This window comes from Bufo bufo, chromosome 1 (assembly GCF_905171765.1).
Source record: "Bufo bufo chromosome 1, aBufBuf1.1, whole genome shotgun sequence".
Lineage (NCBI taxonomy): Eukaryota > Metazoa > Chordata > Amphibia > Anura > Bufonidae > Bufo > Bufo bufo.
Window position 1 is genome coordinate 19,189,277 of NC_053389.1, and position 72,089 is coordinate 19,261,365.

General features: G+C 47.0%; 2 protein-coding genes across 2 annotated transcripts; one reads left to right on the forward strand and one right to left on the reverse strand.

Annotated features, from left to right (window-relative positions):
• The first annotated feature begins 13,429 nt into the window (after positions 1-13,429).
• Positions 13,430-46,391, forward strand: LOC120993488. Its single transcript, XM_040422233.1, has 5 exons — positions 13,430-13,560; positions 34,134-34,306; positions 34,840-34,968; positions 44,217-44,339; positions 45,994-46,391. The coding sequence occupies exons 1-5, from the start codon at positions 13,490-13,492 to the stop codon at positions 46,389-46,391; spliced, it is 894 nt and encodes a 297-aa protein (XP_040278167.1). The 5' UTR covers positions 13,430-13,489.
• Positions 46,392-52,869: 6,478 nt separating this feature from the next.
• LIM2 (lens intrinsic membrane protein 2) lies at positions 52,870-65,097 on the reverse strand. The gene is made up of 4 exons (XM_040415498.1): positions 64,923-65,097; positions 64,521-64,670; positions 53,024-53,158; positions 52,870-52,931 (listed from the first exon to the last, which is right to left on the reverse strand). The coding sequence occupies exons 1-4, from the start codon at positions 65,095-65,097 to the stop codon at positions 52,870-52,872; spliced, it is 522 nt and encodes a 173-aa protein (XP_040271432.1).
• Between the last annotated feature and the right edge of the window lie 6,992 nt (positions 65,098-72,089).

Sequence of the window (72,089 nt, forward strand, 5' to 3'; positions counted from 1 at the left end):
GTATCGCCACTCTCTCCACAGACTGCCCGATCCCCTGAGGACGCCATATCCATGGCGAAACATGTCGGGGGGCAGCGTTAGGTTTTAGGTCACAGTGGACCGCAATAGATAGTGCGCGCTACTAATCACTAGTCGGCAATCCAGCAAGTCATTGCGCCGCCATCAACAGGCAGCACAGCAAAGACCGAGCTAGTATATTCAAAGAATGAATTCAAGCTTATAGCTAAATAGGTAGTGGGTAGCAAGCGCAGCAAATTAGAATACAAGTCAATGAACTCTAGTATTTATATAGATAACAGGCAGCAAGCGCAGCGAACCTATACTACCAATTGCCACTATATAGAGCCGACTCGTATTCACTACAATCAGCCAGCTGACAAAGTAGCAAGTCATCGCTACAATACAGCAGATACAAAGTATCTATATCAGCAGACAAGTAAACAGCCAGTTATATAAAGCAAAATCATCAATGCATTCAATGATTGTCAGCAGATAAATTTATATAGTACAGCACTACCTAAGCCCACTGATGAGAGTTTTAATTATTTAGGTAGGTTAGGTATAAGTTATCACTGTTTATTAAAAACAAACCTAATAAAAGTTAATTTAAAAAAAAAAAAAAATCACCAATCTAAAAAAGTGCTCGTCAAGAGTAGGTAATTAGTAGTCTCACGACTAAATGTAAAAATACATTATTGTATTTTATTCACCAGGATACCGTTGGAGTACTATTTATGCTTTATTCAATTGTATTGTGATATCTCAATTAGTGGTTCATATGGTTGACCATCATTTTATATATATCATATGGTATTAATATTTTATTGTATTGTATTTTATTACCTATTTTATTGAATTGCATTATTTGACATTTTATTAATAAATCTGAGTATTTGCCATAGAGTGAGTGCTCGCTTCCTTATTTTTATATTTACTTGTTACATTGAGGTGGGGCGTCCTCAATTTTGAGTTTGTAGCACCGTACCACCCACTATCAGCAGTGAGCCACTTCATTCAATTAACCAAAATGAGAGTGACAAGGGGGGGGGGGTAAAATGAGAGTGACAGGGGGGGTAAAATTAGAGTGACAGGGGGGGTAGAATGAGAGTGACAAGGGGAGGGGGTAGAATGAGAGTGACAAGAGGGGGGTAGAATGAGAGTGACAAGGGGGGGTAGAATGAGAGTGACAAGGGGGGTGGTAGAATGAGAGTGACAAGGGGGGGGAATAATGAGAGTGACAAGAGGGGGGGGAATATTGAGAGTGAGAAGGGAGGGAGGGGGGAGAAAAGAGTGACAAGGGAGTCCCCAGAGCCAGACCAAGAGCCAGACTGCAGCCAGAGAGCAGATCATCTTATTGTCCTCGTGGTCAGTAGACAATGCAATATGTTTATTATTTAATTGTTTAGTTATTAATGCTACATTGGAAACTAATTTACCTCACATTTATGGTCCATTCACACATCCGTGTGTGTTTTGCGGATCCACAAAACATGGACAGCGGCAATGTGCGTTCCACATTTTGCGGACCGCACATTGCCGGCACTAAGAGAATATGCCTATTCTTGTCCGCGGACAAGAATAGGACATGTTCTATTTTTTTTCAGGATCGGAATTGCGGATCCGGGTCCCAACCCTGTTCAACATCTACATCAATGAGCTGGCGGCGGCTCTGGAGTCCTCCTCAGCACCTGGTCTCACCCTCCATGACACCGAGGTGACATTTCTCCTTTATGCAGATGATCTTCTGCTACTATCGCCAACTGAGAAAGGTCTCCAAGATAACCTGAAAATCCTGGAGAAGTTCAGTAACAAGTGGGCACTGCCCATCAATCCAAAGAAAACCAGCATCATGGTGTTCCAGAAAAGAAACCGGAAAGCAGCCGGGCGTCCTCCCTTCCTGCTAAACAACTGTCCCATTTCAGAAACCGACATCTACACCGACCTGGGCCTAGAAATCAGCCAATCAGGGAGTTTTAAGAAAGCCATGGAAACACTGAAAGACAAGGCGAGCAAAACCTTCTATGCCATCAGAAGGCGTCTGTATCACCTTAAAGCACCAGTGACCGCCTGGCTTAAAATCCTTGACACCATCATCGCCCCAATCCTCCTGTATGGCAGCGAAGTCTGGGGCCCAGACATATACCCAGACCGGGCAAAGTGGGACTCTGGGCCAACAGAACTATTCCACCTAGAACTCTGCAAACACTTTCTCCAGGTCCACAGGAGCACCTCGAACAGCGCCTGTTTAGCAGAACTGGGCAGATTCCCACTCTACTTTGCTGTCCAGAAGAGGGCGCTATCATTCAGAGCCCATCTTCATAGCAGCAGTCCCAGCTCCTACCATCACAAAGCCTTGCTACACCAAGAAGCCCCAGAAAAACAAAGCACCCTGCACCCTGCATCCCAGAAGCTGACAGTATACCAGAGCCTGCAGAGGGAGTACAAACTGGCCCCATATCTGGAGAAACTCCCCAATCCAAAAGACCGACAGATCCTGAGCCGGTACAGACTGAGCGCCCACAGCCTGCTCATCGAGTCTGGGCGTCACTGACAGAGGTACGAGCCCAGGGAGAGCAGACTGTGCCGGCAGTGCGACCAGGAGGCCGGGGAGGATGAGACTCATTTCCTGCTGCGGTGCCCCAAATACTCAGCAGTGAGGGAGACTCCCTTCAGGAGACTGTCTGATCTCTGCCCAGACTTCACCTCCATGGAGGAGGAAGAGAGACTCTCCATACTGCTGGGGGAAGAGGAGAACACAGCGGCCACAGCAGCACAATATATTACTGCCTGCCATAGACTGAGAGGAGCCTGATATACCATGGACTCCTATACCCCCACCCTGTATATGTCCCCATCCCCCAACCCTACCCAATTATTTCCCACTTGCTTTGGCAATGCTAAAATGTATTTAGTCCTGCCAATAAAGCTGATTTGATAGATAGATAGATAGATAGATAGATAGATAGATAGATAGATAATAGATAGATAGATAGATATGAGATAGATAATAGATAGAGAGATAGATAATAGATAGTTACATAGATAGACAGACAGATAGATATACACTCACCTAAAGAATTATTAGGAACACCTGTTCTATTTCTCATTAATGCGATTATCTAGTCAACCAATCACATGGCAGTTGCTTCAATGCATTTAGGGGGGTGCTCCTGGTCAAGACAATCTCCTGAACTCCAAACTGAATGTCAGAATGGGAAAGAAAGGTGATTTAAGCAATTTTGAGCGTGGCATGGTTGTTGGTGCCAGACGGGCCAGTCTGAGTATTTCACAATCTGCTCAGTTACTGGGATTTTCACGCACAACCATTTCTAGGGTTTACAAAGAATGGTGTGAAAAACATCCAGTATGCGGCAGTCCTGTGGGCAAAAATGCCTTGTGGATGCTAGAGGTCAGAGGAGAATGGGCCGACTGATTCAAGCTGATAGAAGAGCAACGTTGACTGAAATAACCACTCGTTACAACCGAGGTCTGCAGCAAAGCATTTGTGAAGCCACAACACGCACAACCTTGAGGCGGATGGGCTACAACAGCAGAAGACCCCACCGGGTACCACTCATCTCCACTACAAATAGGAAAAACAGGCTACAATTTGCACGAGCTCACCAAAATTGGACTGTTGAAGACTGGAAAAATGTTGCCTGGTCTGATGAGTCTCGATTTCTGTTGAGACATTCAAATGGTAGAGTCCGAATTTGGCGTAAACAGAATGAGAACATGTACCCATCCTCTGATGGCTACTTCCAGCAGGATAATGCACCATGTCACAAAGCTCCAATCATTTCACATTGGTTTCTTGAACATGACAATGAGTTCACTGTACTAAAATGGCCCCACAGTCACCAGATCTCAACCCAATAGAGCATCTTTGGGATGTGGTGGAACGGGAGCTTCGTGCCCTGGATGTGCCTCCCTCAAATCTCCATCAACTGCAAGATGCTATCCTATCAATATGGGCCAAAATTTCTAAAGAATGCTATCAGCACCTTGTGGAATCAATGCCACGTAGAATTAAGGCAGTTCTGAAGGCAAAAGGGGGTCCAACACCGTATTAGTATGGTGTTCCTAATAATTCTTTAGGTGAGTGTACATTAGACAGATAGATAGATAATAGATAGATAATAGATAGATAGATACATAGATAGATAATAGATAGATAGATAATAGATAGATAGATAATAGATAATAGATAGATAGATAGATAATAGATAATAGATAGATAGATAGATAGATAGATAGATAGATAGATAGATAGATAATAGATAGATAGATAGATAGATAGATAGATAGATAGATAGATAGATAACTTGAAAAAATGAGGAGGCAGCACACTGCATAGACAAGGGGTGCACGTCCGGCTGATGTGGACCAGCACCTAGGTCCAATGAACTAGAAGTAGAAAATAGCCAGCAGCACTCCAGGAAATTAAAGGCAAACGGTGGTTTATTAGACCCAAAGTCAAGCGACGTTTCGACAGCTTGTTGCTGTCTTTGTCAAGCTTAGTGCACATGTGACACAGACGTGATTTAAATAGGGATGTCAATCTACAATACATTAACATCAATCAAATACATTGTAGTATAAATATACATCTTACAATCTGAGAGTGATTACAAAATATACATGTATTGAGGCGCCAATATCTGGCAAACATGGTGCATAAAAGATAATAGAGCACAAATATGATGTATCCTGTTCACTGTGAAAGAAAACATAATTGGTGCAGGTGATAGTGCTAATGAAGTGAATTAAAAAACTCACTGTCCGGTGGGGAACTGTATGCTGCATGGATCGTGTGCGGTGGCGTCCCGGTTCTCACACTGCGCATGCGCGAGAACAGTAAGTCTCGCGATAGCCGCGATGGCTAAAGATGGAAAAACAGCCTATACCAAAATGGCCATAGAGGTCTCACATGTAATGTGCGCATGTCCGGTAAATGCTCGGTGCCGCCCAGCAATCACTACATTAACGTAGTCATAGAAACAGGTAATAACAAAGTAATATAAATGAACGCTGGTAGCAGATCATACGATCAGAAAGGAGCATCGGCGATGCTGACCACCGGTCCACAGGACAGAGTCCGTAAGACCGCTGGGCACATCGCCGAGCACCACTGCGATCGCAATAAAATACAAAAATTAGCGAGATGGTGCTTCACCCAATAGTGATGGATCAAAGTAAGAGCCATCAGTGTAGGAGGGAGAGATGAACGTCACCGGGAAGTGCCCACGGACTATCATCAATCCCTCATTAGGGGGCGCCACCATCTCACACATTCACAAGAATGTCAAAAAAAGGGGGAAAATGGAATATAAATCCAAATATGTCAAAAAGATGTAGATGTATAGAGACTGGAAGGGTGGACCTCCGATGCGTAATGGACAACAGCACGCATAAACGAAATATCAAAAAACAAAATATATTATATATAACAAAAATAGGCAGAACAGGAATGACCAATTGCAATCACGATATATGACGTGCCATACAGCGCCCCAATCACGGCAGCAGAGTTGAAGGGAACCTAAAAACAAAAGAGAATATTTTAGCATGATTCTCATAAACAGATACACTTGATTAAACATACAAGTATGTATGTGTATGTACATGTGCTTTAGACCCACAGCAAGAAATCGGATTACAGCAATCACAAGAAAGAGACACTACTTGTGAACAGTAAAGAATAAACTAGTCACACCTTAAAGTCCACGTTAAGCCCATTGGGTCTCAACGTTTTCAACGTGTAGATCCAATATAATTCTCGTTTTTTGAGGAGAGCTTGTCGGTCTCCCCCCCGTCTCCCTAATTCAATTTGCTCCAAAATGCGGAATCTCAGATCGTTCTGGGTGTGTCCCGCTTCCTTAAAATGTTTAGACACGGGTAGATCTAATTTTTCTTTCCTAATAGAATAACGGTGTTGGTTCAACCGTGTTTTTACATCCCACGTGGTCTCACCAACATACCACTTCCCACATGGGCAGATAAGCTGGTAGACCACGTAGGATGAATCACAGGTCAGAAATTGTGTGATTTTCATCATCCCATTCGATGCCGGATTAAAAAATGTATCTCCTTTGATCATTAGTTTACAATTTATGCAATGGTAACAGGGGTAGCAACCAGTGCGAGTGGAGCCACACATTGTCCTCACACTCGCCCTGGTGCTGCCCACGTCTGCCCTCACCAATCTGTCACTCAAATTCCTCCCTCTCCGATAGGAGAATAAAGGGGGAGTTTGGAATTCAGCGACAAGGGGGAAACTATTCCCAATCAACTTCCAGTGTCTCCGAATGACGCCCGCTATTTGTGAGCTGTCAGTCGAAAAGCTGGAAATGAAAGGGATACGTGGAATTGAGGGATCACTCTGGGGTCTGGTGATAGTAGATTGGATTTCAACTTTCTTGATACTATCCCTAATTAATTTCTTAGGATATCCACGTGTGGCAAATTTATTGCCCATTTCCTCAAACCTAGTATGTCTCACTTGACTATCCTTAACTATCCGTTGTACCCGTAAAAGCTGGCTGAATGGTAGAGACCGGACCATGGAACGGGGATGATGGCTATCATAACGTAGCAGAGTGTTTCTGTCAGTAGGTTTCACAAACAAATCTGTACTCAAACCTCGTCCCATGATCCGGACCTCCGTGTCAAGGAACTGAAGTTTGTCATTAGACTGGACCATGGTGAATTTCACAGTGGGGTCAACCTGATTAAGGAATGAGTGGAAAGCGAGGAGGTCCAACGTGTCGCCCGTCCACACCAAGAAGATATCATCAATATAGCGCCACCACCCCAGAACATGTCTGAAGTGGTGGCTGCCATAGATGAATGACTCCTCAAGGTGGGCCATATAGATGTTTGCATAAGTGGGCGCCACGTTGGACCCCATCGCCGTTCCACGCATCTGAACAAAAAAATCATCCTGAAAAAGGAAATAGTTCTTTGTTAGAACAAATCTTAACAATGTAAGGAGGAAGATTCGACATGTCATAGAGTATTCTGAGTTGACAAGGCACTTCTCTACAGCCTGTAGGCCGCGCTCATGGTCGATCGACGTGTACAAGCTGCACACGTCGAACGAGACCAGGAACGCGCCCACAGGAATTTCAAGGTTATCTATCTTGGATAAAAAGTCACCCGTGTCCCTAATAAAAGATTTGGTAGAGGAAGCAAAATGGCCCAACATCTTATCCAAGAAAATAGCGACATTATAAAAGAGGGACTCTCTGCCGGAAACAATTGGGCGGCCCGGGGGGGGCGACACCCCCTTGTGGATTTTAGGCAGGGTGTACAACAAAGGCGTGCAAGGCTTGTCACAGTACAAATAGCAAAACAATTTATCATCAATAATATCTGCCTCACGGGCCTGATTTAAAATATCACGTAGTTCCCTTAGCAGACCAAATTTGGGATCCTGTGCTACTCGTTTATATACTTGTGAATCATCCAGCTGGCCCTGGATCTCCCGGATGTATTCGCTGGTGTCCATGACCACAACCCCACCACCCTTATCCGCAGATTTGATGGTGAGGCTGTGGTCGGAGGCCAGAGAGCGCATCGCGGTGATCTCACTGCCAGTGATATTAGCAAATCTGAGGTCATTATTTTCAGAAGCACGTTTTAATTCGTCGAGGTCCCTCCGTATGGCCAAAGAAAAAGCTTCAATAGCAGGGTGATCTATAACCAGGTTGAAGTTACTTTTGACATACAGCCCTGTATTGCTCAATGATAACTCAGTAGGCCTGTCTCCCTCACTTCTCACAACCTGGTTCTGTGTAGAGAACCAAATTTTGAGTTTAATACTCCGCAAAAATCTATGTACATCAAGTTCTATGTTAAACCAATCCGTCTTGGACACAGGACAAAAAGAGAGACCCCTGTCCAAGACGGATTGCTGTGCATCATTCAAGACCAAAGAGGAAAGGTTTACCACTATGTCCGTTTTTTGTTCACCCCCTTCTGGCGCTGGGGTCTGAGATTTTTGTTCCTGTCCTCGCCATTTTCTGGGGCGTTTCCCGCCCCTCCTGGTTCTATGGGATCCATGGCCAGTCCTAAAAAAGATTTTGGTAGTGTTGCTTGTAGATTGGATTCTCCCCGTTCGTGGCTTTTACTACGAGATTGAGGTTGAGGTCGTGTGTATCTTTTATCCGAGGAGTGGTTCTGTCCTCTATCACCTCTTCTAGAGCTCCTAGGATCACGTTGCCATACGTATACAAAACCTCATGTATAGTCCTCCATGTCGCGTGACCATTTTTGGTGTTTTTTGTCTTGCAATTCACTTCTTAATTTATCAAAGTGTGGTGAACAAGACGCAATATATAAAGCATAATCTTCAGCTGACATTAGTTCCTTCAATGCCACTGTAACTTTCTGTAGAGCATCTTGTATGGATGTAATCTCCTTCTGCAAGAACTCTATATTGAGCAATATCATGTCAAATGCAAATTTGTTGCATATATGGGAAAATCTGGTGCAGAAATCGTCATCGTTTGGAAATAAATCCGGTCGCAACTGCGACCTCATACCACGTGGGATCCTGTGGTTTTGGTGGTACTCACACAACGTGATCATATGGAGCTCCAGGTTGATGAGACGTTTGGAATCATACTCAAAGCGTTTCTTGGTGTCCAATAATGAGGGCGTGAACAAAAAGGTTGTGTCTCTTTCTGTGCGTTGCAGAATCCTCAGTTCGTCCTCTTTGCTGTAAGTGAAGACATCTGGGTCAAAGTTTTCACAAGGTGTAGCCATATTAGGTGCAAAGCGTCCTCTGGTGCGGAAATCAAACTTGAAAAAAATGAGGAGGCAGCACACTGTATAGACAAGGGGTGCACGTCCGGCTGATGTGGACCAGCACCTAGGTCCAATGAACTAGTATAAATATACATCTTACAATCTGAGAGTGATTACAAACTATACATGTATTAAAGCGCCAATATCTGGCAAACATGGTGCATAAAAGATAATAGAGCACAAATATGATGTATCCTGTTCACTGTGAAAGAAAACATAATTGGTGCAGGTGATAGTGCTAATGAAGTGAATTAAAAAACTCACTGTCTGGTGGGGAACTGTATGCTGCATGGATCGTGTGCGGTGGCGTCCCGGTTCTCACACTGCGCATGCGCGAGAACAGTAAGTCTCGCGATAGCCGAGACTTACTGTGATTGCTGTAATCCGATTTCTTGCTGTGGGTCTAAAGCACATGTACATACACATACATACTCGTATGTTTAATCAAGTGTATCTGTTTATGAGAATCATGCTAAAATATTCTCTTTTGTTTTTAGGTTCCCTTCAACTCTGCTGCCGTGATTGGGGCGCTGTATGGCACGTCATATATCGTGATTGCAATGGGTCATTCCTGTTCTGCTTATTTTTGTTATATATAATATATTTTGTTTATGCGTGTTGTTGTCCATTACGCATCGGAGGTCCACCCTTCCAGTCTCTATACATCTACATCTTTTTGACATATTTGGATTTATATTCCATTTTCCCCCTTTTTTTGACATTCTTGTGAATGTGTGAGATGGTGGCGCCCCCTGATGAGGGATTGATGATAGTCCGTGGGCACTTCCCGGTGACGTTCATCTCTCCCTCCTACACTGATGGTTCTTACTTTGATCCATCACTATTGGGTGAAGCACCATCTCGCTAATTTTTGTATTTAATTGCGATCGCAGTGACACTCGGCGCTATGCCCAGCGGTCTTACGGACTCTGTCCTGTGGACCGGTGGTCAGCATCGCCGATGCTCCTTTCTGATCGTATGATCTGCTACCAGCGTTCATTTATATTACTTTGTTATTACCTGTTTCTATGACTACGTTAATGTAGTGATTGCTGGGCGGCACCGAGCATTTACTGGACATGCGCACATTACATGTGAGACCTCTATGGCCATTTTGGTATAGGCTGTTTTTCCATCTTTAGCCATCGCGGCTATCGCGAGACTTACTGTTCTCGCGCATGCGCAGTGTGAGAACCGGGACGCCACCGCACACGATCCATGCAGCATACAGTTCCCCACCAGACAGTGAGTTTTTTAATTCACTTCATTAGCACTATCACCTGCACCAATTATGTTTTCTTTCACAGTGAACAGGATACATCATATTTGTGCTCTATTATCTTTTATGCACCATGTTTGCCAGATATTGGCGCCTCAATACATGTATATTTTGTAATCACTCTCAGATTGTAAGATGTATATTTATACTACAATGTATTTGATTGATGTTAATGTATTGTAGATTGACATCCCTATTTAAATCACGTCTGTGTCACATGTGCACTAAGCTTGACAAAGACAGCAACAAGCTGTCGAAACGTGATAGTAGATAGTAGATAGTAGATAGATAGATAATAGATAGATAATAGATAGATAGATAGATAGATAGATAATAGATAATAGATAATAGATAGATAATAGATAGATAATAGATAGATAGATAATAGATAATAGATAGATAATAGATAGATAATAGATAGATAGATAATAGATAGATAGATAGATAATAGATAGATAGATAATAGATAATAGATAGATAGATAGATGATAGATAGATAGATAATAGATAGATGATAGATAGATAATAGATAGATAATAGATAGATAATAGATAGATAATAGATAGATAGATAATAGATAATAGATAGATAATAGATAGATAATAGATAGATAGATAATAGATAGATAGATAGATAGATAGATAGATAATAGATAATAGATAGATAGATAATAGATAGATAATAGATAGATGATAGATAGATAGATAATAGATAGATAGATAATAGATAGATGATAGATAGATAATAGATAGATAATAGATAATAGATAGATAGATAGATGATAGATAGATAGATAATAGATAGATGATAGATAGATAATAGATAGATAATAGATAGATAATAGATAGATAGATAATAGATAATAGATAGATAATAGATAGATAATAGATAGATAGATAATAGATAGATAGATAGATAGATAGATAGATAATAGATAATAGATAGATAGATAATAGATAGATAATAGATAGATGATAGATAGATAGATAATAGATAATAGATAGATAGATGATAGATAGATAATAGATAGATGATAGATAGATAGATAATAGATAATAGATAGATAGATAATAGATAGATAATAGATAGATAATAGATAGATAGATAGATAGATAATAGATAGATAGATAGATAGATAGATAGATAGATAATAGATAGATAGATAATAGATAGATAATAGATAGATAATAGATAGATAATAGATAGATAGATAGATATTAGATAGATAATAGATAGATAATAGATAGATATTAGACAGATAGATATTAGATAGATAGATATTAGATAGATAGATAATAGACACATAGACAGACAGATAAACAGATAGATATGAGATAGAAATAAGATGCTTCTGATTTCCTCTTCTTATTACACAAGGTTCAGTTGGTGAAATATTTCTCGTTCTCTTGAGTAATAAAAACTGAAAAGCTGGAGGTGAGGAGGAAGTGTAACCAGAGACGTGCAACTTCCCAAACCCTAGAGATGTCACCCAGCGTGCACATGGGGAAGGTGCAGCATATAAACAGAATGCCAGAGCCAGCAGTACATACTGACACGGTCTGTAAGGCCTCATGCACACAAACGTATTTTCATTCCTTGTCCGTTCCATTTTCTTTGCGGACGGTATACGGAACCATTCATATCAATGGGTCCGCAGAAAAAACAGAAGGTACTCCGTGTGCATTTCGTTTCCGTATGTCCGTATTTCCGTTCCGCAAAAAAATAGAACATGTCCTAGTATTGTCCACATCACGGACAAGGATATTACTGTTCTATCAGGGGCCGGCTGTTCTGTTCCTCAAAATACGGAATGCACACGGACGTCATCCGTATTTTTTGCGGATCAGTTTTTTGCGGACCACAAAATACATACGGTCGTGTGCATGAGGCCTAAAGGAGAAGCCGGGTGTTGTACAGTATGTACAGGGTCTGTCCAGATAGGACGATGCATTTACCTGCACAGATACACTGTAACAAACTGTCAGGACAGGAGATATTTGTGCTGCTGATGCGTAACTCACAGAGGATTGTCTAGACTGGAAACAATTGTAGCAGAACATCAGCTGTGAGAAGGATTGGGTCTGAAGTGGTCTTGGGTATAAAAGATTAATTTTCCTATTCTCTGACAGCTACCACAGCATATCTATAACTAAAATGTTCCGCCCTGTGGGGTCCCAGCCTTCTCTGTGCTTCATACAAACTTCATATAAATCTGAATTTGTGGGGTACTATCTCTCCTTGGGGAGAGAGCGCTTTAATCGGCGTGAGGAGACGTATAGGCCATACATGCTCCTCTGGAATTCTGGGAAGAAAGGGATGCAAATGAGCTCTTAACAAGCTCCGCCTCTAATGCCACCTGATGTGAGGCAGCTATCCTAGAAGTCAATGTTCAACCTTTTAAATAGGCTTTGAGAAATGAGTTGGATATTAAGTAAGCCAGCATCTCATCTGCAGACAGCTGTTTCAGGGTGTTTGCCCCTCATCAGTACAGAGCAGAGAGTACTGGCTTAACTGGGTGAGAGGACTAAGTCAGGATATGGGGGAGTACTACCTCTCCTTGACTAAGGCGCTCTCTCCCCAAGAAGAGATAGTACCCCCCAAATCCTGACTTAGGCCTCTCACCCAATTAAGCCAGACTCTCTGCTCTGCACTGATGAGGGGCAATTACCCCGAAACAGCTGTCTGCAGATGAGATGCTGGGTTACTTAATATCCAAATCATGTCTCAAGGCCTATTTAAAGGGTTGAACATTGATTTATAGGATAGCTGCCTCACATCAGGTGGCATTAGAGGCGGAGCTTGTTACGAGCTCATTTGCATCCCTTTCTTCCCATAAATCTGAATAGAAGGATACAATGTATAAGTCTTATTCTTCTTTGTTTCTTTTTATACAACCCCACCTTCCACTAACAAAACACCAATGTCTCCCCTTCCCCTCAGGACTGGGTTAGTTTTTAGTTTTTTCCTCCCCGTCTTCCTAGGACCGCGTCTTTTTTCCTTACTTTTCTGTTCACGTGGCCGGATGACGGCTCATTGTTTGCAAGACAATTCATTTATCACGTCTTGTACTGAACACCCGACAAAAATATTCATTGTGGGGGTGAAATAAAGAAACAAAAACACAATTCCACCATGGGATTTTTTGGATTCTGTTTTTACAGCGTCCGCCGTGACCTTATCACGCACGTCAGTGCGATTCTGGTGTTCCCAATTTTATATTTCCTTCTAGCGGTGATTACTCTGACAACCAATAAGAAAAGGGGAAGCAGCTGCAGAATGTGACAACATCTAGTGTAGGAGGCCGCGCCGGGGACAGCACTTCTCCAAATTACTACATCGCCCCGTTCCTGCATGGTGCAATCATTACACAAACATCAGAAGAGGGGGGAGGAGATATAAATGTCTTCCCAGGACCATCGGCTCCTAACCTCCAAGACCTGGGCTGCAGAAGGCATCATGAGCGAACTCAGGTACCGCGTCTATGATGGGGTTCTGCATATCAACCATGGGGCCCCAAAACAAAACTTAGCATGGGACCCCATACTCAGCACTACTCCGACTTGTGAATTGTATGGCATCTCATGCGATGCAGGGCCCCCCCCTTATAATAGTCGCCCTCCTACCTCCATGATACTAGACACCTGTGATGATCTCCTCTATGGAGAACAGCAGTGGTACAGGGGGCAGGTGGAGACTGGTGGGGCTGATGGTTTATACTGGGGGCACTGTACAGGGGGCAGGAGGAGACTGGTGGGACTGATGGGTTATACTGGGGGAGGCACTGTACAGGGGGCAGGAGGAGACTGGTGGGGCTGATGGGGTATACTGGTGGCGGCACTGTACAGGGGGCAGGAGGAGACTGGTGGGGCTGATGGGTTATACTGGGGGAGGCACTGTACAGGGGGCAGGAGGAGACTGGTGGGGCTGATGGGGTATACTGGGGCGGCACTGTACAGGGGGCAGGTGGAGACTGGTGGGGCTGATGGGGTATACTGGGGCGGCACTGTACAGGGGGCAGGAGGAGACTGGTGGGGCTGATGGGGTATACTGGTGGCGGCACTGTACAGGGGGCAGGAGGAGACTGGTGGGGCTGATGGAGTATACTGGGGCGGCACTGTACAGGGGGCAGGTGGAGACTGGTGGGGCTGATGGGGTATAATGGGGGTGGCACTGTACAGGGGACAGGAGGAGACTGGTGGGGCTGGTGGTTTATACTAGGGGCATCATGTACAGGGGGCAGGTGGAGACTGGTGGGGCTGGTGGTTTATACTGGGGGCATCATGTACAGGGGGCAAGTGGAGACTGGTGGGGCTGATGGGTTATACTGGGGGCTGCACTGTACAGGGGGCAGGAGGAGACTGGGGGGGATGATGGGGTATACTGGGGGAGGCACTGTACAGGGGGCAGGTGGACACTGGTGGGGCTGATGGGTTATACTGGGGGCAGCATGTACAGGGGGCAGGAGTACAGTGTGCTGCTGAGCCATTGTATCTAAGTCATTATCACATTTCTGTAATTTCTTTCATATACTGTGAGAAGGGGGAAGACCCCCCCCCCCTCCTATAATGGGACCCCCATTATTTATCCCTTCCCCAGCCATTATTATTTTCCGCTGCTACGGAGGTTGACCTTACAAAATCTCCATATTACAGTGCTGTCCCCAGTATAAACCATCAGCCCCACCAGTCTCCTCCTGTTCCCTGTACATTATGCCCCCAGTATAAACCATCAGCCCCACCAGTCTCCTCCTGTCCCCTGTACAGTGCTGCCCCCAGTATAAACCATCAGCCCCACCAGTCTCCTCCTGTCCCCTGTACATGCTGCCCCCAGTATAACCCATCAGCCCCACCAGTCTCCTCCTGTCCCCTGTACATGCTGCCCCCAGTATAAACCATCAGCCCCACCAGTCTCCACCTGCCCCCTGTACATACTGCCCCCAGTATAAACCACCAGCCCCACCAGTCTCCTCCTGTCCCCTGTACAGTGCTGCCCCCAGTATAAACCATCAGCCCCACCAGTCTCCTCCTGTCCCCTGTACATGCTGCCCGCAGTATAAACCATCAGCCCCACCAGTCTCCACCTGCCCCCTGTACATACTGCCCCCAGTATAAACCACCAGCCCCACCAGTCTCCTCCTGTCCCCTGTACAGTGCTGCCCCCAGTATAAACCATCAGCCCCACCAGTCTCCTCCTGTCCCCTGTACATGCTGCCCCCAGTATAACCCATCAGCCCCACCAGTCTCCTCCTGTCCCCTGTACATGCTGCCCCCAGTATAAACCATCAGCCCCACCAGTCTCCACCTGCCCCCTGTACATACTGCCCCCAGTATAAACCACCAGCCCCACCAGTCTCCTCCTGTCCCCTGTACAGTGCTGCCCCCAGTATAAACCATCAGCCCCACCAGTCTCCTCCTGTCCCCTGTACATGCTGCCCGCAGTATAAACCATCAGCCCCACCAGTCTCCACCTGCCCCCTGTACATACTCCCCCCAGTATAAACCACCAGCCCCACCAGTCTCCTCCTGTCCCCTGTACAGTGCTGCCCCCAGTATAAACCATCAGCCCCACCAGTCTCCTCCTGTCCCCTGTACATGCTGCCCCCAGTATAAACCATCAGCCCCACCAGTCTCCACCTGCCCCCTGTACATACTGCCCCCAGTATAAACCACCAGCCCCACCAGTCTCCTCCTGCCCCCTGTACATGCTGCCCCCAGTATAAACCATCAGCCCCACCAGTCTCCTCCTGTCCCCTGTACAGTGCTGCCCCCAGTATAAACCATCAGCCCCACCAGTCTCCTCCTGTCCCCTGTACAGTGCTGCCCCCAGTATAAACCATCAGCCCCACCAGTCTCCTCCTGCCCCCTGTACATGCTGCCCCCAGTATAAACCATCAGCCCTACCAGTCTCCTCCTGTCCCCTGTACATGCTGCCCCCAATATAACCCACCAGTCCCACCAGTCTCCTCCTGCCCCCTGTACATGCTGCCCCCAGTATAAACCATCAGCCCACCAGTCTCCTCCTGTCCCCTGTACATGCTGCCCCCAGTATAAACCATCAGCCCCACCAGTCTCCTCCTGCCCCCGGTACATGCTGCCCCCAGTATAAACCATCAGCCCCACCAATCTCCTCCTGTCCCCTGTACATGCTGCCCCCAGTATAAACCATCAGCCCTACCAGTCTCCTCCTGTCCCCTGTACAGTGCTGCCCCCAGTATAACCCATCAGCCCCACCAGTCTCCTCCTGCCCCCTGTACATGATGCCCCCAGTATAAACCATAAGCCCCACCAGTCTTATTCTGTCCCCTGTACAGTGCTGCCCCCAGTATAAACCATCAGCCCCACCAGTCTCCTCCTGCCCCCTGTACATGCTGCCCCCAGTATAAACCATAAGCCCCACCAGTCTCCTTCTGTCCCCTGTACAGTGCTGCCCCCAGTATAAACCATCAGCCCCACCAGTCTCCTCCTGTCCCCTGTACAGTGCCCCCAGTATAAACCATCAGCCCCACCAGTCTCCTCCGGTCCCCTGTACATGCTGCCCCCAGTATAAACCATCAGCCCCACCAGTCTCCTCCTGCCCCCTGTACATGCTGCCCCCAGTATAACCCATCAGCCCCACCAGTCTCCTCCTGTCCCCTGTACATGCTGCCCCCAGTATAAACCATCAGCCCACCAGTCTCCTCCTGCCCCCTGTACATGCTGCCCCCAGTATAAACCATCAGCCCCACCAGTATCCTCCTGCCCCCTGTACATGCTGCTCCCAGTATAAACCATCAGCCCACCAGTCTCCTCCTGCCCCCTGTACATGCTGCCCCCAGTATAAACCATCAGCCCCACCAGTCTCCTCCTGTCCCCTGTACAGTGCTGCCCCCAGTATAACCCATCAGCCCCACCAGTCCCCTCCTGCCCCCTGTACAGTGCTGCCCCCAGTATAAACCATCAGCCCCACCAGTCTCCTCCTGCCCCCTGTACATGCTACCCCCAGTATACCCCATCAGCCCCACCAGTCTTCTCCTGCCCCCTGTACAGTGCTGCCCCCAGTATAAACCATCAGCCCCCCCACCAGTCTCCCCCTGCCCCCTGTACATGCTACCCCCAGTATAAACCATCAGCCCCACCAGTCTCCTCCTGCCCCCTGTACATGCTGCCCCCAGTATAAACCATCAGCCCCACCAGTCTCCCCCTGTCCCCTGTACAGTGCTGCCCCCAGTATAAACCATCAGCCCCACCAGTCTCCTCCTGTCCCCTGTACAGTGCTGCCCCCAGTATAAACCATCAGCCCCACCAGTCTCCTCCTGCCCCCTGTACATCCTGCCCCCAGTATAAACCATCAGCCCCACCAGTCTCCTCCTGTTTCCTGTACAGTGCTGCCCCCAGTATAAACCATCAGCCCCACCAGTCTCCTCCTGTCCCCTGTACATGCTGCCCCCAGTATAAACCATCAGCCCTACCAGTCTCCTCCTGCCCCCTGTACATGCTGCCCCCAGTATAACCCATCAGCCCCACCAGTCTCCTCCTGCCCCCTGTACAGTGCTGCCCCCAGTATAAACCATCAGCCCCACCAGTCTCCTCCTGTTCCCCGGGGGCAGCACTGTACAGGGGACAGGAGGAGACTGGTGGGGCTGGTGGGTTATACTGGGGGCAGCATGTACAGGGGACAGGAGGAGACTGGTGGGGCTGATGGTTTATACTGGGGGCAGCATGTACAGGGGGCAGGAGGAGACTGGTAGGGCTGATGGTTTATACTGGGGGCAGCACTGTACAGGGGACCGGTGGAGACTGGTGGGGCTGATGGTTTATACTGGGGGCAGCACTGTACAGGGGGCAGGAGGAGACTGGTGGGGCTGATGGTTTATACTGGGGGCAGCACTGTACAGGGTACAGGAGGAGACTGGTGGGGCTGATGGTTTATACTGGGGGCAGCACTGTACAGGTGGCAGGAGGAGACTGGTGGGGTTGATGGTTTATACTGGGGGCAGCATGTACAGGGGGCAGGAGGAGACTGGTGGGGCTGATGGTTTATACTGGGGGCATCATGTACAGGGGACAGGAGGAGACTGGTGGGGCTGATGGTTTATACTGGGGGCAGCATGTACAGGGGACAGGAGGAGACTGGTAGGGCTGGTGGGTTATACTGGGGGCCGCATGTACAGGGGGCAGGAGGAGACTGGTGGGGCTGATGGTTTATACTGGGGGCAGCATGTACAGAGGGCAGGAGGAGACTGGTAGGGCTGATGGTTTATACTGGGGGCAGCACTGTACAGGGGACCGGTGGAGACTGGTGGGGCTGATGGTTTATACTGGGGGCAGCACTGTACAGGGGGCAGGAGGAGACTGGTGGGGCTGATGGTTTATACTGGGGGCAGCATGTACAGGGGACAGGAGGAGACTGGTGGGGCTGATGGGTTATACTGGGGGCAGCACTGTACAGGGGACAGGAGGAGACTGGTGGGGCTGATGGGTTATACTGGGGGCAGCATGTACAGGGGACAGGAGGAGACTGGTGGGGCTGATGGTTTATACTGGGGGCAGCATGTACAGGGGACAGGAGGAGACTGGTAGGGCTGATGGTTTATACTGGGGGCATCATGTACAGGGGGCAGGAGGAGACTGGTGGGGCTGATGGGGTATACTGGGGGCAGCATGTACAGGGGGCAGGAGGAGACTGGTGGGGCTGATGGTTTATACTGGGGGCAGCATGTACAGGGGGCAGGAGAAGACTGGTAGGGCTGATGGTTTATACTGGGGGCAGCACTGTACAGGGGACCGGTGGAGACTGGTGGGCTGATGGTTTATACTGGGGGCAGCACTGTACAGGGGGCAGGAGGAGACTGGTAGGGCTGATGGTTTATACTGGGGGCAGCACTGTACAGGGGGCAGGAGGAGACTGGTGGGGCTGATGGTTTATACTGGGGGCAGCACTGTACAGGTGGCAGGAGGAGACTGGTGGGGCTGATGGTTTATACTGGGGGCAGCATGTACAGGGGACAGGAGGAGACTGGTGGGGCTGATGGGTTATACTGGGGGCAGCACTGTACAGGGGACCGGAGGAGACTGGTGGGGCTGATGGTTTATACTGGGGGCAGCACTGTACAGGGGACAGGAGGAGACTGGTGGGGCTGATGGGTTATACTGGGGGCAGCATGTACAGGGGACAGGAGGAGACTGGTGGGGCTGGTGGGTTATACTGGGGGCAGCACTGTACAGGGGACAGGGGGAGACTGGTGGGGCTGATGGTTTATACTGGGGGCAGCACTGTACAGGGGGCAGGAAAAGACTGGTGGGGCTGATGGGGTATACTGGGGGCAGCACTGTACAGGGGACAGGAGGAGACTGGTGGGGCTGGTGGGTTATACTGGGGGCAGCATGTACAGGGGACAGGAGGAGACTGGTGGGGCTGATGGTTTATACTGGGGGTCAGCATGTACAGGGGGCAGGAGGAGACTGGTGGGGCTGATGGTTTATACTGGGGGCAGCATGTACAGGGGACAGGAGGAGACCGGGGGGGCTGGTGGGTTATACTGGGGGCAGCACTGTACAGGGGACAGGGGGAGACTGGTGGGGCTGATGGTTTATACTGGGGGCAGCACTGTACAGGGGGCAGGAAAAGACTGGTGGGGCTGATGGGGTATACTGGGGGCAGCACTGTACAGGGGACAGGAGGAGACTGGTGGGGCTGATGGTTTATACTGGGGGCAGCATGTACAGGGGACAGGAGGAGACTGGTGGGGCTGATGGTTTATACTGGGGGCAGCATGTACAGGGGGCAGGAGGAGACTGGTAGGGCTGATGGTTTATACTGGGGGCAGCACTGTACAGGGGACCGGTGGAGACTGGTGGGGCTGATGGTTTATACTGGGGGCAGCACTGTACAGGGTACAGGAGGAGACTGGTGGGGCTGATGGTTTATACTGGGGGCAGCACTGTACTGGGGACAGGAGGAGACTGGTGGTCTGATGGTTTATACTGGGGGCAGCATGTACAGGGGACAGGAGGAGACTGGTAGGGCTGGTGGGTTATACTAGGGGCAGCATGTACAGGGGGCAGGAGGAGACTGGTGGGGCTGATGGTTTATACTGGGGGCAGCATGTACAGAGGGCAGGAGGAGACTGGTAGGGCTGATGGTTTATACTGGGGGCAGCACTGTACAGGGGACAGGAGGAGACTGGTGGGGCTGATGGTTTATACTGGGGGCAGCACTGTACAGGGGACCGGTGGAGACTGGTGGGGCTGATGGTTTATACTGGGGGCAGCACTGTACAGGGGGCAGGAGGAGACTGGTGGGACTGATGGTTTATACTGGGGGCAGCATGTACAGGGGACAGGAGGAGACTGGTGGGGCTGATGGGTTATACTGGGGGCAGCACTGTACAGGGGACAGGAGGAGACTGGTGGGGCTGATGGGTTATACTGGGGGCAGCATGTACAGGAGACAGGAGGAGACTGGTGGGGCTGATGGTTTATACTGGGGGCAGCATGTACAGGGGGCAGGAGGAGACTGGTGGGGCTGATGGTTTATACTGGGGGCAGCATGTACAGGGGGCAGGAGAAGACTGGTAGGGCTGATGGTTTATACTGGGGGCAGCACTGTACAGGGGACCGGTGGAGACTGGTGGGCTGATGGTTTATACTGGGGGCAGCACTGTACAGGGGGCAGGAGGAGACTGGTAGGGCTGATGGTTTATACTGGGGGCAGCACTGTACAGGGGGCAGGAGGAGACTGGTGGGGCTGATGGTTTATACTGGGGGCAGCACTGTACAGGTGGCAGGAGGAGACTGGTGGGGCTGATGGTTTATACTGGGGGCAGCATGTACAGGGGACAGGAGGAGACTGGTAGGGCTGGTGGGTTATACTGGGGGCAGCACTGTACAGGGGACCGGAGGAGACTGGTGGGGCTGATGGTTTATACTGGGGGCAGCACTGTACAGGGGACAGGGGGAGACTGGTGGGGCTGATGGTTTATACTGGGGGCAGCATGTACAGGGGACAGGAGGAGACTGGTGGGGCTGGTGGGTTATACTGGGGGCAGCACTGTACAGGGGACAGGGGGAGACTGGTGGGGCTGATGGTTTATACTGGGGGCAGCATGTACAGGGGACAGGATGAGACTGGTGGGGCTGGTGGGTTATACTGGGGGCAGCATGTACAGGGGACAGGAGGAGACTGGTGGGGCTGATGGTTTATACTGGGGGCAGCATGTACAGGGGGCAGGTGGAGACTGGTGGGGCTGATGGTTTATACTGGGGGCAGCATGTACAGGGGACAGGAGGAGACTGGTGGGGCTGATGGTTTATACTGGGGGCAGCATGTACAGGGGGCAGGTGGAGACTGGTGGGGCTGATGGTTTATACTGGGGGCAGCATGTACAGGGGACAGGAGGAGACTGGTGGGGCTGATGGTTTATACTGGGGGCAGCACTGTACTGGGGACAGGAGGAGACTGGTGGGGCTGATGGTTTATACTGGGGGCAGCATGTACAGGGGACAGGAGGAGACTGGTGGGGCTGATGGTTTATACTGGGGGCAGCACTGTACAGGGGACAGGAGGAGACTGGTGGGGCTGGTGGTTTATACTGGGGGCATCATGAACAGGGGGCAGGAGGAGACTGGTGGGGCTGATGGTTTATACTGGGGGCATCATGTACAGGGGGCAGGAGGAGACTGGTGGGGCTGATGGGTTATGCTGGGGGCAGCACTGTACAGGGGGCAGGAAAAGACTGGTGGGGCTGATGGGGTATACTGGGGGCAGCACTGTACAGGGGACAGGAGGAGACTGGTGGGGCTGGTGGGTTATACTGGGGGCAGCACTGTACAGGGGACAGGAGGAGACTGGTGGGGCTGATGGGTTATACTGGGGGCAGCATGTACAGGGGGCAGGAGGAGACTGGTGGGGCTGATGGTTTATACTGGGGGCAGCATGTACAGGAGACAGGAGGAGACTGGTGGGGCTGATGGTTTATACTGGGGGCAGCATGTACAGGGGACAGGAGGAGACTGGTGGGGCTGGTGGTTTATACTGGGGGCAGCATGTACAGGGGACAGGAGGAGACTGGTGGGGCTGGTGGGTTATACTGGGGGCAGCATGTACAGGAGACAGGAGGAGACTGGTGGGGCTGATGGTTTATACTGGGGGCAGCATGTACAGGGGACAGGAGGAGACTGGTGGGGCTGGTGGGTTATACTGGGGGCAGCATGTACAGGAGACAGGAGGAGACTGGTGGGGCTGATGGGTTATACTGGGGGCATCATGTACAGGGGGCAGGAGGAGACTGGTGGGGCTGATGGTTTATACTGGGGGCAGCACTGTACAGGGGGCAGGAGGAGACTGGTAGGGCTGATGGTTTATACTGGGGGCATCATGTACAGGGGACAGGAGGAGACTGGTAGGGCTGATGGTTTATACTGGGGGCAGCATGTACAGGGGGCAGGAGGAGACTGGTGGGGCTGATGGTTTATACTGGGGGCATCATGTACAGGGGACAGGAGGAGACTGGTGGGGCTGATGGTTTATACTGGGGGCATCATGTACAGGGGACAGGAGGAGACTGGTAGGGCTGATGGTTTATACTGGGGGCAGCAGGTACAGGGGGCAGGAGGAGACTGGTGGGGCTGATGGTTTATACTGGGGGCAGCATGTACAGGGGACAGGAGGAGACTGGTGGGGCTGATGGGTTATGCTGGGGGCAGCACTGTACAGGGGGCAGGAAAAGACTGGTGGGGCTGATGGGGTATACTGGGGGCAGCACTGTACAGGGGACAGGAGGAGACTGGTGGGGCTGGTGGGTTATACTGGGGGCAGCACTGTACAGGGGACAGGAGGAGACTGGTGGGGCTGATGGGTTATACTGGGGGCAGCATGTACAGGGGGCAGGAGGAGACTGGTGGGGCTGATGGTTTATACTGGGGGCAGCATGTACAGGAGACAGGAGGAGACTGGTGGGGCTGATGGTTTATACTGGGGGCAGCATGTACAGGGGACAGGAGGAGACTGGTGGGGCTGGTGGTTTATACTGGGGGCAGCATGTACAGGGGACAGGAGGAGACTGGTGGGGCTGGTGGGTTATACTGGGGGCAGCATGTACAGGAGACAGGAGGAGACTGGTGGGGCTGATGGTTTATACTGGGGGCAGCATGTACAGGGGACAGGAGGAGACTGGTGGGGCTGGTGGGTTATACTGGGGGCAGCATGTACAGGAGACAGGAGGAGACTGGTGGGGCTGATGGGTTATACTGGGGGCATCATGTACAGGGGGCAGGAGGAGACTGGTGGAGCTGATGGTTTATACTGGGGGCAGCACTGTACAGGGGGCAGGAGGAGACTGGTAGGGCTGATGGTTTATACTGGGGGCATCATGTACAGGGGACAGGAGGAGACTGGTAGGGCTGATGGTTTATACTGGGGGCAGCATGTACAGGGGGCAGGAGGAGACTGGTGGGGCTGATGGTTTATACTGGGGGCATCATGTACAGGGGACAGAAGGAGACTGGTGGGGCTGATGGTTTATACTGGGGGCATCATGTACAGGGGACAGGAGGAGACTGGTAGGGCTGATGGTTTATACTGGGGGCAGCAGGTACAGGGGGCAGGAGGAGACTGGTGGGGCTGATGGTTTATACTGGGGGCAGCATGTACAGGGGGCAGGAGGAGACTGGTGGGGCTGATGGTTTATACTGGGGGCATCATGTACAGGGGACAGGAGGAGACTGGTGGGGCTGGTGGTTTATACTGGGGGCAGCATGTACAGGGGACAGGAGGAGACTGGTAGGGCTGATGGGTTATACTGGGGGCTTTATGTACAGGGGGCAGGAGGAGACTGGTGGGGCTAGTGGTTTATACTGGGGGCAGCATGTACAGGGGACAGGGGGAGACTGGTGCGGCTGATGGGTTATACTGGGGGCTTTATGTACAGGGGGCAGGAGGAGACTGGTAGGGCTGATGGTTTATACTGGGGGCAGCACTGTACAGGGGGCAGGAGGAGACTGGTAGGGCTGATGGTTTATACTGGGGGCAGCACTGTACAGGGGACAGGAGGAGACTGGTGGGGCTAATGGTTTATACTGGGGGCAGCATGTACAGGGGACCGGAGGAGACTGGTGGGGCTGATGGGTTATACTGGGGGCAGCATGTACAGGGGACAGGAGGAGACTGGTGGGGCTGATGGGTTATACTGGGGGCATCATGTACAGGGGACAGGAGGAGACTGGTGGGGCTGATGGGTTATACTGGGGGCAGCATGTACAGGGGACAGGAGGAGACTTGTGGGGCTGATGGTTTATACTGGGGGCATCATGTACAGGGGACAGGGGGAGACTGGTAGGGCTGATGGTTTATACTGGGGGCAGCACTGTACAGGGGACAGGAGGAGACTGGTGGGGCTGGTGGTTTATACTGGGGGCAGCATGTACAGGGGACTGGAGGAGACTGGTGGGGCTGATGGGTTATACTGGGGGCAGCATGTACAGGGGGCAGGAGGAGACTGGTGGGGCTGATGGTTTATACTGGGGGCAGCACTGTACAGGGGACAGGAGGAGACTGGTAGGGCTGATGGTTTATACTGGGGGCAGCACTGTACAGGGGACAGGAGGAGACTGGTAGGGCTGATGGGTTATACTGGGGGCATCATGTACAGGGGGCAGGAGGAGACTGGTGGGGCTGATGGTTTATACTGGGGGCAGCACTGTACAGGGGACAGGAGGAGACTGGTAGGGCTGATGGTTTATACTGGGGGCAGCACTGTACAGGGGGCAGGAGGAGACTGTTGGGGCTGATGGTTTATACTGGGGGCATCATGTACAGGGGGCAGGAGGAGACTGGTGGGGCTGGTGGTTTATACTGGGGGCAGCACTGTACAGGGGACAGGAGGAGACTGGTAGGGCTGATGGGTTATACTGGGGGCATCATGTACAGGGGGCAGGAGGAGACTGGTGGGGCTGATGGTTTATACTGGGGGCAGCACTGTACAGGGGACAGGAGGAGACTGGTAGGGCTGATGGTTTATACTGGGGGCAGCACTGTACAGGGGGCAGGAGGAGACTGTTGGGGCTGATGGTTTATACTGGGGGCATCATGTACAGGGGGCAGGAGGAGACTGGTGGGGCTGATGGTTTATACTGGGGGCAGCACTGTACAGGGGGCAGGAAAAGACTGGTGGGGCTGATGGGTTATACTGGGGGCAGCATGTACAGGGGACCGGAGGAGACTGGTGGGGCTGATGGTTTATACTGGGGGCATCATGTACAGGGGACAGGAGGAGACTGGTAGGGCTGATGGTTTATACTGGGGGCAGCATGTACAGGGGGCAGGAGGAGACTGGTGGGGCTGATGGTTTATACTGGGGGCAGCACTGTACAGGGGACAGGAGGAGACTGGTGGGGCTGATGGTTTATACTGGGGGCAGCACTGTACAGGGGACAGGAGGAGACTGGTGGGGCTGGTGGTTTATACTGGGGGCATCATGAACAGGGGATAGGAGGAGACTGGTGGGGCTGATGGTTTATACTGGGGGCATCACTGTACAGGGGACAGGAGGAGACTGGTGGGGCTGATGGTTTATACTGGGGGCAGCATGTACAGAGGGCAGGAGGAGACTGGTAGGGCTGATGGTTTATACTGGGGGCAGCATGTACAGGGGACCGGTGGAGACTGGTGGGGCTGATGGTTTATACTGGGGGCAGCACTGTACAGGGGGCAGGAGGAGACTGGTGGGGCTGATGGTTTATACTGGGGGCAGCATGTACAGGGGACAGGAGGAGACTGGTGGGGCTGATGGGTTATACTGGGGGCAGCACTGTACAGGGGACAGGAGGAGACTGGTAGGGCTGATGGTTTATACTGGGGGCATCATGTACAGGGGGCAGGAGGAGACTGGTGGGGCTGATGGGGTATACTGGGGGCAGCATGTACAGGAGACAGGAGGAGACTGGTGGGGCTGATGGTTTATACTGGGGGCAGCATGTACTGGGGGCAGGAGGAGACTGGTGGGGCTGATGGTTTATACTGGGGGCAGCATGTACAGGGGGCAGGAGGAGACTGGTAGGGCTGATGGTTTATACTGGGGGCAGCACTGTACAGGGGACCGGTGGAGACTGGTGGGCTGATGGTTTATACTGGGGGCAGCACTGTACAGGGGGCAGGAGGAGACTGGTAGGGCTGATGGTTTATACTGGGGGCAGCACTGTACAGGGGGCAGGAGGAGACTGGTGGGGCTGATGGTTTATCCTGGGGGCAGCATGTACAGGGGACAGGAGGAGACTGGTAGGGCTGATGGGTTATACTGGGGGCAGCACTGTACAGGGGACCGGAGGAGACTGGTGGGGCTGATGGTTTATACTGGGGGCAGCACTGTACAGGGGGCAGGAGGAGACTGGTAGGGCTGGTGGGTTATACTGGGGGCAGCACTGTACAGGGGACAGGAGGAGACTGGTGGGGCTGATGGTTTATACTGGGGGCAGCACTGTACAGGGGACAGGGGGAGACTGGTGGGGCTGATGGTTTATACTGGGGGCAGCATGTACAGGGGACAGGAGGAGACTGGTAGGGCTGGTGGGTTATACTGGGGGCAGCACTGTACAGGGGACAGGGGGAGACTGGTGGGGCTGATGGTTTATACTGGGGGCAGCATGTACAGGGGACAGGAGGAGACTGGTGGGGCTGGTGGGTTATACTGGGGGCAGCACTGTACAGGGGACAGGGGGAGACTGGTGGGGCTGATGGTTTATACTGGGGGCAGCATGTACAGGGGACAGGATGAGACTGGTGGGGCTGGTGGGTTATACTGGGGGCAGCATGTACAGGGGACAGGAGGAGACTGGTGGGGCTGATGGGTTATACTGGGGGCAGCATGTACAGGGGACAGGAGGAGACTGGGGGGGCTGATGGGTTATACTGGGGGCATCATGTACAGGGGACAGGAGGAGACTGGTGGGGCTGATGGTTTATACTGGGGGCAGCACTGTACTGGGGACAGGAGGAGACTGGTGGGGCTGATGGTTTATACTGGGGGCAGCATGTACAGGGGACAGGAGGAGACTGGTGGGGCTGATGGTTTATACTGGGGGCAGCACTGTACAGGGGACAGGAGGAGACTGGTGGGGCTGGTGGTTTATACTGGGGGCATCATGAACAGGGGGCAGGAGGAGACTGGTGGGGCTGATGGTTTATACTGGGGGCATCACTGTACAGGGGACAGGAGGAGACTGGTGGGGCTGGTGGGTTATACTGGGGGCAGCATGTACAGGAGACAGGAGGAGACTGGTGGGGCTGATGGTTTATACTGGGGGCAGCATGTACAGGAGACAGGAGGAGACTGGTGGGGCTGATGGTTTATACTGGGGGCAGCATGTACAGGGGACAGGAGGAGACTGGTGGGGCTGGTGGGTTATACTGGGGGCAGCATGTACAGGAGACAGGAGGAGACTGGTGGGGCTGATGGTTTATACTGGGGGCAGCACTGTACAGGGGGCAGGAGGAGACTGGTAGGGCTGATGGTTTATACTGGGGGCATCATGTACAGGGGACAGGAGGAGACTGGTAGGGCTGATGGTTTATACTGGGGGCAGCATGTACAGGGGGCAGGAGGAGACTGGTGGGGCTGATGGTTTATACTGGGGGCAGCATGTACAGGGGGCAGGAGGAGACTGGTGGGGCTGATGGTTTATACTGGGGGCAGCATGTACAGGGGGCAGGAGGAGACTGGTGGGGCTGATGGTTTATACTGGGGGCATCATGTACAGGGGACAGGAGGAGACTGGTGGGGCTGATGGTTTATACTGGGGGCATCATGTACAGGGGACAGGAGGAGACTGGTAGGGCTGATGGTTTATACTGGGGGCAGCATGTACAGGGGGCAGGAGGAGACTGGTGGGGCTGATGGTTTATACTGGGGGCAGCATGTACAGGGGGCAGGAGGAGACTGGTGGGGCTGATGGTTTATACTGGGGGCATCATGTACAGGGGACAGGAGGAGACTGGTGGGGCTGGTGGTTTATACTGGGGGCAGCATGTACAGGGGACAGGGGGAGACTGGTGCGGCTGATGGGTTATACTGGGGGCTTTATGTACAGGGGGCAGGAGGAGACTGGTGGGGCTGATGGTTTATACTGGGGGCAGCACTGTACAGGGGGCAGGAGGAGACTGGTAGGGCTGATGGTTTATACTGGGGGCAGCACTGTACAGGGGACAGGAGGAGACTGATGGGGCTAATGGTTTATACTGGGGGCAGCATGTACAGGGGAACGGAGGAGACTGGTGGGGCTGATGGGTTATACTGGGGGTAGCACTGTACAGGGGACAGGAGGAGACTGGTGGGGCTTATGGGTTATACTGGGGGCATCATGTACAGGGGACAGGAGGAGACTGGTGGGGCTGATGGGTTATACTGGGGGCATCATGTACAGGGGACAGGAGGAGACTGGTAGGGCTGATGGTTTATACTGGGGGCAGCACTGTACAGGGGACAGGAGGAGACTGGTGGGGCTGGTGGTTTATACTGGGGGCAGCATGTACAGGGGACAGGAGGAGACTGGTGGGGCTGATGGGTTATACTGGGGGCAGCACTGTACAGGGGACAGGAGGAGACTGGTGGGGCTGGTGGTTTTTTACTGGGGGCAGCACTGTACAGGGGACAGGAGGAGACTGGTGGGGCTGATGGTTTATACTGGGGGCAGCACTGTACAGGTGACCGGAGGAGACTGGTGGGGCTGATGGGTTATACTGGGGGCATCATGTACAGGGGGCAGGAGGAGACTGGTGGGGCTGATGGTTTATACTGGGGGCAGCACTGTACAGGGGGCAGGAGGAGACTGGTGGGGCTGATGGTTTATACTGGGGGCATCATGTACAGGGGGCAGGAGGAGACTGGTGGGGCTGATGGTTTATACTGGGGGCAGCACTGTACAGGGGGCAGGAAAAGACTGGTGGGGCTGATGGGTTATACTGGGGGCAGCATGTACAGGGGGCAGGAGGAGACTGGTGGGGCTGATGGTTTATACTTCGGGCAGCATGTACAGGGGACCAGAGGAGACTGGTGGGGCTGATGGTTTATACTGGGGGCATCATGTACAGGGGGCAGGAGGAGACTGGTGGGGCTGATGGTTTATACTGGGGGCAGCATGTACAGGGGACCAGAGGAGACTGGTGGGGCTGATGGTTTATACTGGGGGCATCATGTACAGGGGACAGGAGGAGACTGGTAGGGCTGATGGTTTATACTGGGGGCAGCATGTACAGGGGGCAGGAGGAGACTGGTGGGGCTGATGGTTTATACTGGGGGCAGCACTGTACAGGGGACAGGAGGAGACTGGTGGGGCTGATGGTTTATACTGGGGGCAGCATGTACAGGGGACAGGAGGAGACTGGTGGGGCTGATGGTTTATACTGGGGGCAGCACTGTACAGGGGACAGGAGGAGACTGGTAGGGCTGGTGGGTTATACTGGGGGCAGCATGTACAGGGGGCAGAAGGAGACTGGTGGGGCTGATGGGTTATACTGGGGGCAGCATGCACAGGGGACAGGAGGAGACTGGTGGGGCTGGTGGGTTATACTGGGGGCAGCATGTACAGGGGACAGGAGGAGACTGGTGGGGCTGATGGGTTATACTGGGGGCAGCATGTACAGGGGACAGGAGGAGACTGGTGGGGCTGATGGTTTATACTGGGGGCAGCACTGTACAGGGGGCAGGAGGAGACTGGTGGGGCTGATGGGTTATACTGGGGGCAGCATGTACAGGGGACAGGAGGAGACTGGTGGGGCTGATTGTTTATACTGGGGGCATCATGTACAGGGGGCAGGAGGAGACTGGTGGGGCTGATGGTTTATACTGGGGGCAGCACTGTACTGGGGGCAGGAGGAGACTGGTGGGGCTGATGGTTTATACTGGGGGCAGCACTGTACAGGGGACAGGAGGAGACTGGTGGGGCTGGTGGTTTATACTGGGGGCATCATGTACAGGGGGCAGGAGGAGACTGGTGGGGCTGATGGGTTATACTGGGGGCAGGATGTACAGGGGGCAGGAGGAGACTGGTGGGGCTGATGGTTTATACTGGTGGCAGCATGTACAGGGTACAGGAGGAGACTGGTGGGGCTGATGGTTTATACTGGGGGCATCATGTACAGGGGACAGGAGGAGACTGGTGGGGCTGGTGGGTTATACTGGTGGCAGCACTGTACAGGGGACAGGAGGAGACTGGTGGGGCTGATGGTTTATACTGGGGGCAGCACTGTACAGGGGGCAGGAGGAGACTGGTGGGGCTGATGGTTTATACTGGGGGCAGCATGTACAGGGGACAGGAGGAGACTGGTGAGGCTGATGGGGTATACTGGGGGCAGCATGTACAGGGGACAGGAGGAGACTGGTGGGGCTGATGGGTTATACTGGGGGCAGCATGTACAGGGGACAGGAGGAGACTGGTGGGGCTGGTGGTTTATACTGGGGGCAGCATGTACAGGGGACAGGAGGAGACTGGTGGGGCTGATGGTTTATACTGGGGGCAGCATGTACAGGGGACAGGAGGAGACTGGTGGGGCTGATGGGTTATACTGGGGGCAGCATGTACAGGGGACCGGAGGAGACTGGTGGGGCTGATGGTTTATACTGCGGGCAGCATGTACAGGGGGCAGGAGGAGACTGGTGGGGCTGATGGTTTATACTGGGGGCAGCACTGTACAGGGGACAGGAGGAGACTGGTGGGGCTGGTGGTTTATACTGGGGGCAGCATGTACAGGGGACCGGAGGAGACTGGTGGGGCTGATGGGTTATACTGGGGGCAGCATGTACACGGGACAGGATGAGACTGGTGGGGCTGATGGTTTATACTGGGGCAGCATGTACAGGGGGCAGGAGGAGACTGGTGGGGCTGGTGGGTTATACTGGGGGCAGCATGTACACGGGACAGGAGGAGACTGGTGGGTCTGATGGTTTATACTGGGGGCAGCATGTACAGGGGACAGGAGGAGACTGGTGGGACTGGTGGGTTATATTGGGGGCAGCATGTACAGGGGACAGGAGGAGACTGGTGGGGCTGATGGTTTATACTGGGGGCATCATGTACAGGGGGCAGGAGGAGACTGGTGGGGCTGATGGTTTATACTGGGGGCAGCATGTACAGGGGACAGGAGGAGACTGGTGGGGCTGATGGGTTATACTGGGGGCAGCATGTACAGGGGACCGGAGGAGACTGGTGGGGCTGATGGTTTATACTGCGGGCAGCATGTACAGGGGGCAGGAGGAGACTGGTGGGGCTGATGGTTTATACTGGGGGCAGCACTGTACAGGGGACAGGAGGAGACTGGTGGGGCTGGTGGTTTATACTGGGGGCAGCATGTACAGGGGACCGGAGGAGACTGGTGGGGCTGATGGGTTATACTGGGGGCAGCATGTACACGGGACAGGATGAGACTGGTGGGGCTGATGGTTTATACTGGGGCAGCATGTACAGGGGGCAGGAGGAGACTGGTGGGGCTGGTGGGTTATACTGGGGGCAGCATGTACACGGGACAGGAGGAGACTGGTGGGTCTGATGGTTTATACTGGGGGCAGCACTGTACAGGGGACAGGAGGAGACTGGTGGGGCTGATGGGTTATACTGGGGGCAGTACTGTACAGGGGACAGGAGGAGACTGGTGGGGCTGATGGGTTATACTGGGGGCAGCATGTACAGGGGACAGGAGGAGACTGGTGGGGCTGATGGTTTATACTGGGGGAAGCATGTACAGGGGACCGGAGGAGACTGGTGGGGCTGATGGGTTATACTGGGGGCATCATGTACAGGGGGCAGGAGGAGACTGGTAGGGCTGATGGTTTATACTGGGGGCAGCACTGTACAGGGGACAGGAGGAGACTGGTGGGGCTGGTGGTTTATACTGGGGGCAGCATGTACAGGGGACAGGAGGAGACTGGTGGGGCTGATGGGTTATACTGGGGGCAGTACTGTACAGGGGACAGGAGGAGACTGGTGGGGCTGATGGGTTATACTGGGGGCAGCATGTACAGGGGACAGGAGGAGACTGGTGGAGCTGATGGTTTATACTGGGGGCAACATGTACAGGGGGCAGGAGGAGACTGGTGGGACTGGTGGGTTATATTGGGGGCAGCATGTACAGGGGACAGGAGGAGACTGGTGGGGCTGATGGGTTATACTGGGGGCATCATGTACAGGGGGCAGGAGGAGACTGGTAGGGCTGATGGTTTATACTGGGGGCAGCACTGTACAGGGGACAGGAGGAGACTGGTGGGGCTGGTGGTTTATACTGGGGGCAGCATGTACAGGGGACAGGAGGAGACTGGTGGGGCTGATGGGTTATACTGGGGGCAGTACTGTACAGGGGACAGGAGGAGACTGGTGGGGCTGATGGGTTATACTGGGGGCATCATGTACAGGGGACAGGAGGAGACTGGTGGAGCTGATGGTTTATACTGGGGGCAACATGTACAGGGGGCAGGAGGAGACTGGTGGGACTGGTGGGTTATATTGGGGGCAGCATGTACAGGGGACAGGAGGAGACTGGTGGGGCTGATGGTTTATACTGGGGGCATCATGTACAGGGGGCAGGAGGAGACTGGTGGGGCTGATGGTTTATACTGGGGGCAGCACTGTAATATGGAGATTTTGTAAGGTCAACCTCCGGAGCAGCGGAAAACAATAATGGCTGGGGAAGGGATAAATAATGGGGGTCCCATTATAGGAGGGGGGAGGGGGGGTTGTCCCCCTTCTCACAGTATGTGAAAGAAATTACAGAAATGTGATAATGACTTAGATACAGCGGCTCAGCAGCACAGTATCACACACTATGGGCTTAGATACAGTGGCTCAGCAGCACAGTATCACACACTATGGGCTTAGATACAGCGGCTCAGCAGCACAGTATCACACACTTTGGGCTTAGATACAGTGGCTCAGCAGCACAGTATCACACATCATGGGCTTAGATACAGTGGCTCAGCAGCACAGTATCACACATCATGGGCTTAGATACAGTGGCTCAGCAGCACAGTATCACACATCATGGGCTTAGATACAGTGGCTCAGCAGCACAGTATCACACATCATGGGCTTAGATACAGTGGCTCAGCAGCATAGTATCACACTTTGGGCTTAGATACAGTGGCTCAGCAGCACAGTATCACACACTATGGGCTTAGATACAGTGGCTCAGCAGCACAGTATCACACACTTTGGGCTTAGATACAGTGGCTCAGCAGCACAGTATCACACACTATGGGCTTAGATACAGTGGCTCAGCAGCACAGTATCACACACTATGGGCTTAGATACAGTGGCTCAGCAGCACAGTATCACACACTATGGGCTTAGATACAGTGGCTCAGCAGCACAGTATCACACACTATGGGCTTAGATACAGTGGCTCAGCAGCACAGTATCACACATCATGGGCTTAGATACAGTGGCTCAGCAGCACAGTATCACACATCATGGGCTTAGATACAGTGGCTCAGCAGCACAGTATCACACATCATGGGCTTAGATACAGTGGCTCAGCAGCATAGTATCACACTTTGGGCTTAGATACAGTGGCTCAGCAGCACAGTATCACACACTATGGGCTTAGATACAGTGGCTCAGCAGCACAGTATCACACACTTTGGGCTTAGATACAGTGGCTCAGCAGCACAGTATCACACACTATGGGCTTAGATACAGTGGCTCAGCAGCACAGTATCACACACTATGGGCTTAGATACAGTGGCTCAGCAGCACAGTATCACACACTATGGGCTTAGATACAGTGGCTCAGCAGCACAGTATCACACACTATGGGCTTAGATACAGTGGCTCAGCAGCACAGTATCACACACTATGGGCTTAGATACAGTGGCTCAGCAGCACAGTATCACACACTATGGGCTTAGATACAGTGGCTCAGCAGCACAGTATCACACTTTGGGCTTAGATACAGTGGCTCAGCAGCACAGTATCGCACACTTTGGGCTTAGATACAGTGGCTCAGCAGCACAGTATCACACACTTTGGGCTTAGATACGCCAGCTGTGGAGGTCTCTTTGGATGACAGTATTTTCTGTCCCTTTCAGCCGCTCCACGTCCTTCGGGCTCCGGCTGTCGGTGGCGGTCATGCTGACTTTCAGCAATCTCTTCCTCCTCATCGCCATATCCACAAATTACTGGGCCTTATCGGTGTCTGGGGTGCACATCGGAATCTGGAAGAGGTGCCTCATAAATCTCTGTGAATCCCACTCCCTCATCAGTAAGTGGCTGTACATCTGAGAAAGCTGGGTGACAACCAATATGGCTGCCATCCTGACCCTCACGGGGGTTGTCAGCCAGCTGAGTCCTGAATGGCAGATTGAGCCATGTAGATGGATCTGTTCGACAGGTTTCCCTAACTGGACTTGGTGCATCCACTGACCACCATTAGGGGGCGCCAGCAGCAATGACCATTGTTCAAAGGGGTGGGGTTTAATCAACAGCCCCGCCCCCTCCCACACACTTCTATTTCAACCCATGATCTCCTCCCCTGAATTATGGGGGATCTGCCCGACCACATCCTCAGGGGCTGGGGACCTTCCATTACACCCCCTATAACATGCAGTGATACACCCCCTGGTGATAGTCCCCTATACAGTGGGTGACAACCCGTTAAAGCTCTAATACAGTCCATATTGGTTGTCACCCACCTTTCCAAAAACCAATTCCTCCCACTGGTCTGGACGCGTCTCGCCATCTTCTGTGTTGTCCCTTCTCTTTATGTAATAATGTCTCCTTTCCTCTCTCGTTCAGTCCACGCCAAGGTCTTCCTCGTCTTCTTCCTCATATTTAACATCCTGACCAATGCCTGCGTAATTCTGAGCGTCTGGGCCGGAGAGGAGGACAGCAAGAAGCTGATAGGAAAAACCAGTATCTTCAATGGTAAGAACAAGGATCAACTAACCATCACATGAGCGCTGTATGTATATACACAGATCTATCACATGAGCGCTGTATGTATATACACAGATCTATCACATGAGCGCTGTATGTATATACACAGATCTATTACATGAGCGCTGTATGTATATACACAGATCTATCACATGAGCGCTGTATGTATATACACAGATCTATCACATGAGCGCTGTATGTATATACACAGATCTATCACATGAGCGCTGTATGTATATACACAGATCTATCACATGAGCGCTGTACGTATATACACAGATCTATCACATGAGCGCTGTATGTATATACACAGATCTATCACATGAGCGCTGTATGTATATACACAGATCTATCACATGAGCGCTGTATGTATATACACAGATCTATCACATGAGCGCTGTATATATATACACAGATCTATCACATGAGCGCTGTATGTATATACACAGATCTATCACATGAGCGCTGTATGTATATACACAGATCTATTACATGAGCGCTGTATGTATATACACAGATCTATCACATGAGCGCTGTATGTATATACACAGATCTATCACATGAGCACTGTATGTATATACACAGATCTATCACATGAGCACTGTATGTATATTCACAGATCTATCACATGAGCGCTGTATGTATATACACAGATCTATCACATGAGCGCTGTATGTATATACACAGATCTATCACATGATCGCTGTATGTATATACACAGATCTATCACATGAGCGCTGTATGTATATACCCAGATCCATCACATGAGCGCTGTATGTATATACACAGATCTATCACATGAGCGCTGTATGTATATTCACAGATCCATCACATGAGCGCTGTATGTATATACACAGATCTATCACATGAGCGCTGTATGTATATATACACAGATCTATCACATGACCGGTGTATGTATATACACAGATCTATCACATGAGCGCTGTATATATATACACAGATCTATCACATGAGCGCTGTATGTATATACACAGATCTATCACATGAGCGCTGTATGTATATACACAGATCTATCACATGAGCGCTGTATATATATACACAGATCTATCACATGAGCGCTGTATGTATATACACAGATCTATCACATGAGCGCTGTATGTATATACACAGATCTATCACATGAGTGCTGTATGTATATACACAGATCTATCACATGAGCGCTGTATGTATATACACAGATCTATCACATGAGCGCTGTATGTATATACACAGATCTATCACATGAGCACTGTATGTATATTCACAGATCTATCACATGAGCGCTGTATGTATATACACAGATCTATCACATGAGCGCTGTATGTATATACACAGATCTATCACATGAGCGCTGTATGTATATACACAGATCTATCACATGAGCGCTGTATGTATATACACAGATCTATCACATGAGCGCTGTATGTATATACACAGATCCATCACATGAGCGCTGTATGTATATACACAGATCTATCACATGAGCGCTGTATGTATATACACAGATCTATCACATGAGCGCTGTATGTATATACACAGATCTATCACATGAGCGCTGTATGTATATACACAGATCTATCACATGAGCGCTGTATGTATATACACAGATCTATCACATGAGCGCTGTATGTATATACACAGATCTATCACATGAGCACTGTATGTATATTCACAGATCTATCACATGAGCGCTGTATGTATATACACAGATCCATCACATGAGCGCTGTATGTATATACACAGATCCATCACATGAGCGCTGTATGTATATACACAGATCTATCACATGAGCGCTGTATGTATATACACAGATCTATTACATGAGCGCTGTATGTATATACACAGATCTATCACATGAGCGCTGTATGTATATACACAGATCTATCACATGAGCGCTGTATGTATATACACAGATCTATCACATGAGCGCTGTATGTATATACACAGATCTATCACATGATCGCTGTATGTATATACACAGATCTATCACATGAGCGCTGTATGTATATACACAGATCTATCACATGAGCGCTGTATGTATATACACAGATCTATCACATGAGCGCTGTATGTATATACACAGATCTATCACATGAGCGCTGTATGTATATACACAGATCTATCACATGAGCGCTGTATGTATATACACAGATCTATCACATGAGCGCTGTATGTATATATACACAGATCTATCACATGAGCGCTGTATGTATATACACAGATCCATCACATGAGCGCTGTATGTATATACACAGATCCATCACATGAGCGCTGTATGTATATACACAGATCTATCACATGAGCGCTGTATGTATATACACAGATCTATCACATGAGCGCTGTATGTATATACACAGATCTATCACATGAGCGCTGTATGTATATATACACAGATCTATCACATGAGCGCTGTATGTATATACACAGATCTATCACATGAGCGCTGTATGTATATACACAGATCTATCACATGAGCGCTGTATGTATATACACAGATCTATCACATGAGCGCTGTATGTATATACACAGATCTATCACATGAGCGCTGTATGTATATACACAGATCTATCACATGAGCGCTGTATGTATATACACAGATCTATCACATGAGCGCTGTATGTACAGTGGGGGAAATAATTATTTGACCCCTCACTGATTTTGTAAGTTTGTCCAATGACAAAGAAATGAAAAGTCTCAGAACAGTATCATTTCAATGGTAGGTTTATTGTAACAGTGGCAGATAGCACATCAAAAGGAAAATCGAAAAAATAACTTTAAATAAAAGATAGCAACTGATTTGCATTTCATTGAGTGAAATAAGTATTTGAACCCCTACCAACCATTAAGAGTTCTGGCTCCCACAGAGTGGTTAGACACTTCTACTCAATTAGTCACCCTCATTAAGGACACCTGTCTTAACTAGTCACCTGTATAAAAGACACCTGTCCACAGAATCAATCAATCAAGCAGACTCCAAACTCTCCAACATGGGAAAGACCAAAGAGCTGTCCAAGGATGTCAGAGACAAAATTGTAGACCTGCACAAGGCTGGAATGGGCTACAAAACCATTAGCAAGAAGCTGGGAGAGAAGGTGACAACTGTTGGTGCGATTGTTCGAAAATGGAAGGAGCACAAAATGACCATCAATCGACCTCGCTCTGGGGCTCCACGCAAGATCTCACCTCGTGGGGTGTCAATGGTTCTGAGAAAGGTGAAAAAGCATCCTAGAACTACACGGGAGGAGTTAGTTAATGACCTCAAATTAGCAGGGACCACAGTCACCAAGAAAACCATTGGAAACACATTACACCGCAATGGATTAAAATCCTGCAGGGCTCGCAAGGTCCCCCTGCTCAGGAAGGCACATGTGCAGGCCCGTCTGAAGTTTGCCAATGAACACCTGAATGATTCAGAGAGTGACTGGGAGAAGGTGCTGTGGTCTGATGAGACCAAAATAGAGCTCTTTGGCATTAACTCAACTCGCTGTGTTTGGAGGAAGAAAAATGCTGCCTATGACCCCCAAAACACCGTCCCCACCGTCAAGCATGGGGGTGGAAACATTTTGCTTTGGGGGTGTTTTTCTGCTAAGGGCACAGGACAACTTATTCGCATAAACGGGAAAATGGACGGAGCCATGTATCGTGAAATCCTGAGCGACAACCTCCTTCCCTCTGCCAGGAAACTGAAAATGGGTCGTGGATGGGTGTTCCAGCACGACAATGACCCAAAACATACAGCAAAGGCAACAAAGGAGTGGCTCAAGAAGAAGCACATTAAGGTCATGGAGTGGCCTAGTCAGTCTCCGGACCTTAATCCAATCGAAAACCTATGGAGGGAGCTCAAGCTCAGAGTTGCACAGAGACAGCCTCGAAACCTTAGGGATTTAGAGATGATCTGCAAAGAGGAGTGGACCAACATTCCTCCTAAAATGTGCGCAAACTTGGTCATCAATTACAAGAAACGTTTGACCTCTGTGCTTGCAAACAAGGGTTTTTCCACCAAGTATTAAGTCTTTTTTTGTTAGAGGGTTCAAATACTTATTTCACTCAATGAAATGCAAATCAGTTGCTATCTTTTATTTAAAGTTATTTTTTCGATTTTCCTTTTGATGTGCTATCTGCCACTGTTACAATAAACCTACCATTGAAATGATACTGTTCTGAGACTTTTCATTTCTTTGTCATTGGACAAACTTACAAAATCAGTGAGGGGTCAAATAATTATTTCCCCCACTGTATATACACAGATCTATCACATGAGCGCTGTATGTATATACACAGATCTTTCACATGAGCGCTGTATGTATATATACAGATCTATCACATGAGCGCTGTATGTATATACACAGATCTATCACATGAGCGCTGTATGTATATATACAGATCTATCACATGAGCGCTGTATGTATATACACAGATCTATCACATGAGCGCTGTATGTATATACACAGATCTATCACATGAGCGCTGTATGTATATACACAGATCCATCACATGAGCGCTGTATGTATATACACAGATCTATCACATGAGTGCTGTATGTATATATACAGATCCATCACATGAGCGCTGTATGTATATACACAGATCTATCACATGAGCGCTGTATATATATACACAGATCCATCACATGAGCGCTGTATGTATATACACAGATCTATCACATGAGCGCTGTATGTATATACACAGATCTATCACATGAGCGCTGTATGTATATACACAGATCTATCACATGAGCGCTGTATGTATATACACAGATCTATCACATGAGCACTGTATGTATATACACAGATCTATCACATGAGCGCTGTATGTATATACACAGATCTATCACATGAGCGCTGTATGTATATACACAGATCTATCACATGAGCGCTGTATGTATATACACAGATCCATCACATGAGCGCTGTATGTATATACACAGATCCATCACATGAGCGCTGTATGTATATATACACAGATCCATCACATGAGCGCTGTATGTATATACACAGATCTATCACATGAGCGCTGTATGTATATACACAGATCTATCACATGAGCGCTGTATGTATATACACAGATCCATCACATGAGCGCTGTATGTATATACACAGATCTATCACATGAGCGCTGTATGTATATACACAGATCTATCACATGAGCGCTGTATGTATATACACAGATCCATCACATGATCGCTGTATGTATATACACAGATCTATCACATGAGCGCTGTATGTATATACCCAGATCCATCACATGAGCGCTGTATGTATATACACAGATCTATCACATGAGCGCTGTATGTATATACACAGATCTATCACATGAGCGCTGTATGTATATACACAGATCTATCACATGAGCGCTGTATGTATATACACAGATCTATCACATGAGCGCTGTATGTATATACACAGATCTATCACATGAGCGCTGTATGTATATACACAGACCTATCACATGAGCGCTGTATGTATATACACAGATCCATCACATGAGCGCTGTATGTATATACACAGATCCATCACATGAGCGCTGTATGTATATACACAGATCTATCACATGAGCGCTGTATGTATATACACAGATCCATCACATGAGCGCTGTATGTATATACACAGATCCATCACATGAGCGCTGTATGTATATACACAGATCTATCACATGAGCGCTGTATGTATATATACAGATCTATCACATGAGCGCTGTATGTATATACACAGATCTATCACATGAGCGCTGTATGTATATACACAGATCTATCACATGAGCGCTGTATGAATATACACAGATCTATCAGATGAGAAGTGTATGTATATACACAGATCTATCACATGAGCGCTGTATGTATATACACAGATCTATCACATGAGCGCTGTATGTATATATACACAGATCTATCACATGAGCGCTGTATGTATATACACAGATCTATCACATGAGCGCTGTATGTATATACACAGATCTATCACATGAGCGCTGTATGTATATACACAGATCTATTACATGAGCGCTGTATGTATATACACAGATCTATCACATGAGCGCTGTATGTATATACACAGATCTATCACATGAGCGCTGTATGTATATACACAGATCTATCACATGAGCGCTGTATGTATATATACAGATCTATCACATGAGCGCTGTATGTATATACACAGATCTATCACATGAGCGCTGTATGTATATACACAGATCTATCACATGAGCGCTGTATGTATATACACAGATCTATCACATGAGCGCTGTATGTATATACACAGATCTATCACATGAGCACTGTATGTATATACACAGATCTATCACATGAGCGCTGTATGTATATACACAGATCTATCACATGAGCGCTGTATGTATATACACAGATCTATCACATGAGCGCTGTATGTATATACACAGATCTATCACATGAGCACTGTATGTATATACACAGATCTATCACATGAGCGCTGTATGTATATACACAGATCCATCACATGAGCGCTGTATGTATATACACAGATCTATCACATGAGCGCTGTATGTATATACACAGATCTATCACATGAGCGCTGTATGTATATACACAGATCTATCACATGAGCGCTGTATGTATATACACAGACCTATCACATGAGCGCTGTATGTATATACACAGATCTATCACATGAGCGCTGTATATATATACACAGATCTATCACATGAGCGCTGTATGTATATACACAGATCTATCACATGAGCGCTGTATGTATATACACAGATCTATCACATGAGCGCTGTATGTATATACACAGATCTATCACATGAGCACTGTATGTATATACACAGATCTATCACATGAGCGCTGTATGTATATACACAGATCCATCACATGAGCGCTGTATGTATATACACAGATCTATCACATGAGCGCTGTATGTATATACACAGATCTATCACATGAGCGCTGTATGTATATACACAGATCTATCACATGAGCGCTGTATGTATATACACAGACCTATCACATGAGCGCTGTATGTATATACACAGATCTATCACATGAGCGCTGTATATATATACACAGATCTATCACATGAGCGCTGTATGTATATACACAGATCTATCACATGAGCGCTGTATGTATATACACAGATCTATCACATGAGCGCTGTATGTATATACACAGATCTATCACATGAGCGCTGTATGTATATACACAGATCTATCACATGAGCGCTGTATGTATATACACAGATCTATCACATGAGCGCTGTATGTATATACACAGATCTATCACATGAGTGCTGTATGTATATATACAGATCCATCACATGAGCGCTGTATGTATATACACAGATCTATCACATGAGCGCTGTATGTATATACACAGATCTATCACATGAGCGCTGTATGTATATACACAGATCTATCACATGAGCGCTGTATGTATATACACAGATCTATCACATGAGCGCTGTATGTATATACACAGATCTATCACATGAGCGCTGTATGTATATACACAGATCTATCACATGAGCGCTGTATGTATATACACAGATCTATCACATGAGCGCTGTATGTATATACACAGATCTATCACATCAGCGCTGTATGTATATACACAGATCTATCACATGAGCGCTGTATGTATATACACAGATCTATCACATGAGCGCTGTATGTATATACACAGATCCATCACATGAGCGCTGTATGTATATACACAGATCTATCACATGAGCGCTGTATGTATATACACAGATCTATCACATGAGCGCTGTATGTATATACACAGATCTATCACATGAGCGCTGTATGTATATACACAGATCTATCACATGAGCGCTGTATGTATATACACAGATCTATCACATGAGCGCTGTATGTATATACACAGATCTATCACATGAGCGCTGTATGTATATACACAGATCTATCACATGAGCGCTGTATGTATATTCACAGATCTATCACATGAGCGCTGTATGTATATACACAGATCTATCACATGAGCGCTGTATGTATATACACAGATCTATCACATGAGCGCTGTATGTATATACACAGATCTATTACATGAGCGCTGTATGTATATACACAGATCTATCACATGAGCGCTGTATGTATATACACAGATCTATCACATGAGCGCTGTATGTATATACACAGATCCATCACATGAGCGCTGTATGTATATACACAGATCTATCACATGAGCGCTGTATGTATATACACAGATCTATCACATGAGCGCTGTATGTATATACACAGATCTATCACATGAGCGCTGTATGTATATACACAGATCTATCACATGAGCGCTGTATGTATATACACAGATCCATCACATGAGCGCTGTATGTATATACACAGATCTATCACATGAGCGCTGTATGTATATACACAGATCTATCACATGAGCGCTGTATGTATATATACACAGATCTATCACATGAGCGCTGTATGTATATACACAGATCTATCACATGAGCGCTGTATGTATATACACAGATCTATCACATGAGCGCTGTATGTATATACACAGATCTATCACATGAGCGCTGTATGTATATACACAGATCCATCACATGAGCGCTGTATGTATATACACAGATCTATCACATGAGCGCTGTATGTATATATACACAGATCTATCACATGAGCGCTGTATGTATATACACAGATCTATCACATGAGCGCTGTATGTATATACACAGATCTATCACATGAGCGCTGTATGTATATACACAGATCTATCACATGAGCGCTGTATGTATATACACAGATCTATCACATGAGCGCTGTATGTATATACACAGATCTATCACATGAGTGCACCCACCTTCTGACATATTACTTACCCACTGGCCCGACTCTGTAAGGATTGTTTATTTTTGAAAGTTAAGTGTTGCAGAATTTTTTTTACAGCCAAAAATAAAGAAATAAAATACAAATGGTATAAGAAATTGTTACTACAAACACTGCTTTTTTTTCATCAGCATTTTAAAGATACTCTGTTTCTGTCATTTTCCCATAGACTTCTCAATAGGAAAAAAAAGTTACAATAAAAAAATGACACTCCTAAAAAAGTTTGTAAAAAAACAAACAAACAGAATTTTATGGTGTTTTTTCACAAGCCCAGAAAAATCCATAAAGACACGAGATAGTGTGGCAGCCGCCTGTTATCCGATCTCCCACAGTTTCCTGATCCCTGGAGACCAACAGTTCTGAATGTAGCAGAGAACTTCAGATGTGTAACATTGTTGCATCTCTTTCAGCATTCCTTGGAATTGCCGGAATGGTTTCTGCAACCGTTTTCTTTGCGTTGGCTTCCGATCTGAGACAATTGCTGTATGGCTTCTCGTTAGGCTGGCTGGGCACAGTTCTAGTTGTTATATGTGGTAGGTATTATGTTTACATTTTTAAAGAGGAATTGTCTATTAACATGACCTGGGATAGGGTAGGATGATGGAAGCGGGGAAGCTATGTGGAAAACCAACCTCAAGGGGAACTTCTTTCCTGAATATGGAGTTATGAAAAGACAACTTATGTCACTTATGTTGGCATGCAGTCCTGCTGGTATTGCCCTTTGGTGCTGGGTCACTTGATGAGCAGATGGTGACCAGGACTCCCTTGGTGTTAGGGGCAAAATGTTTTCAGGGAAAAAAAAAAACTTATAATGGGTTGTGACGGATACCACCCCTCGACATTAACTACGTCGAGCTCACGAGACGCGGTATGGTCCCTGGTTACCAAGCCGTGACGTTACGCCCTCCTGGAGGAGCATGTAAGGGCAGCTTGGTACAGTTTACACAGACTCCTCCTGTCCACGCGGGCACAGAGAGGCAACAAGCTGAGAGAGCCTTTTCACTGCCGCAGGGTAAACAGCGCCGTCTCAGCTCGGGTATACTGCCACCAGCTTCTCGTTTGATATAAGCCCGGTCCGCTAACGGGATTATATAGGGTGAGAAACCAACCCGCGGTAGCTTATAACTAGGCCAAAATACAGACATGGGGATTTGTGATCGAGATACAAGACAGCACAAGATTAATATATATTTAATCGCCTTAAGGGCACACTAGATAATACAATATACACAAAGAATATATACAGTGGTCTGAGGTTACAGATACAGGTTATGTGGTACAAACAGGATTACACAGAGTACAAGTCAGTTACCGGGTAGATGAATGTTCCTTTGAGTTAGGATGGGGTAATAGTCCTTGGCTGCAGTCACGTGGGGGGCAGTGATGTCATCTGCTTCCAGGTCTCTCCAAACACATGGCATGATGTGAACCCCTTTCAGAAAAAGACACGCCCGCTTGCTGGCACAAGCCTTTTAACCTGTAGCCAGTCCCTCCCCTCCAGGCCTTTGGGAGGGGTCCACCTACCCCCTTCCCCCCTCTGCTGGGCTGTCAGCAAATGACCCACAAAACCCTTTAGGGTTTATAGCTCCAGGCCAGAAGGTCATGGGAAGATGGTTCTGGGACCAACGGATCCGCCTGGGTTCCGGTTACCAGTAGATTCCAAGCATGGTACCGTTAGTGGGTTTCTGTGGGGAGATATGTATATCTCCCCTCCCGGGCATCCTAGCATCAAGCCAGGACCATGTGGATGCTTGGCTTTGCCCCAGGATCGCAAAAAGATAACCGAATTATGCCTGGGATGGACGGACGATTCATAATTCCTTATGAAATGTTGGTGCCAACATGTCTGTGGGAAAGTGATACATCTGGTCCAGGGCTGAGACCTCCTGCCGGGACTTTTCTCGCTACATCCTCTTGGTGCCAGGTAGAAGAGGTGTGACTTTATCCACTTGGGGCCTCCTTGAAGCCTCGACCCCTGGGGGTTTTTCTCCCTTTCTATCTGACAGCAGATGGCTGGGGGGTGAGAACATATTTTGCATGTACACTGACTGTGTACATGCAAAAGGTGAATCAAATGAAAATCAGGGCTGCCAGTAAATGATAATCCATATTCCTCACAGGTGTTATTTCTCCAAGGGCCACATGCAGCAGACATCTTGTAACTGAGCTCCTTTTCCTTCTTTGCAGGTATCATGAGTTTAGTTCATGAATGTCTAGAACCTGACAAACCCTCCACCTCATTACAAAACCTCATTCAAAGAAATAATGCGCAACCTGTGCCCTATCCAGGAACTCAACCTGTGCCCTATCCAGGAACTCAACCTGTGCCCTATCCAGGAACTCAACCTGTGCCCTATCCAGGAACTCAACCTGTGCCCTATCAAGGAACTCAACCAGTGTCCTATCCAGGAACTAAACCTGTGCCCTATCCGGGAACTCAACCTGTGCCCTATCCGGGAACTCAACCTGTGCCCTATCCGGGAACTCAACCTGTGCCCTATCCAGGAACTCAACCTGTGCCCTATCCGGGAACTCAACCTGTGCCCTATCCAGAAAGTCAACCGCCACCCTATCCAGGAACTTAACCTGCGTCAACCAGCATCATAGTCTCTTAAAGGGAAATACCTGTTCTAGAGACCTCCTGGGTATTTAAAGGGGCGTTACACCAAAAAAAAATGAAAGGTAGAACACGAAGAGGAAATGATTTAAGGAGCATTCCTCAAAATAACTAAAATATTGTGAAATACAAACCCCTGTAAGAGTGGGGTCCTTTACCTTACCAACCCCCAGACACTGCTTCATTCCCAACACTGGGCTCGGCTATTTTTGTCAGTGCCATAAGCTGTCAATGAAGCGTCAGGGCACATGCTCGAATGCCGCTTTATTCAAACTCCTCCTTGAGGGACCAGGACCCCCCCCCCCCTTTCCTGCATTCAGAGTCCCAGGGGTCAGACCTCCACTTATGTAATCACCTATAAAATGGCTAGGTGAAAAATTCTCCCCCTTTAAGGAGAGTTGAAATGATAAAGCATGCTCATTAGCCCTTACTTTCAGCTTGGGGGGGCAGGGGTGCCTTTAAATTTGTAAAATAATGTATATAATAAGCCACAAAATACACATATAAACCCCCTCCTCATAAGAAGTTAAATGGAAAAAAGCTGCCACCTCACTCTTCAAGTCTTAAGAAGTAGACTCCTCCTGCAGGGCAGTTGTCACAGCCACTATCTCTGGCTGTGACCTTCCATCATTGCTTGTTCGGCGCTCCTCGCTGAAGTTCTGTTTCTGTGTCATTTGTGGTTCTTTATGGGTTAACTCCCCTGTGTGCTTATTAGGAGTTAATCCTCTGTCTGCTCCATGGGTGTGGCTTCTCTGCTGCACCCATGGAACCTGTATATAAGGCTGAGGTTTCCTCAGTTCTGGGTCAGCTCTCCTGGTGTGTGTTGTCTTGTCCTGTCCTGCTCCTGGTTTGTACTCGCTCTCCCATGCTGCTGACCCATGGGATCCGTGTCTGTCTGTCTGTGCTCTGTGGGTTTCCCTACTTGTTCATTTGCGTCCTTTTTGACGTCTTCTTTCCTGTCTTTCTGTTATCTGTTCTGCCAGTTATGTTTTAGTTACTTTGTGTTTATTCTGATGTCTGTGTTCAGCAAGCCTTTGCAGCAGAGTGGCATGACAAGGCCATGCAGTTTACAACTAGTGGAGCAAGTCCTTCTCTGCTCATTGCCACTCCTGCTCCCTTGCGTGAACTCCTGCTTGTATTATTAGTTGCCCTGTTTTGTATTTGCCTGTATGTTATGTATGCCTATGTGCCGTCTGTACCTTCTGGTACCTGTTGTCCATTTGCTCCTGCTGTCACTGTCTAGCTCACGCTCCAGAGTGGACCCTGGCAACTTCCTGTGGCAAAGCCTAACCTTACCTTCTGAGGCCCTAGTGAAAACCAGGAGTTGCTTAGTTACGCCCCTCTGGAGTATTACTAGACAGTGGCGCAGTGGGGGTTTTCTCCCACTGTGCTGACGGTACATAGAGCTCATGTTTTCTCTGTGCTGCCTTTCATGTTTTTGTTTGTGCAATAAACTCTTATGTGTCTGTACCTGATTTCCGTTTATTGCATGACGACGCGGTGGTCTCTCCTGGGACCTCCAACTCGTGACAGCAGTGTCATGTGACCACACTCACCTCATCTGATTGGGTCAAGTAGCTGTTTAGTAAAGGCAATAGCGCCCCCTAGATCAGCATTATTCTTGTATTTATAGGGGTTAACATAGCCATCCTGTACAGGTTCCTTTTAAAGCAAATCTCAACCTTTTAAAACCATTTTATATCTTTGTAGCAATCAAAGCTCTCTTCGCTGATACAGAGCTCCAAATCCCCTGCATTGACATAAAGATAAAAAGTATGATTCTTCTTACCTGCAACTAACACTAGAGGGAGCTAAGCTTATTGTATACTGCTGTATAACCAGTATGCAGTAAGCCGCTGAGCTCCCTCTAGTGGTGACAGCAGAAAGTCAAAATTTTATTATGTAATAAGCAGGGGATTTGGAGCTCTGTATCAGAAAGGCAGTCCTCTGACCCTTATGCATAAGTATATATTTAGTGTCACAGATAAATGGAGCAGTATTTAATTTATTTTCTTATTATTCCTCTTGAAACTTGAAAATGTGCAAAATGTATGTAAGTTTGTCAATCTCCATCTTGTCACTTTGTAGTTTTATGGTAATAAAGCAGTTCTTAATTAGCAGATTATTTATGTGGGGAGTCTTACATAATCTTTATAATATCCCCAGAAAAATAGACAATCTGATCATGACAAAAATAAGAGCAATTACAGGAGCACTGTCATTAAGGCTGATGCTCCTCGGGGGCAGAGCAACAGTGTTAGTGCTTAAATGCATAGAAGGTGGAGCATGACACAGGGATTCTCCAACTTTGAATTCTTGTGTTATGCTCTGCCCCCACAGGACCTGACCTAGGCATAGCACAGTCTATCGGGTGTGCTTAGTGTCCTCTTAAAGGGAATTTGTCATTTGGATGTAGCCCTAGTAACTGCAGTATTATATGAGTATTACTGCAGATAGGGAGTCTAGAGCACTATTTGTTTTATTTTCATAAGGCCCTCATGTGCCTTCAAAGCTTTGCTGCACTACATTGCCAAGACTGCTTAACTTGATCTCCATTATTTGCATGCAAGCTCAGCAATTTAGAAAAGGTAGCAGAATGCATGAGAGCAGTATGAAAATAAAAAGCAGTGCTCTAGACCTTCTATCTGCAGTGCTGCAGTTAATTGGGCTAATTCCAGGTGACAGATTCCTTTTAAAGTGCAATAAGGTCCTCAGGGGCGGGGCTATGACAAACCTCTTTTTGTATGTGAAATGGTTGTTACTGTATTTATTGGATGATCACATTTTTGCCTCTGACTGGATTCACACATAGGGGGCAGATTTATGAAACTGTCTAAAACAGAAACTGACTTTTGTGCAAACAGCGACCAATCACAGTGCAGCTTTCATTTCATATTGTGCTCTTGCACACCAAAACCCGTGCTGTGATGGGTTGCTGTGTTGCCAGCAAACAGTTTCTCTTTTAGACAGTTTTTATAAATCGGCCCATTGTCTTTTTTTCATAGCCTTTTCTTGACTTTTGCATTTTAATATTTTTACTTTTTTTTTTTTGCATGTGTAATTTTTGGTGCATTTTCTGCAGGAAAAAATCCAGCTTTCTAGATGTTAGCTGAGAGTCCACTGGAATTCTTCAGCACAGGGCACAGAAGTGTTTTCGCCTTTTCTTGACTTTTGCATTTCTACATTTTTTTTTTGCATGTGTAATTTTTGGTGCATTTTCTGCAGGAAAAATTCCAGCTTTCCAGATGTTAGCTGAGAGTCCACTGGAATTCTTCAGCACAGGGCACAGAAGTGTTTTCTTATTTTTTGCTTAAAAAAAACTGCACAGAATCAAGATAAAATAATACATTTCTAATTCCCTGCTAACTCTCCAATCAAGAGATTATATACAAGGTATCAGCTGTGGGATTCCCTCTCATTAGGGGAAACACCAAAACCCTAAACAGCCAATCGGAGCAAGAACCCGTCCAATCACAAAAGGTGGCACCTACTCCGACACATAACCTGTATGTAATCGAAAATCTAAATCCGCGTTGGTTGAATTTGATCACGTGATCGGTGTGTTTAGGAAAGCGGGGAATCTCAAATGTGTTATTGGATATTGATTGTGCACTCGTTTGTGAATGTTAGAGAATGGCGCTTTTAGGCTCTCATTGACAAAAAATACCGCACTAAGGCTACTTTCACACCTGCGTCAAAGGATTCCGGCGAGCAGTTCCGTCGTCCGGCAATCCGGACGCCAACTGATGGCATTTGTCAGGCGGATCCGTCTGACAAATGCATTGAAATAACGGATCCGTCCGTAGATTTTGTGTTGCTGATGTTTTCGGCTTACATGTTGGGAGTTGTAGTTTCAGAGATCTGTGTCAAAAAAATCAGGACTCGGTGTAATCAATCTCCAACCCTGGTTGGTTTTTATTTTCATGCCACACAGCGAAGATTCACACCAGTAAATGATCATAACCGCTCTGCCCCAGCAAAAAAGAGACTTCAAATTACCGGTATGCACAATTCTTCCTTAATGAGCATTTACCCTGAAAATAACAAAGACCCCTAAAATACTCCTGCTCGGGGCGCTCTTTTTGGAAAAGCTGGGTGAGAAGTAATATGGCTGCCTTTACAGTGATTCTGAATTATACCTATACACCCCTTGCCTATACTGCACTGCAAGAGGGCAGATGTGTTGTAGTTAAGGAGTCTGGGAAAGCTGAGGGCAACATCCTAAAGGGCATCGGATTTGTACCTATGACACTGGCTGACCTGTTACATGTGAACTTGGCATCTGTGTTGGTCCCATGTCCATATGTGCCCGCATTGCTAAGAAGTTTTAATAGATGCAAATGAGCCTCTAGGAGCAATGGGGGCGTTGCCATTACACCTTGAGGCTCAGCTCTCTCTGCAAATGCTGTGCCTTCTGCACTTTGATTGACAGGGCTAGATGTGATGATGCTTACACTGGTTCTGTCAATCAAAGTGCAGCAGTTGCACAGCCAGCAGAGCCTCTCGGTGTAATGGCAACGCCCCTGTAGCTCCTAGAGGCTCATTTGCATATATTAAAACTTCCTTTTTCTCAGCAATGCGGGCACATAGGAACATGGGACCAACACAGATGTCTTCCGCTGCCGAGCGCACATGTAACAGGTCAGCCAGTGTCATAGGTACAGAACTGCTGACAGATGCCCTTTAAAAAGTATCAATGGTCATATTGATTGTAACCCCTAAGTACAATTTGTAACAGACTGTTTCCTAAAGGATTGTCACCCTAGAGTCCCACAGACAAGGTTTACTATTTAGGAATCTAGTAAAACTGGGTGACAATCCCTGTGGAAATTGTCGCCACGCAGTTTCTCATCCAGCTTTGCCAGAGACAGAGATAGCCAAGAAAATGCTGTAGAGCACACAAAAAACATTCACTAGGAAAGACGCCCAACTTTACCAAAATCATGAACAGCAAATTGGTCTAGTAACGTAGGAACTGGTGATTTATCAGTGCCATTGCAGAAGCTAGTAAAGTTATGTGATAACCTGGGTGATAACCGCTCTGGGTGATAACCTGGGTGATAACCACTCTGGGTGATAACCATTCTGAGTGATAACCACTCTGGGTGATAACCATTCTGAGTGATAACCTGGGCGATAACCATTCTGATTGATAACCACTCTCGGTGATAACCTGGGTGATAACCGCTCTGGGTGATAACCTGGGAGATAACTGTTCTGGGTTATAACCTGGGTGATAACCACTCTGAGTGATAACCAAGGACCTAGGTGATAACCGCTCTGGGTGATAACCTGGGTGATAACCACTCTGGGTGATAACCTGGGTGATAACCACTCTGGGTGATAACCATTCTGAGTGATAACCGCTCTGGGCGATAACTGCTCTGGGTGATAACCTGGGTGATAACCATTCTGATTGATAACCACTCTCGGTGATAACCTGGGCGATAACCTCTCTGGGTGATAACCTGGGCGATAACCTCTCTGGGTGATAACCTGGGTGATAACCGCTCTGGGTGATAACCACTCTGAGTGATAACCAAGGACCTAGGTGATAACCGCTCTGGGTGATAACCTGGGCAATAACCATTCTGAGTAATAACCGCTCTGGGTGATAACCTGGGCGATAACCTCTCTGGGTGATAACCTGGGCGATAACCTCTCTGAGTGATAACCTGGGCGATAACCATTCTGGGTTATAACCTGGGAGATAACCGCTCTGCGTGATAACCTGGGTGATAACTGCTCTGGGTGATAACCACTCTGAGTGATAACCTAGGACCTAGGTTATCACTCAGAGTGGTTATCACCCAGAGCGGTTATCACCTAGGTCCTAGGTGATAACCGCTCTGGGTGATAACCTGGGCAATAACCATTCTGAGTGATAACCACTCTGGGTGATAACCTGGGAGATAACCTGGGCGATAACCGCTCTGGGTGATAACCGCTCTGGGTGATAACCGCTCTGGGTGATAACCTGGGAGATAACCTGGGAGATAACTGCTCTGGGAGGACTAAAGGCTATAATATGTGGTCATCAAGATTTCCAGAAACAGAAGAACTAATAAACAAGTGAATACACTTCTATAAGTGTCACCCAGCTTTCCTGAAAAACAATTCAGCCTAGTAATGGAGTGTATTACTATATAACTACACAGGGCTAGTAAAGCTGTGCATCAACTTCTGTAAAGCTGCCTATCACCCAGCTTTCCCCGACACTGATGGAAGAGAAGACTACAGACAGGTCATATTTGTCATGATGGGTGGAAATGCCCATTAAAGTATATGAACCCCGATGCTGCGGATCGGGTCCTGTGTATATATGTATGTGGTGTTAAGGTGTCCGGTGTGCGCGGAATCTTGTCACCACCTTGTCCTGGAAGATGCGGAGAGAACGTTACTGAACATCATGCCATAGAATTGTCTTTATTACTACTCCCGCCATTTTAGCGAGGTCCGGTGACTCTCCGACATTCATGCATTTGATAGGCGCACATGTAAAATATTCCTGAAAAAAAAAGATATGGTTCAATAAATGAGCAGTGAAAGGCAAAGGAATCTATCCGCAGATTTGTACTGCGGCCTGTTCTCGAATCTTACCTGCAAAGAAAGTCATAAGCAAAGCAACCCAGCCCAAGATGTAGGACCAGGAGAAACGCCAGTCGCCAAACCGCTTTCCCAAAAAGTTAACTGTTACTCCAGTGTAAATTGCCATGGCCAGTAATACAAAAAGAGCTGTGAACATGAAAATGGAGGCATCAGTTAAAAAACAAGAATATAATGAATTAAATACTGCTTCCTATGCACAAAAATATAACTACTATAATACTGCTCCTATGTACAAGAATATAACTACTATAATACTGCTCCTATGTACAAGAATATAACTACTATAATACTGCTCCTATGTACAAGAATATAACTACTATAATACTGTCTCCTATGTACAGGAATATAACTACTATAATACTGCTCCTATGTACAAGAATATAACTACTATAATACTGCTCCTATGTACAAGAATATAACTACTATAATACTGCTCCTATGTACAAGAATATAACTACTATAATACTGCTCCTATGTACAAGAATATAACTACTATAATACTGCTCCTATGTACAAGAATATAATTACTATAATACTGCTCCTATGTACAGTAATATAACTACTATAATACTGCTCCTATGTACAAGAATATAACTACTATAATACTGCTCCACTATGTACAAGAATATAACTACTATAATACTGCCCCTATGTACAAGAATATAACTACTATAATACTGCTCCTATGTACAAGAATATAATTACTATAATACTGCTCCTATGTACAGTAATATAACTACTATAATACTGCTCCTATGTACAAGAATATAACTACTATAATACTGCCTCCTAAGTACAAGAATATAACTACTATAATACTGCTCCTATGTACAGTAATATAACTACTATAATACTGCCTCCTATATACAAGAATATAACTACTATAATACTGCTCCTATGTACAAGTATATAACTACTATAATACTGCTCCTATGTACAAGAATATAACTATTATAATACTGCCTCCTATGTACAAGAATATAACTACTATAATACTGCTCCTATGTACAAGAATATAACTACTATAATACTGCTCCTATGTACAAGAATATAACTACTATAATACTGCTCCACTATGTACAAGAATATAACTACTATAATACTGCCCCTATGTACAAGAATATAACTACTATAATACTGCTCCTATGTACAAGAATATAACTACTATAATACTGCTCCTATGTACAGTAATATAACTACTATAATACTGCTCCTATGTACAAGAATATAACTACTATAATACTGCCTCCTATATACAAGAATATAACTACTATAATACTGCTCCTATGTACAAGAATATAACTACTATAATACTGCTCCTCTGCACAAGAATATAACTACTATAATACTGCCTCCTATGTACAAGAATATAACTACTATAATACTGCTCCTATGTACAAGAATATAACTGCTATAATACTGCACCTATGTACAAGAATATAACTACTATAATACTGCTCCTATGTACAAGAATATAACTACTATAATACTGCTCCACTATGTACAAGAATATAACTACTATAATACTGCCCCTATGTACAAGAATATAACTACTATAATACTGCTCCTATGTACAAGAATATAATTACTATAATACTGCTCCTATGTACAGTAATATAACTACTATAATACTGCTCCTATGTACAAGAATATAACTACTATAATACTGCCTCCTAAGTACAAGAATATAACTACTATAATACTGCTCCTATGTACAGTAATATAACTACTATAATACTGCCTCCTATATACAAGAATATAACTACTATAATACTGCTCCTATGTACAAGTATATAACTACTATAATACTGCTCCTATGTACAAGAATATAACTATTATAATACTGCCTCCTATGTACAAGAATATAACTACTATAATACTGCTCCTATGTACAAGAATATAACTACTATAATACTGCTCCTATGTACAAGAATATAACTACTATAATACTGCTCCACTATGTACAAGAATATAACTACTATAATACTGCCCCTATGTACAAGAATATAACTACTATAATACTGCTCCTATGTACAAGAATATAACTACTATAATACTGCTCCTATGTACAGTAATATAACTACTATAATACTGCTCCTATGTACAAGAATATAACTACTATAATACTGCCTCCTATATACAAGAATATAACTACTATAATACTGCTCCTATGTACAAGAATATAACTACTATAATACTGCTCCTCTGCACAAGAATATAACTACTATAATACTGCCTCCTATGTACAAGAATATAACTACTATAATACTGCTCCTATGTACAAGAATATAACTGCTATAATACTGCTCCTATGTACAAGAATATAACTGCTATAATACTGCTCCTCTGCACAAGAATATAACTACTATAATACTGCCTCCTATGTACAAGAATATAACTACTATAATACTGCCTCCTATGTACAAGAATATAACTGCTATAATACTGCACCTATGTACAAGAATATAACTGCTATAATACTGCTCCTATGTACAAGAATATAACTACTATAATACTGCCTCCTATATACAAGAATATAACTACTATAATACTGCCTCCTATGTACAAGAATATAACTGCTATAATACTGCTCCTATGTACAAGAATATAACTACTATAATACTGCCCCTATGTACAAGAATATAACTACTATAATACTGCTCCTATGTACAAGAATATAACTACTATAATACTGCTCCATATGTACAAGAATATAACTACTATAATACTGCTCCTATGTACAAGAATATAACTACTATAATACTGCTCCTATGTACAAGAATATAACTACTATAATACTGCTTCTATGTACAAGAATATAACTACTATAATACTGCTCCTATGTACAAGTATATAACTACTATAATACTGCCTCCTATGTACAAGAATATAACTACTATAATACTGTTCCTATGTACAAGAATATAACTACTATAATACTGCTCCAATGTACAAGAATATAACTACTATAATACTGCCTTCTATGTACAAGAATATAACTACTATAATACTGTTCCTATGTACAAGAATATAACTACTATAATACTGCCTCCTATGTACAAGAATATAACTACTATAATACTGCTCCAATGTACAAGTATATAACTACTATAATACTGCCTCCTATATACAAGAATATTACTACTATAATACTGCCTCCTAGCTGTGAGGACGTGTGGCAGTAGCTCTCCTGAGGCTTTGGATGTCTGGAGAAAGCCCAGGGCGGGGCCACTCTGGGTGGGGATGCTCCCCAAGCAAGGCCCAGGCTCCAAGGCCTATTCTGGGAAATAATTCCCAGTCTTCTCACTCCATGGATAATTATCCAGAAGTTTCTTTGGAAGGAAGGAATGTTCCGAGTGTTGCCAGTCCCAGTGCAGCAGGAAGCAAAGATGAAAAGAAAATGTTGGAAGTAAAGAAGGAGACATCACTGAGTAAGACCATGGCTGCAGGTGTGCAATCCACCCCACCCTCAGGCAGACAGAGGAGAACATCCCTGGAGAAGCAGACCATGCAGGAGAATCTGCAGCAGCCTGTCCTGATACGGTCTGACCGCACACGTTACGGGAGTGGGAACAGCGCAAAAGTCGCCAACACGACAGATGAGACCAGAGGGAATACTGAAGGAAGGCTTCATGGGGCCACAAGTGCAGTCACTGGGAAGAACCAGGGGCCCAGTCCCCAATCTGGAGATAGTGACCTCGCAGCAGTGACCACGGCTGCACCAAGTCCAGTGCAAGGACCAAGCAGAGGGACGCCTGTAAGGAGCCATTCTGTGAGTACACAACCCCCCAATACTCAGCGTGCACCAGAACTATGTCTGGCCGAGCGGATCCCAGCTCTGGTCAAGAGACTAGAGACATTAAAAAGGACAAAACTACAGCTGCAGAAACAGATAGATTGTGTCTATAAGTTAAAGGCAGCAAACCCCAACAATCCGGCCGTCCACGACAAGAAGCTGAGCTCCCTCGCTGTGCAGCTCGCTGAGACTGTGCAGGACATGGAGGCTGTACTGGAGCAGATGGGACCAGTCGCTGAAACCTTCAGGAACCAGCAAAGACTTGAGGGACATGGGGGAAGACCTGCGCCAGAACCATCTCCATCTATACCCAAGTCTCCAACCTGTCCAGATGACACCCAGCAGGCCTGTGCAAGACCAGTCCTCAGACCAGCCAGCTTCCCTTTTGAGAAAGGGAATTTGTACAAAGAAGTGGGAGAAAGTGTCCAGCAACAGCAAAGACCTGAAGAGACTCCTCAAAAGGTACCACAAGTCCCAGCGGTTTGTATTGTGAAGCAGGACTATGGACTCAAGCCAGAAGGTAACTCTGCAGTAGCAGTGCAGTCACCACAAGCCCTGGGGGGCAGTAGAGAGCAGCAGGACTGTGGACTCTCGCCTGAAGGTAACTCTGCAGTAGCAGTGCAGTCACCACAAGCCCTGGGGGGCAGTAGAGAGCAGCAGGACTGTGGACTAAAGCCAGAAGGTAACTCTGCAGTAGCAGTGCAGTTACCACAAGCCCTGGGGGGCAGTAGAGAGCAGCAGGACTGTGGGCTCTCGCCTGAAGGTAACTCTGCAGTAGCAGTGCAGTCACCACAAGCCCTCGGGGGCAGTAGAGAGCAGCAGGACTGTGGGGTCTCGCCTGAAGGTAACTCTGCAGTAGCAGTGCAGTCACCACAAGCCCTGGGGGGCAGTAGAGAGCAGCAGGACTGTGGACTCTCGCCTGAAGGTAACTCTGCAGTAGCAGTGCAGTCACCACAAGCCCTGGGGGGCAGTAGAGAGCAGCAGGACTGTGGACTAAAGCCAGAAGGTAACTCTGCAGTAGCAGTGCAGTCACCACAAGCCCTGGGGGGCAGTAGAGAGCAGCAGGACTGTGGGCTCTCGCCTGAAGGTAACTCTGCAGTAGCAGTGCAGTCACCACAAGCCCTCGGGGGCAGTAGAGAGCAGCAGGACTGTGGGGTCTCGCCTGAAGGTAACTCTGCAGTAGCAGTGCAGTCACCACAAGCCCTGGGGGGCAGTAGAGAGCAGCAGGACTGTGGACTCTCGCCTGAAGGTAACTCTGCAGTAGCAGTGCAGTCACCACAAGCGCTGGGGGGCAGTAGAGAGCAGCAGGACTGTGGACTCTTGCCTGAAGGCAGCAGTGCAGCAGAGAGCTCACAGGTCATGGCTCAGCAGGACTGTCGGGGCTCTGTAGAGCAGGATCATACTGCTAGTGACTGCACTGATATGGCTGTATGTGATGTTACTGATGATGTTTCTGCAGAGGGGAGCGCTTCACAGTGTGTGTGGGATTTGGGATCATCTCTAGAGTCAGATCCACTATTAGATCAGCCTTCAGAGGCTTGTGACCCACAGAGTATTATGGATGATGGTGGGGAGGGGGCTGTACAGTCTGATGCACAGCACTTCCCCCCTTTAGTTACACCAGGAGTGTCAGACCCCCATAGTGCAGGCGGTCAGCAGCCACCACAGCGCCCCCAAGTACAGCAGGAGGGTGGAACTGGTGGTGTCTCCTCTGGTAATGCCTGGAGCCGTGGGTCACCATCCTTCAGGTCTAATGTGAACTATACATGTCAGGCTTTTAAGAGGAGGAACGTGGTCAGGTTCAGGCATAGAGGGGTCAAGGAGGATTTGCCCAACAGGAGGTTTGTGGTCCGTGAACTTCTGTGCCACCAAATGGGTTTCCTGCCATCTAACATCCTGGCAGTGATAAACCTTCCTGACAGGCAGGGGTATGACGTCAGCTTTAAACTCATGTCTGACCTGGACCGCTTCTGGGCTCATTTCGCCCGGGTGAGAGATGCTGATGGCTGGAATAAGTTCAGCCTCATCCCCATCTCTAGACCGGACACAGCAAACGTCACCATAATATTCTGGAACGAGTCGGTACCACACCAGGATATTGTTGTGTGGCTAAAAAGACACTGTGACCTAATGTCAGATCTGACCAAGACTAGGGACGAGGATGGCATATGGACTGGGGGGTGGAAGGTCCTGGTAAAGTTACGGCAGGTTAACAACATTACCCAACATCTGCCCAACCCGGGAGAAAGGGGTATGCTTCTATGCGGGTCAGCCTAGAAAATGTTTTAAATGCGGAAAGGCCGGTCATATTGCGAGTGTGTGCACCCTGGTAAAATGTAATTTATGCGGGGAGATCGGCCATGTCAGCGCCACCTGCCAGAACATCCGGTGCAACCTCTGTGGTAGGATCGGTCACTCGCACAGGGACTGTCCAGACGCCTGGCATAATGTTTGTAAGGACTTATCCCTGATGAGGACTTGCTGGAAGTGGCAGATGACCTAGAGGAGGAGACGCTGTTGTCAGGGTCAGCAGTGACACCGCCCGAGCCTCAGCACAATATGGGTGACAATATAGGTGACATAGTGCCTGACCAGTCCCAGCCAGGAGCCACTGAGGGGAGCGGGGAGGTCACTGAGCAGGTTGTGGGCATGTCGTCTTCTGCCCCAGCATCAATAAATCCGCAGAAGAGACGGAAGAAGGACAAAACCAGCCGTAAGCCTGGGGGGGAATGGACCACTGTCCAAAAACCTTCCAAAAAGAAAGTAGACCCCGGGTCAGGTGTCATGACTATTACAAATAGGTACGGTGTCCTATCAGAGTCAGACGCTGAGGAAGAGATGGAGAGAGAGTTAAAGAGGGTGGTAGATGAATTTAATGAGGACCAAGAGGGCGATCCCCCCACAAAAAGGAAACCCCCGCGAGCTAAACGTCTGTCCGAATCAGACATGGAGACAGGTGGTCGGCAGGTGGGCTCAGACTCAGATCTATGATGATGGGGGGAATATCTCTGCTTCTTGTGCTTTGCTTTGATGGCTGACTTTACCCTTAAAGTGTTCTCCAATAATGTGAACAGTGTCAGAGTGAGGAGGACCAGGCATGTGGTTTATGAACATCTAAGGTCTCTTGATGCTGATGTCTTTTTCTTACAAGAGACACGTTTGAATACTTTAGGACTCTTACGGGAAGCCGAGCGTGAATGGCGGTCTGGTCCATCCTTTTGGTCACTGGCTGTAGAACCAAGTGCCGGGGTCTCTATCCTCTTTAACACCAATGATGTAACTATACATAGGTTGACAGAGGTATTGATGGGAAGGTGCCTAATTCTGGAAGTTACCATTCGGGGTAGGAGGCTCCGTCTTATAAATATCTATGGTTCGCAGACAGTGACTGAAAGGGTTAACCTTTATAATGAAGTGAAGCCATATCTCTTCACATCTATCCCTGTCATGTCTGGAGATTTTAATGCCACCAGGACATCTTGTAACAGGACCTCTAATAGGCCTCTTACCAGAGACTCCAAGGTCTTAAACAGAATTATTCAACAGGCCGGGTTGTCAGATGTGTTTGTGCAGGGTGGTCGGAAACCAAAATTTACTTATTCTTGTGGTGAAAGAAGAAGTCGGATAGATTTAGCTCTGGTGAGTCCTACAGAGACCATTGGTGAGAAAGATGAGATCGTCCCTTATTCAGACCATCTGGCCTTATATTTCTGTTTGGGTGTCACAAAGTGTTCTGGGACAGGTAGAGGGTTATGGAGACTTAATTCCAGTCTATTAGAAGACCCTTCGGTTCAGAGTCATGTTCACTCTCTTATACAGAGTCAGCTAGAGAGAGTGGACTTTTATGGCAATATGGCCGACTGGTGGGAGGATGTCAAGGATGAGATCAGATCTCTCTTAAAGAGACTGTCATTTATAAAGGGGAAGAGTAAGTATGGTCAGTATCTCAAGCTGCGGAAAGAATTGGAGTCACTATATTCGGCGGGAGGGGATGACCAACAAAGGATAGACCGGCTGAAATCTGAGATAAGGCAGTATCAGTACAGCAGGTATACCTCCCTGGTTCTTGAACGGGATTATGGGACCTTAGGGTCTCCTGATCCCTTTGAGAATTACCGGGAGCGAGTGGCAAATAAATCTGTCACCGGTCTCACTGACCCCCAGGGTGTTTTGCAAGAATCTCGGGAGGCTATCCTGGGGGTGGTGAGATCTTACTATGCTGACTTGTTTCAGAAGAAGGTTTTGGATAGAGACAAGATGACCCAATTCTTGGAGGAAACTCCGCTCCCTGATACTAATGATTTGGACTTTTCTCCTTTGACAGCAGATTTGACGGTGGCGGAGGTTAAAGAGGCAATTGATAAGTTACATCTGAAGAAGGCACCAGGTCCAGATGGGATAACAGCAGAATTCTATAGGACATTCAGAGACCTCCTCGCTGATTCTGCTGTCCAAAGGTAAAGAGCCGAGTGACATCAAGAACTGGAGGCCGATTGCCCTCTTGAATGTTGACAGAAAGATTCTGGCAAAAATTCTGTTTTCTAGATTAGTTTGTCTGTCCTCAGCACTGTTGTCAGGCTGTCAGTTTGGCACAGTAGAAGGGCGGAACATCTCTGGAGCAGTCATCTCGATAAGGGAGATGTTTGAGAGATGTAAAGCCCTGAGGGGTGGGAGATATGTTGTGAGTCCTGACCAGGCTAAAGCCTTTGACAGAGTAGATCATGAGTATCTATGGGCCACTTTGTCAAAGTACGGTATTCCGGGGCAATTCATCGATTGGCTGAAGACTTTGTATTGCGAGGCTGAGAGCTTTCCTCTGGTCAATGGTTGGCAAGGTGATACCTTCAGGGTTGAGGCAGGGGTGAGACAGGGTTGCCCACTGAGTCCGCTGCTGTATGTATTTGCCTTAGACCCATTCTTGAGGTCACTGCAGGAGTGTGGTTTTCAGGGGGTGCCGGTCCCCCATTGCCTGCCCCTGAGTGTTGTTGCCTATGCGGATGATGTGACTGTAGTGATATCTGAGCCTCGTGAGGTGGAGATGTTGTCTGCGGCCATCAGAAGTTACTCGGAGGCCTCAGGGTCTCTGGTCAACCTTGAGAAGAGTCAAGCTCTCTGGATATCAGACAGTGATCCAGACTTTGATCTGCCACAATTTGTGAGAGCCTCCACCTATATTAAAATCCTAGGGGTCAAATTTGGGAGGAATGATAACGCCAAACTAAATTGGGAAGAGAAGTTGGAAGCCGGAAATGCAAAGGTTCAGCGATGGAAGAACTGGAGGCTGACCTATAGAGAAAGGGTTAAAATGTTGAAGACTTACCTGGTCCCTGTCTTCTTGTATGTCTCTGTCGTTTTTACTTTGCCGGAATCTTTCTCCGCTAGGCTCTTTAGCCTGTTCTTCCAACTGTTGTGGGGGAACAGGTTGAACCTGATAAAAAGAGGGATCACCTATCTACAGAGGATATGCTGAATCCAAGGGTGTTCTTTGACTCCATGTTTCTAAAAGTTAATTTTGGTTGCCTGGACTCAGAGAACAGCTTCCTGTGGGTGAATAGTATAAGGGACTGGATAATGCCTTTTGCAGAGTCTTGGGTGCGAGGCGGCAGTCTCAAGAGGGGTCGATGGACGAGTGACTACCTCCCCCAGTACCTGGACTATGGGCTGAAGTGTGTGAGAAGGTGGAAGATAGAGAAGTCCTACATTGAGGGTAAGCCAAGGAAAGATCTATACGTGAGGGTCTGTAGGGCTTTCTTTTGTTCTCCACTTGTCTTGAGGGATTGTGTGACTAGCACGTTACAAGAAAGTCCTCAATGGGAAACGACTCCCCGCCAAATTATTTGACATAGCTTGGTTGTCATTACATGGAAAGCTATTTGTTAGGGGTAACCTGAAATTTTTAAGTGTTTCAGATACGAACTGTCCTCTCTGTTGTCAGCAGGAGGAGACGATGGAGCACTTAATATCTGACTGCAGGGGTGGGAGGAGAATATGGGAAGAGGTGTCACAAAAGCTAAACATCCCATTACTGCAGTCCCTGACTTATCCTGATATAATCTATGCTGTTCCATCCAGAAATAGGAATGTAGACAGGGGGACAATGTACCTGATCATATCTGTCATAAAATATTACCATTGGCACATGAGAACCCGCGTGTCTATACACAATGAGCCATTCCACCACACCACAGCCGTAAGCCAAATAATGTCTGAGCTCCAATGGGTTAAGTCATTAGAGATAAGGAGTAACCCGAATAATAGGAAATTATGGAGAAATGTGTCTTTGGTTTAAAACAGAAAATATGATGTTATTTTGTGTGTTTTTTTCTCTTCTTTTTCCTCCCCAGCAAATGTGGACTTTCTAAGTTTAATATGATTCTATAGTCATTCTAGATGAGTAGTCATTGTGTGTACAATGCCTGTTGTTATTTTGTTTTTGTATTGTAAGAATGTATTTTAATTGTATTTTTTTTGTTTGTTTTCACAATAAAAATTGCCTCCTATGTACAAGAATATAACTACTATAATACTGCTCCTATGTACAAGAATATAACTACTATAATACTGCCTTCTATGTACAAGAATATAGTACTATAATACTGCTCCTATGTACAAGAATATAACTACTATAATACTGCTCCTATGTACAAGAATATAACTACTATAATACTGCCTCCTATGGACAAGAATATAGTACTATAATACTGCCTCCTATGTACAAGAATATAACTACTATAATACTGCCTCCTGTGTACAAGAATATAACTACTATAATACTGCTCCTATGTGCAAGAATATAACTACTATAATACTGCTCCTATGTACAAGAATATAACTACTATAATACTGCTCCTATGTACAAGTATATATCTACTATAATACTGCCCTCTATATACAAGAATATAACTACTATAATACTGCCTCCTATGTACAAGAATATAACTACTATAATACTGCTCCTATGTACAAGAATATAACTACTATAATACTGCTCCTATGTACAAGTATATATCTACTATAATACTGCCCTCTATATACAAGAATATAACTACTATAATACTGCTCCTATGTACAAGAATATAACTACTATAATACTGCTCCTATGTACAAGTATATATCTACTATAATACTGCCCTCTATATACAAGAATATAACTACTATAATACTGCCTCCTATGTACAAGAATATAACTACTATAATACTGCTTCTATGTACAAGAATATAACTACTATAATACTGCTCCTATGTACAAGAATATAACTACTATAATACTGCTCCTATGTACAAGAATATAACTACTATAATACTGCCTCCTATGTACAAGAATATAACTACTATAATACTGCCTCCTATGTACAAGAATATAACTACTATAATACTGCTCTTATATACAAGAATATAACTACTATAATACTGCTCCTATGTACAAGAATATAACTACTATAATACTGCCTCCTATGTACAAGAATATAACTACTATAATACTGCTCCTATGTACAAGAATATAACTACTATAATACTGTCTCCTATGTACTAGAATATAACTACTATAATACTGCTCCTATGTACAAGAATATAACTAATAATACTGCTCCTATGTGTAGGTATATTACTAGTATAATACCGCACACTATAGACTAGCATTATCAGTTAGTGGACACTGCAGTGTTATGTATACATGACACATTTACTTACTGGAGATGAAGAACATGATGCCTGCAGCAAATGATCTGTTAAATCTCTGAAAAGTAGAGAAATGTGCAAAGGACAAGATCCCAGCAATGATCCCAGCGAAGCAGGACAGTGTGGAGAGGATCATAAAAGCTCTTGTGGCGTTCCAGTACGCTGGAAGAGAGGAACAGTTCAGCTCTACAGCAAAACACTGAGCCCTGTATAGTATAGGGACCAATACAACATTATAGGACACCTGTGCACTATAAAACTTCTCTGTCATAGCAGGGATCGGTGGGTAACTTATGCTGGGCTTGTGCTGATGTGCAGAGGCCAAACTGAACAGGCAGAGCTGCAGTGTACAGCATAGTGATGAAAATGTTTTAAATAACTCTGATCCCATGGCCTAGAGTGATGGATACCTACCGATGCTCTCCGTCTGCATGTAGCATTTTCCGGTCACACAATATCTCCACAGGCCTTGGTGTGCAAATGTCCCAGACAGTCGATACTGCATCCAGTAGTCTGTGGCGGTGGAAACGACTAAAAGGATGTTACCTACACAGGCGCAGAAGAGGCCTCCACCCATGAAACTATACATCTTGACAGCAGAAGATGGTGTCTGGAGAAGATGACAAGTTATACACAGTATATAATTATACGTCACTAGGGCCATTTAATATTTGCTAATGTAGTGCCTATGAGGTCCTATGGTTATTATGTACACAGATGGAGTGGAACTTATTGCAGGTTTACAGTTAGGTACCACCAGTGGTTAACACAGAAGAGAAGGGCCCCATAGCAAATCTACCATGGGTCTCTATAATGGATCGGGGATTCAGAAGGATGTTGTGTGGAGGAATAATCTAATAGCAAAGTGGATGACACTATTAATGGCCCCTGTTTTTCAGTGTTTTATCTCCTTCAAACATATGGTGAGATTTATCATCTTCCTTGTTTTAACGATAATTAAAAGATTTATTTAAGCCACACTCTTATCAGTGAGGTAAGAACTGAACTATAATGAGTTTTGAGGAGGTTAGAGAGCAGAGATAAGGAGTCTGTCAGCTCTCCAAAATCCATAGGGTGCTACTAGAGCATCTCAGCTCTACAACACAATAGGGGGAGCTCCCATCATCCTGCTACCCTTATAGCACATGGCTGGCACCCCATAGTAATACAAGAAAGATATAGTGACCTACAACATCCTAACTGGATAATGTTCTCATTGGAGCTGAGTTCTTTGTCTTTGTGCACACAGATTTATATCTTTCAGCCCGTCCACCTAAGGATGTCAGATGTGCATAACATATCTATTGTGAGTTAACCACTCTGGAATACATCTCTGCACTGGTGGAGGGGACATCAAGGTTTGGGGCTGGTGGAGAGAATGTCATAGGTGGGACTGGTGGAGGTGACATCATGGTTTGGGACTGGTGTTGACGAAACATCATGGTTTGGGGCTGGTGGAGAGAATGTCATGGGTGGGTCTGGTGGAGGTTGAAATATCGTTTGGAGCTGGTGGAGGGAGCATCATGGTTTGGGACTGGTGGAGAGAATGTCATGGGTGGGTCTGGTGGAAGTGACATAATGGTTTGGGGCTGGTGGAGGGAGCATCATGGTTTTTGGGGCTGGTGGATGAGTCATCATGGTTTGAGGTTAGTGGAGGTAACATCATGGTTTGAGGCTGGTGGAGAGAACATGAGAGTTTGGGACTGGTGGAGGGAATGTCGGGGTTGGTGGAGATGACATCATGGTTTTGGACTGGTAGAGGGAGCATCATGGTTTGGAGCTGGTGGAGGGAACGTCATGGTTTGGGGCTGGCGGAGGAAAAATCATGGTTTGAAGAGGTGAAGCAGGCATCATGGTTTGGAGCTGGTGGAGGGGAAATCAAGGTTTGGGGCTCGTGGAGGGGACATCATGGTTTGGAGCTGGTGGAGGGAACCTCATTGTTTGGTGGTGGTAAAGGAAACATCATGGTTTGGGGCTGAAGGAAGGAGCATCTTGGTTTGAGAATGTTGGATGACCATCATGGTTTGGGGCTGGTGGAGTGGGCATCATGATTTGGGGCTGATGGAGGGGACATCATGGTTTGGGCTTGGTAGAGAGGGCATCATGTTTTGGGACATCGGTCACATGGCCTAGGCGCAGCTCAGCCCCACTGAAGTGAATGAGCACCAAACACAGCCGATATACGATGTATGGCGCTGTGTTTGGTTAGTTGTAAGAAGGCCTCAGCGCTCACAGGAGCGCCGGTGCCTTCTCAAACAACTGATTGGCAGGGATCTCTGAGATGGCTTTCCCAGAGAATGGTGCACTCACTGGGCCTGAATGGCTTCCCTGGGCTGAGATCAGGGAACCAGTTCACTCGTGTTAATAGTTATGTGTCTTCTGAAAAGTTCCACACTATCACAGCTGTAGTTGTTATGGAGGTCTGCAGGTGGCCGGGCTCCATAATAAAACAGCGACTCTGCCATACACGACAATTCTAATTCATAGAAACATAGAAACATAGAATGTGTCGGCAGATAAGAACCATTTGGCCCATCTAGTCTGCCCAATATACTGAATACTATGGATAGCCCCCGGCCCTTATCTTATATGAAGGATAGCCTTATGCCTATCCCATGCATGCTTAAACCCCTTCACTGTATTTGCAGCTACCACTTCTGCAGGAAGGCTATTCCATGCATCCACTACTCTCTCAGTAAAGTAATACTTCCTGATATTACTTTTAAACCTTTGCCCCTCTAATTTAAAACTGTGTCCTCTTGTGGTAGTTTTTCTTCTTTTAAATATGCTCTCCTCCTTTACCGAGTTGATTCCCTTTATGTATTTAGCAGTTTCTATCATATCCCCTCTGTCTCGTCTTTCTTCCAAGCTATACATGTTAAGGTCCTTTAATCTTTCCTGGTAAGTTTTATCCTGCAATCCATGTACTAGTTTAGTAGCTCTTCTCTGAACTCTCTCTAGAGTATCTATATCCTTCTGGAGATATGGCCTCCAGTACTGAGCACAATACTCCAAGTGAGGTCTCACCAGTGTTCTGTACAGCGGCATAAGCACTTCACTCTTTCTACTGCTTATACCTCTCCCTATACATCCAAGCATTCTGCTGGCATTTCGTGCTGCTCTATTACATTGTCTTCCCACCTTTAAGGCCTCTTTCACACTTGCGTTGTCCGGATCCGGCGTGTACTCCACTTGCCGGAATTACACTCCGGATCCGGAAAAACGCAAGTGTACTGAAAGCATTTGAAGACGGAACCGTCTTCCAAATGCTTTCAGTGTTACTATGGCACCCAGGACGCTATTAAAGTCCTGGTTGCCATAGTAGGAGCGGGGAGCGGGGGAGCGTTATACTTACAGTCCGTGCGGCTCCCGGGGCGCTCCAGAATGACGTCAGAGCGCCCCATGCGCATGGATGACGTGATCCATGCGATCACGTGATCCATGCGATCACGTGATCCATGCGCTTGGGGCGCCCTGACGTCACTCTGGAGCGCCCGGGGAGCCGCACGGACGGTAAGTACACTGCTCCCCCGCTCCCCGCTACACTTACCATGGCTGTCAGGACTTTAGCGTCCCGGCAGCCATGGTAACCACTCTGAAAAAGCTAAATGTCGGCTCCGGCAATGCGCCGAAACGACGTTTAGCTTAAGGCCGGATCCGGATCAATGCCTTCCAATGGGCATTAATTCCGGATCCGGCCTTGCGGCAAGTGTTCCGGATTTTTGGCCGGAGCAAAAAGCGCAGCATGCTGCGGTATTTTCTCCGGCCAACAAACGTTCCGTACCGGAACTGAAGACATCCTGATGCATCCTGAACGGATTTCTCTCCATTCAGAATGCATTAGGATAATCCTGATCAGGATTCTTCCGGCATAGAGCCCCGACGACGGAACTCTATGCCGGAAGACAATAACGCAGGTGTGAAAGAGCCCTAAGTCTTCTGAAATAATTACTCCTAAATCCCTTTCCTCAGATACTGAGGTCAGGACTGTGTCAAATATTCTATATTCTGCCCTTGGGTTTTTACGCCCCAGGTGCATTATCTTGCACTTATCCACATTAAATTTCAGTTCCCAGAGTTCTGACCATTCTTCTAGTTTTCCTAAATCCTTTTCCATTTGGCGTTTCCCTCCAGGAACATCAACCCTGTTACATATCTTTGTGTCATCAGCAAAAAAAATTCATTGCAGTGTAAGGCCTCATGCACACAACCATATGTATTTTGCAGTCCACGGATGATGTCTGTGTGCATTCTGTATTTTGCGGAACAGAACAGCTGGCCCCTAATAGAACAGTAATATCCTTGTCCGCAATGCGGACAATAATAGTACACGTTCTATTTTTTTGCGGAACAGAAAAACGGACATATGGAAACGGAATGCACACGGAGTTACTTCAGTTTTTTGCAGACCAATTAAAATGAATGGTTCCGCATACGGTCCGCAAAAAAACAGACACAGAAGGAAAATACGTTTGTGTGCATGAGGCCTAAGGGACAAGCGATCTGAAGATTGAAGATGTAAGCCTCCTAGGGGCGCTTAGAAAAGTAAAAAAAAAAAGTAAAAAAGTTTTTCAAAATATAAAAAATCTAAATATTTAAATAATACCTCTTTCGCCATAATAAAAATAAAGATCATATGTGCCGCCGCGTCCCAAAATGCCCAATCTATTAAAACAGAAACGTAATTATCCCAGACGGTGAATGCCGTAATGGAAAAATGGATGATTTGCATTTTTCACCTCCCAAAAACACTGGAAAAAAAGTCATGAGTACTGCAAAATGGTATCAAAAATGAGCTCTCACAGGAGATATAAAAACTTACGGGATCACAAGTGCCAGAATATGGTGATGCAAAGAAAAAAAAGCATTTTTGTAATTTTTATTTTTAGTATTAAAACACAAGAAAAACTCTATAAATTCGGTATTGCTGTAATCATACTGACCCGAGAATGAAGGAAACCGGTCATTTTTACCGTGTAGGGAAGTCTGTAAAAACGAAACCCATAAAACCATGGCACAATTGCATTTTTTTCCAATTCCGCCCCATTTGGAATGTTTTTCCAGCTTCCTGCTACATTGTATACAATATTAAATGGTGACATTAAAAAGTGCTACCTGTCGCGCAAAAAACAAGCCCTCATGCGGGTATGTGAACTGGAAAAAAAAGAAAGTTATGGCACTTCGGAGTTGCTCCACACAATGACTTGCAACCTAAAGTTTGCAGAATATTTTCGCATCGCAACCTTACGTTAATTTGCCTCATCTCTGGAGTTTTGCGTGGCAATAATAAAGCTGTGCGTCAGGTGACCAGAGGCGTCCTGCGGGCGGACGGCGGAGAAGGTGAGCCCCTTACCTGTGTCCTAACAAGAGGTGAGCAGACAGAGGTTCTCACTCCAGCGCAGAACAGCGTTGAAAGGGATCACTCTAGGCTCCAGTCCAAAAAACCCATGATGCTGAACATGGAGCATGGTTTCTGTTGACGGAGGTAAAATCTTTTTAATTCGGGATACCTCCCTCTCAGGGCTGATAGAAGGGGGTGAATAGACGGCCCCCTGCTCCCTCCAGGCTGAGAGCTCGGTGGGTTCCTGATAAAGGCATGTGCTTAGCTGGCATTCTGGTGCCATGAATGGATATGATGAGGGCGACAGTTTTTTCCAGAGAACCAGGCCCCACGGAACAATGACAGCCAGGGTTAACCCCTTTTTGGCTGACAGATGCTTTTTTTGTGTCAGGGTCGGCACATGACAGGTGAGCTGTACCCTGGACGGGACTTCATGTGTCGCACACGGCTGAAGAATGTGATCGTCATGAGGTCCGCACACAGGATGACCGAGGCCTCACATGTGTCTATGTATCCATCCAATATCTATGACTGATATTATCTATCTATCTACGTATGTTATCTATCTCATATATCTAACTATAGCCTATCCATCCGTCTGTCTCATATCTATTTATCCGTCTATCATCTATCTCTTTATCTCTTTATCTATCTATATATCTATCTATCTATTATCTATCTATCTATCTATCTATCTATCTATCTATCTATTATCTATGTATTATCTATCTATCTATTATCTATCTATCTATTATCTATCTATCTATTATCTATTATCTATTATCTATCTATTATCTATCTATCTATCTATCTATCTATCTATCTCATATCTATCTATCTATCTATCTATCTATCTATCTATCTATCTATCTATTATCTATCTATCTATCTATCTATTATCTATCTATCTATCTATCTATCTATTATCTATTATCTATCTATCTATCTATTATCTATCTATCTATCTATCTCATATCTATCTATCTATCTATTATCTATCTATCTATCTATCTATCTATCTATCTATCTATCTATCTATCTATCTATCTATCTATCTATCTATTATCTATGTATTATCTATCTATCTATTATCTATCTATCTATTATCTATCTATCTATCTATCTATCTATCTATCTATCTATCATCTATCTCTCATATATATCTATCTATCTCATATCTATCTATCTCTACACAAACTATATAAGTTTGGGATTGTCATAAACCTGTACAATAAGGTATTCATGTCATTTTTTTTTTTTTGTGTGCAGTGAATTTTTGTGCTATAAAAATAATAAAAAAAGAACTATGGTGGATTTTTTTTTTATTTCACCCCACAAAGAATTTTGTTACAAACTATGGTAAATTAAATGGTGCCATTAAAAAATACTTGTCTCACAAAAAATAAGCCCTCATCCGGATAAGTGAATGGAAAAGTACCTTCCTATAACATCACGCCCCTTCCTGTGACATCACGCACCTTCCTGTGACATCACACTCCTTCCTCTGACATCACATCCTTCCTGTAACATCAAGCCCCTTCCTGTGACATCACACACCTTCCTGTGACATCACACTCCTTCCTGTAACATCAAGCCCCTTCCTGTAACATCAAGCCCCTTCCTGTGACATCACGCCCCTTCCTGTGACATCACGCACCTTCCTGTGACATCACACTCCTTCCTGTAACATCAAGCCCCTTCCTGTGACATCACGCACCTTCCTGTGACATCCCACTCCTTCCTGTGACATCACACACCTTCCTGTAACATCAAGCCCCTTCCTGTGACATCACACACCTTCCTGTGAAATCACACTCCTTCCTGTGACATCACATCCCTTCCTGTAACATCACGCACCTTCCTGTGACATCAGGCCCCTTCTTGTGACATCACGCCCCTTCCTGTAACATCACGCCCCTTCCTGTGACATCACGCACCTTCCTGTGACATCACACTCCTTACTGTGACATCACACACCTTACTGTAACATCAAACCCTTTCCTGTGACATCACACACCTTCCTGTAACATCAAGCCCCTTCTTGTGACATCACGCACCTTCCTGTAACATCACGCCCCTTCCTGTGACATCACACACCTTCCTGTAACATCACGCCCCTTCCTGTGAAATCACGCACCTTCCTGTGACATCACATCCCTTCCTGTAACATCACGCACCTTCCTGTGACATCAAGCCCCTTCCTGTGACATCACATCCCTTCCTGTAACATCAAGCACCTT

Excerpts from the sequence above, each read along its gene's own strand:
- LIM2 (XM_040415498.1), bottom strand. The coding sequence starts at position 65,097 with ATGTATAGTTTCATGGGTGGAGGCCTCTTCTGCGCCTGTGTAGGTAAC. Across the intron at positions 53,159-64,520 it reads CATCATGTTCTTCATCTCCA|CTCTTTTTGTATTACTGGCC; the intron begins GTAAGTAAATGT and ends TCATGTTCACAG. Across the intron at positions 52,932-53,023 it reads GCTTATGACTTTCTTTGCAG|GAATATTTTACATGTGCGCC; the intron begins GTAAGATTCGAG and ends TTTTTTTTTCAG.
- LOC120993488 (XM_040422233.1), top strand. The coding sequence starts at position 13,490 with ATGTCTTCCCAGGACCATCGGCTCCTAACCTCCAAGACCTGGGCTGCA. Across the intron at positions 13,561-34,133 it reads GGCATCATGAGCGAACTCAG|CCGCTCCACGTCCTTCGGGC; the intron begins GTACCGCGTCTA and ends TGTCCCTTTCAG. Across the intron at positions 34,307-34,839 it reads TGAATCCCACTCCCTCATCA|TCCACGCCAAGGTCTTCCTC; the intron begins GTAAGTGGCTGT and ends TCTCTCGTTCAG.